Genomic DNA, 72,089 nt, shown 5'->3' with positions numbered 1-72,089 from the left:
CGGCAACACCCTGAGGAACGCTGCGTTAAAGAAACCATGCAGGGCCCGACCGGAGAGTAATTCATTAAAAAATACCTGTAATGTGTCCAGGATATGGGGCATTAGGATTTTGTAATAATCATTGGAGAGGCCGTCCGGTCCCGGCGCCTTTCCAGTTTTCAGTGCCTTAATCACCCTCTCCACCTCCTCCCCAGAGATGGGTGTTATAAGGGATGAGGCCTGGCTGTCAGACATCTTAGGTAAACTCATATTAGCCCAAAAGGCCTCTTTATTGGGCAGATTGCTAGGAGGCTGAGAGTACATTTGGGCATAAAAAGAACTCAGCACCTCCGTTATTTTGGCATTAGACCTGACCCTAGTACCGTCACTAGTGCGGAGGGATTTACTGAAGAAGAATGGCGCCCTTTCAATAAGAAGGACATAGTTTACCCGGTTTATTACCATATCTGTGAAAAGAAGCATTCCTATAGAAAGTGTGCTTGGCTTCTAAGTGACTCAGAATATTATCAAAAACGGCCTTTTTGTTATTATAATCAGCCCTATTAGTCGGGGTAGGTGAATGCTTAAACCTCTGAAAGGAAGTCGTTAAGTTTGCCTGGGCTTCCAAGTATGAGCCATCTAATTGCCTATCCCTGTGTGCGCAGTAAGACATAATTACCCCTCTCATGACGGGTTTAGAAGCCTGCCAGAATGTCAGAGGCTTCTCGGACTCATAACTTGCGTTATTACTCTTATAATCTAACCACGCCGCCTCCAACATGTTACGAAATTTCAATGAATTAGCCAGATGTGCCGGGAACCGCCACTGCCGCACCGGACCCTTATCCACCTGCACCGCCAGCTTAATCCAACATAAGGCATGATCCGAAATACTTATAGCTTCGATCCCAGCATCCATAACCTTAGGGAACATATGTTCTGATAACAGCAAGTAATCAATGCGGAAGAGCGTACCATATGCAGCCGACAGGCAATTATAATCCCGTTCTAGCGGATAGCACGCCCTCCACACATCCACCACCCGCAGCCGGCGGGTTATATATTTAACACCCACTTTAGGGTCTCTATGCCCCCGACTAGAAACCACATTCCTATCCATAACATGAGACGAAACCACATTTAAATCCCCCCCTAACACAATGTTGGAATCTATATGACCATACAGTTTGTTCAGCATTTTAGAAAAAACACTTTGGGGCGATTATTCGGAGCATATATGTTACATAGCAATAGGCGTGTGCAGTCTACTGTGACGTCTGCAATAATATACCGACCCTGCGGGTCAACCTTTACAGAATGAACAGTATAAGAAAGAGACTGTCTAATCAATATGGCTACCCCACGTGCCTTAGAGGAGTGTGGGGTCGAGGCCAACACTGACCACCGAAGTGTGTTAAGTTTGGCCATCTCTAGAGAAAGAAGATGCGTTTCCTGCAGGAAAGCTATATCCATACGGAGCTTGTTCAGATACATAAGAATTTTTTTCCTCTTAGCCGGGGAGTTAATACCCCCCACATTCCATGTGCTAATCGTTAAAGACGACATGCAGCCAATCTAAATAAACCCAGTGAAGTAATGACGAGCACATAAAGGCAATGGCAGTCCAGCCACCTCTGCTCCACCCACCACACTACTTGAGCAAACATACAGGGGGGACTAGACAAGACACAGAGAGGGTAACAACATATAGAAAAAAAAAAGCAGAACAGGACAGGAGGCAGCAACTCGCCTCCATCATCCAAGAAATAAGGACTTCCAGCCATTTAGAAATCCGTAATGCTAACTTCAAACATTGCCTGCTTACCCCTAGCACACCCCGGTCAATATCTACTTTCAATGAGAAAATGAGAATCCCAGCTTCCCCCCAGCGCAACTGAACAAACTAAACTGAGATTAAGGAAAAGAGGGTGTTTGGTACTTATAAACTGGATGAGAATCACTTAAGCAGTTTTTTCCCCGCATATGGATACCATACAAATAGCAGGCATGCAAGCAGTCCCATCCGGAACCTCCAGGCCTTCCATCAAGTAACGCGTGTATCTCTCAGCTCAGGGCCTATGATGTGGAACGTGGAGAAGCAGGAGAGGATGAATGTCCCGACTTTCTTACTTCAGACAGGTAGCCAGCTGCGTCAGCCGCATTAGAAAAGTCACGAAATGAGTCCCCTTCAAAGAGCCGTAATCGTGCAGGGTACAACCAGGCGGGAACAAATCTGGGAAAAATCCTTGCGGACTCGGGAGACTTCTGCAGAGTAATCCTGAAAGAGACGAATGTCCCTACCATCCCATGCAAGAGCCCTGTGTCTCCTGGAAGCAGACCAAATAGCCTCTTTATGCAGAAAGTTTAAACAGCAAAAAATCTCCACACGTGGCCTCGCGTTCTGACCCGTCCTGGGCGGTCCGAGACGATGGGCCCTCTCCACTACCATGTTTGCACATGTATCCTGAATTCCCAGCAGCTCCGGAAGAGACACCTGTAGAAAACGGTATAGGTCTGGCCCTTTAAGAGATTCCGCTAGGCCCATGACCCTGAGGTTATTCCTCCTCGATCTGTTCTCCAGGTCGTCTAATTAATTCATAACTTGGTAATAAGATTTCTGCATAGTGTCAGCATTTGTTTTCAATTCTGCTACGTCTTGGAACACTTCCCCCAATCTTTTCTCTGTGGCTAATACCCTCTGGGACAGCTGTTTCAGCTGGGACTTAATGTCATGTGCCACCTGTATTAGCTTAGCAGCGTGTGTGTCCATGAGGGGCCCCATCGTTACCTTGATAGCTTTCACGACTTCCTCATATGAGACTGGGGCTGCAGGGTCAGGAGAGGCAGGCCGAGACCCATCATCCAGCTGCGAACCCTCCCGTGTGTCCGGTGCGGCGGCCATATTTGATTCTGCCCGGCGCTGTTCAGAGCGGTATCTTTGCTGCTTTGCCGGCATGGGGGAGGTGAGGAACTTCTCCATATGGTGGAGGAGACATTCCCCTCACCGAGGCTGCGGGAACCGCCGGGTTTGCGTCCGCGAGCGCGGCGCTGCTTGCTGTGCTGGCCGGGGTAGCAACGGAGCTCTCACGCCAGGCTCCCGATCACATGGGAGCCGGAACCGGAACTCTTATCCTTATTCTTATTGTATAAGGTGGTCACTGTGGTGCTCTCTGTAATATATGGCAGTCACTATGATTTCCTCTGTATCATATGGGTGTTGCTGCTGCTCTTTGTATTATATGGCTGTCACTGATGCTCTCTGTATTATATGGCGGTCACTGGAATGTTATCTGCATTTTATTACAGTTGCTGATAATTTCTGTATTGTATAGTGGTCACTGATGCTCTCTGTATTATATGGCAGTCACTGATGCTCTCTGTATTATATGGCGGTCACTGGAATGTTATCTGCATTTTATTACAGTTGCTGATAATTTCTGTATTGTATAGTGGTCACTGATGCTCACCTGTATTATATAGTGTTCACTCGATGTTACCTTTGAGCCCTGAGACTCCATTTAAAAACAAAGACACCCAAGAATCACAGAATAAATGCCTTAGCCAGTGGTTCTCAAACTGTGTGCCGTGGTATCCTGGGGTGCCTCAGGGCCCTTGCAGGGGTGCCTTGGGTTGATGGTCCAGGAACAATTCAAATTATTTATAGTCAATATAATAGGCAAACCAGTGCTGGTGTCTGTCAATCATAAAATATGTTGACAAACAGAAGAAAATCTTGCCCCTCACCACATAACAGGGAGTTAATAAAATGACCACTATTTCAGATTTATTTATTTATTTATTTATTTATTTTAAAGCTTTTGTACTTTGTAAAAACAGATGATTGGATTGTTATTGTACATTTAAAAGTGATGTTTGAATACGTCCTTTTTCTATCATGGCTCCTTACAGCAGTCTGTGAGCTTTAAACTCAAGGGGGTTTATATTTACTAAGAGGAAACTTTTGAAAGCTTCTAACATGAAATTTACCCATTATACTTAAAAGAGACCCTTTTGATAATTGACTGGCCATATCTCAAATATATCCTTTGTGCACATATGTAGATGGCATCCTGGGATTCAGCCTTGGTTTGAAATTATTTGGTTTATTGTATCAAAATACCATTTATTTATTTGATGTCCTTTGCTTTCTGGTACATTGAAAGAATTTCAGCCATAAATCTTTATAATACATGAGTTAACCCAAGAATAAGCAGCGTTTATACTGAATCTCAGGGTCACACGGTAAGCTATAGAAAGAAATATTTTGATTTAAAATAAAATTACTTGTATGCTGCGTTTGTACTGTATGTTACAATTAAGGCCTGGATTTCCATTTCTCAGTTAATAAGTATTTTAGCATTTTCTTCAGAATGTTGTATATAGTAAGCTCTCATTGTCCGTCGCCTGTGCAATTGGAGAAAGGGATATTTGCTATTGTGTTACTTAAACTGCAGTTTGCGGTATTTTATTAACATCACGTTTGTCATTAAATAAGAAAACACTGTAACAATGAATACAAGAAATTTAATTAAATGCGCTCTGATACGCAGTTTGTTAAAGCTTGCTTTTTCTAAGAAATACATTACATTTCTCTTTATATATTTGTGAGCCCACATAAGCTTATGCCACTTCTGCCTTCAGATCAAAGGTCTCCATTAAGGGAATGGGGAGATTGAGAGAAAGATGCATTCATCTCTTGTCTATAAAGGGCCAGTGTAGTAAATATCTTACCTATCTGCACTGGTAATGCTGTACACGTATGGGTCATTTTAGGTTGAATACTTGGGATTTATAGTTTTCCATCTTTAAGGTTTTAATTGACTCATAAAGACATTGATTTTGGCCACATTCTTCCCATCATTCCTCTCTTCCTCACGCAAAGCCGTTTTGCGCAACAATAATGAAGACTATGAAACTAAACGCACAGACGGGGCCAGTGCCGGCCCTAACCAATATGATGCCCTAGGCAAGATTTTGGCTGTTGCCCCCTAGCACCGCCGCTAGTTCTGCAGGAGATGCCTGGCATGAGTCAGCTGGCAGCTCTGCTAACATCGGGCGCCTTTTGTTTATGAAAATGCATCTTATTTGCATTACTGTGTGGCTAGGATGCACAAGCAGCTTCTGCTAATTAAAATGATATGCAGCATGCCTATATTCTGTGTGCGACTGCGGCTGGATCTGCATACGAAATGCTACATTGCAGTGATTTCCAGGAATACACTGCAACGTAGCATTTCGTATGCAGATACAGCCGCAGTCACACACAGAATATAGGCATGCCGCATATCATTTTAATCAGCAAAAGCTGCTGGTGCCCCTAAGCATACCAAATGCCCTAGGCATTTGCCTAGTTTGCCTATACCTAAGGCCGGCTCTGGACGGGGCATTCTGGTCATGTAGGGGCAAGGCCAGATTAAGAATGGGGCAGGTGGAGCTGCAGACCCAGGCCCTCCATGAAAAAAGCCTAACAGTAACACACAGGGCTGCAACTAGGGTGGCATGGTCTTTGCCCTGGGAGTAATGGTTGTCCAGTCCAGCCCCATATGGAATAAATGCAGTGCGCTGGTGGTGTCATCCGTTGCAATGAACCGGAGTGGCGTGCCCTTGTGCATGAAGCTAAGAGCCCACTCTCTTGGGAGGGAACTCAGTGGGAGGCAGGGGGGAGATAGATGCATTCCAGCTACTGTTTGTTAACTAGAATGTGATTGGTTGCTATGGGCAGAACTTGTCATCTTTCGAAAGTTTGATTAATATCTCCCGTTAGTACTATACATACCATACAGGTACAGTATATCATGGTCAACTTGTGTGCAACGCCACCGAGAAAGCACCATCTGCTTAACTGAAACTCTACCAATGACTGAAAACACGTCATGCAATACATATGATTACGTGAAAATCAGATATGCAGGTTAACTGCAGCAGACCTACCAACAGGACCCCTTTTCCTTGGTACAAAATGCTCTACTCTACAGCTTCCCACTTCATGTATGGTTATGGATGCCTGAGCTGAATTTACTCATTAATGTGAAGGGTGTTTCTTTAAAAAAAAAAAAAAATCCACCAAAGTGTAAATTGTTGCGCCCCTTCCCCCTCCCCCGTTTTCACCACTACAATACCACCCTGCATTGACATGTGCATTTGTAGCAGAGCCGCGCGACATCCTGACAACATCACTTTCCTGGCAGCCAGGACAACCGACAGAATTACGAATATCTCGCCTAAATCGTTAAAGCTGGGCGATACCACGTGAATGGTGACCACTTTCTGATATGTGATCCAGGAATTTGCCAGGTCTAGCAGGCTGGCATTTCCCGGTGCTCTGCTCTGTGACCCTGGTTGGGAGCGGGGTTGTGTTTACACACACACATACAGAAATCCCCTGTTCATAAGCGTTTCTATAATGGGTGCAAAGTGTGAGAGAGCACAGGGGCCTCTGGGTCCAGGAGGGGCCCACACCGCACACACTGCACCCTTTTTTTTTTATACTTACCTTTGCCGGGGTCCAGCATCGGGCGCTGAAGTTGCGTGAAAATCGCTGCCAAAATGGCCGCGTGCATGCGCAGTAGCCACATTGGTCTCCAGAACATGGCGGGCACCATGTTTCCAGGGACCTGTGCTTGCACAGTGGACTCCGGCACAATGCTGGAGACTACTGCGACGTACAGAGGAAGGGGCCTCCCTGGAGGTGCACACAGGCCCCCTCCTCTGTTAAAACGCCCCGTTCCTGGGTTGATGCACATTCATGTGCAAAAGCCCGGGCTTTCCCATGTATGCGTGAAAGGGGGTATACATGGGCCGTAAATGGTACCCACTGCACCCACGGGCCACGGTGTCACTTTTAACCCTTTTGCAGCCAATAACCTAAGACCAATCCGCTCCCTCTCTTAGGCATACTATGTTCCCCTTTTTCATGATGCACCAGCCTTATCATAAATAAATATACAGTATATATACTGTGTATATATATATATATATATATATATATATTTTTTTTTATTTTTTTTACTCTGCTTCATCTAATGCTATTTTCCAGGACAGACACAGCTGCTAGCCCTTTACGTGCACTCTTGGAAGCCGCCCGTGCACACCTGGTCTAGCAATGGTTAATTGCGAGTTCTTTCCTTCCCCACACTCCTGTGGTCTCCATCAATGGCATCTCACTGAGGTGACTGGGCTGCAATTGTTACATACTGTATGTAGTTATACTCATTAGACGCATCACTTAATTTGAAAGGAATTACCAGGGGTTTAGTTGTTAATCACTCTGAGCTAATCCCCCAGACACCTATTAAACGAGCCAGTTCTACCTCTTTACTTGTGTTACTAAGCAACACCTGAGTAGCAGGTCTGCTTAACGGTGTGATTAACACACGTACACAAATGTGACCTGACACAGCCACGGCCTCTCATCAGCTGACAACCGCTCTCACTATCAAAAGGAACTTGGCCGACTGTCCCAGAACTTCAGTAACAGGTCCCGTCACTTTTCCAAGAAAACGACACCAAAAACAGTCAAAAAACTCATGTCGACCTCTTTCCATGCCGACCGTGTACACGTCGACATAATGACCGTGTGTCGACCTAATGTGTGTCGATCTAATGAACCACACCCCTGGAAAATATGGTAAAATAGTGGCACCATAAAGAAATGAGGTGTGTCATTTTTTGCCTGAATGTGGCCACTGGCGGGGTTATTTGGTTATTTGGTGATTGCGGAAACAATCAGGTCACATGGTGTTCAGCAATCAATAGCCAATGGCTAAGGCTGCCCTGAGCACCAATAAAGACTATGGGAGAGATTTACCAAAGTTCGGAGAGAGATAAAGTACCAACCAATCAGCTCCTAATTGTCATTTTTCAAACACAGCCTGCAACATGACAGTTAGGAGCTGATTGGCTTTCTCCACTTTGGGAGACATGTACTAAGCAGTCATAAAAGTGGAGAAGTGAGCCAGTGGAGAAGTTGCCCATGGCAACCAATCAGCTGCTCTGTATACTTTTATAGTATGAAAATTATAAATGTTACGTCAGTGCTGATTGGTTGCCACGGGCAAGTTCTCCACTGGCTCACTTGTCCACTTTTATCGCTGCTTAGTAAATCTCTCCCAAATATCTCTTTCCAAGTTTTGATAAATCTCCCCCAAAAGCTGCAACAGTGGCCCTCTGAGCCTTCACCTGGGCCCCCAATTCCTTTCTGTTTTATTGTCACATTTATATTTTAGATCTTGTAACACTTGTTTATCTGTAAATAGGTTATTACAGAAATGAGACTCTCTGAGTAAATGTATTGTTTTAATGGCTTCGATACTATTGTTCGACAATTGTTATGGGGGCAGCAACATGCCGACTCTGTTGTCCCGACACACTAGCAGTGCTGCTGACTGCATTTTAAAGGAGTCGTTATTATACGTTTAAACATGATGGCCCTCTTTCTAAGCCCGTGTACATAACAGCTGGAGCTGCAACACTTAAGTAAGGGGTGCAGAGTATTTTACGGGCGCAGTCCTAAAATGAAGCAGTGTTGTACTGTGGCATTTATGCGGATACATATATACTAGTCAACCTCTAAGTTGAGCAACAACAAAAAATTGTGTGTCGGACGCGTTCATCTAAAGTTTACTGTATCCCATGATTTTACTGTATCCAGTTAGAAAGAATTCAGTATATCAACTGAATTTAGGGCAGAAAAAAAAAATGGCAAGGGCTTCGCTGCAATTTACCACCCCAGAGGGGACTGTGTGGCCCCCACTCAATGCTTTTTCTATGGGAAACAATCATGACTTTGACGCGTTATTCTGGCAGTTCTTTTGTACCATACAACACAAAACAAAATCATGTTAAAGTGTTTGATTTAAATGAATCCTTAGCAGCCTAATATTGGGGGTCATTCCGAGTTGATCGCTCGCTAGCTAGTTTTTAGCAGCCGTGCAAACGCTATGCCGCCGCCCACTGGGGAGAGTATTTTAGCTTAGCAGAAGTGCGAACGCTTGTGCAGCCGAGCTCTGCAAAGACAGTGTGTGCAGTTTCAGAGTAGCTCTGAACTTACTCAGCCCCTGTGATTACTGCAGCCTATTTGTGTCCGGATTTGACGTCATACACCCGCCCAGCGAACGCCCAGCCACGCCTGCGTTTTGTCAAAGTCGGAAAAATATCATGCTACACGTTGCCATATATTCCCCATGCGCTTGCCCGCTGCACATGCACATTCTCTCCCGTGCGTGCGCATATTCGCCGTTGCGTGACGGCGCCTCCTCGGCCATGCGCTCGAGCGCGTGGTATGTGCAATTATGGTAGAGTTTGTGTGCGTCTAGCGGGCGACTCAATCGTTACATAGTAAATCCAAATAGTATGTTTTATAGATAATGTTCCCCTTAATAATAACTGTAAGTTTGTTTATTGTGACTGGTCCCTGGACAGAGGAATTCCTTTTTGCATGATACGAAGGGTCAGATAGGATTTGAGCAGTGGTGTTTGGTACCTAACTAAAGAACATTTTATTAGAAACAATCCGGTGCTGGTTAGGTAAAGATTAATCGCTCCTGCGTATAGTTATGTCTATTAGTAGTTTCTGGACATTTACTATATTTGCGGTTCATTATCCATGTGGCGGGAATCTTGAGATTCCTTCCCACCTGAGCAGTTCGATATAGTCACAGCCCACCTGTTCAAACCAACTTATGACCTTTTGTTATAATGCGGGGAGACATTCCTGTGTCCAATGAACAATGAGATTATAGGTCCCTTTGTAGTATACTGTATACAGTGTATATACGCACAGCCAGCCTGGCCCAGCTCAGTCTTCTCCCCACAACGGTTTTCATCATTGACTAACTCGGAGTTGGTACCAGGACTGCGCAGCGATCATCCCCCAGTGTGTAAGTTCTCTCTGTGACCATTCTAAATCTCTGACTGTATTCTTGCCACGTTCTCTCTCTCTCATTGTTAGTAAAGGTTTTGGAGCCTTAGCAAGGTATTGTGTGTTTATTACATTGCTGAGGGTAATCGGAGCGTCTCAATCGCTCAAACAGCTTTTGTATTAACAAGGTTAAGCAGCGTTATATCGCTACAGTATTTCAGCATTAAGGTTTACAGTATAAGTATATCCCTTTAGTGTGTGTTTCTAACAAGGTTTACTGAGTGTCGTCCCGTGAGCGTCTGCGCCGCTCGTGTTCCTCTCGTGGTCACAGCGTCCGCTACGCTAGTAGCGTAGCATTACGGTAGTCGGCCGCCTATAGCGTGCTCGATATCAAGCGTAAAGCTGTGAGCGAGCGTGCCGCTCGTGCGTCTCGACCACGGCTGAGCATCTGCTACGCTAAGTGCGTACCCTTGCGGTACCCCATACGCCAATTGCATACTGAGTCTCTTACCCACATATAGTGAATGTTATAAGGTAAATAATCAGCTTTATCAGTTTTTTCAGACACGCCTGGGTTTTTGCAAACACTCCCTGAAAACGGTCAGTTGACACCCAGAGACGCTCCCTTTCTGTCAATCTTCTTGCGGCTGTCAGTGCGAAGGAAAACTTCGCTAGAATCTGAGCACAACCACAAAGAGCTTTGTACCCGTACGCATGCGCAGAAATGCCGTTTTTTCACCTGATCGCTACGCTGTGAAAATCGGCAGCGAACGATCAACTCGGAATGACCCCCATTGTGTACAGGAAAATAACACGCTGCAGTATTTACAAGCAGGGAGGGCTGTAATATAGAAATGTGCATTCCTATATGAAGGAACTTAGTCATTGTAAACAAGGATCACCCGCTTTCTCTGCCTCCTCCGCCCAGTATAGCCCATTGAAATAATTTTGTTTGTGTATCTGGATGCATATCATTTGTTTATATTAGTAAAGAACACCTGTGACCTGCCTGCGGTGATTAATCAGGTTTGTTAGCAAACCAAAAAAACAAACAACTGGGTAAAACCATGTGCCCTGCAGGTGGGGCAGATGTAACATGTGCAGAGAGAGTTAGATTTGGGTGGGTTATATTGTTCTGTGCAGGGTAAATACAGGCTGCTTTATTGCACTTTAAATTTCAGTTTAAACACACCCCACCCAAATCTAACTCTCTCTGCACATGTTACATTGTCTACCCCACCTGCAGTACGCATGGTTTTGCCCAGTTCTTTGCTTTTTTTTTTTGGTTTGCTAACAAACCTGAAGCAGGCCCTGTATTCTTACACATTGCACCAGTTCATATGTTCTTCTGTAAAAACCAGTGCACTTTTGCATATCGTGGTACATGTAACATAATCAGGGCTTAGAGTGGTCCTGGACCCTGGTGAGGTGGTGGAACTCATGGAGGAGGACCATGGAGGCACCAGGACCTGAGGAAGGAGTAGGTGGCTGCAGCTCATCAGTAACTCTAGTGCCGCCTGTATCATCGATTGACGCAGATGATGGGGTGGGCTTTTCTGTTGGAATTACTGTGCAAGGCAATGGAGATGGTGGAACTAGTTCCCCCTACCATTACAGGTGGTGGAACTCAGTTCCACCTCGTTCCTCTCCCCCCCCCCCCCCCCCCCCCCACTTTAACCCCTGAACATAATGGTAACAAATGGCATCTTTGAGCTTTGTCCACCACAAAAATATTTCTGTGTCACTTTGAACAAATGACTCGATCTTTAGACATTTATTTTATACTTTTATCTGTATTTTTTCTTTTCAGAGTTAGTGGAAGGGAAAGTCCATAACTTCACTATCAGTTCCACTCTCCATGACATTCAGGTTATCATATTGTTTAAATGCAGTTGATAAATGTTACCTGGAAGCCAGGGGCATAAATGCAGGAGACAACGGACGGCGTCACCTGTGGGACCAGCACTGAAGAGGGCACCCAGAGCCCAGAGCCGGATTAAGGGGGGGGGGGGGGGGGTCCCGGGGATACGTACCCCGGGCTCCCCTTTCTAAAAGGGGCCCCCTTCCACAGAACGGATCGCTTTACCGATCCGCTATGTGGTGATGCTGCGCTCCCGACTCCCCGCAGCGGCGCTGCATAGCAGAGAGTAAAGGACAGCTGAGCGACGGCTCAGCTGTCTAATAGCGGTTGAAGCAGCAGCAGCCTGCGGCTCAGTCATTGGCTGGGCGCGCAGGCTGCAGAGGGGAGGAAGGAAGAAGAGACCGAAGCATGTGGAGCCAGCCCAGCAGAGGAAGCCTGGTGCCCTTAGAGACAGAGGATGGAGCTCTCGATCGCCTCTGTCACAGCAGACACTGACAGCAGCCTGATCAAGTAAGGCTGACTGTCTTTCATTGTTTTTTTCCCTGCTGCAAAAAATTAAAAACATTTAGGCTCTGGGTTATATATGTATATATATAGTGTGTGTGTGTGTGTGTGTGTGTGTGTGTGTGTGTGTGTGTATATATATATGTATATATATATATATATATATATATATATATATATATATAGATAGTGTTCACTCTAGGCTGTTTTAGCAGGGCGCCGTGCCCTGCCCGATTTTATTAAGGCAAAACCCGCCCATCCCTTTCTGCGGCGCCCTGTTAAACAGCCTGCCCGCTTCCTGCTGTACCCGCCCCCTTTAGTGACGCCGCTAGCCGCCCACACCCCCTTTAGTGTAGCCGCCAGCCGCACATGCCCCCTTTAGTGACGCCGCTGCCCACCCATACCCCCTTAAGTCTGAAGAGTGCCGCATTTACAGAAGTTTGTTTTACATATTTATTTATTTATTTCTTCATTGAAAAAATGCCGGCACTCCAGTGGTAAATGTTTTTACTTGTTCCAGCGCCCTCCCGGGTCATCTATATATATATATATATATATATATATATATAATCTACTTCCTCTTTAGTAAGGGCCCCACAGTCTGAAGTGCCCCGGGCCCCCCATAGCCTTAATCCGGCTCTGAGGGCACCCTGACTTCCTCCATTGCTCTGGGATCTGCTTTACGCTCCCCAGGGCACGAATAAGCATGTGCCACGCTGCTCCCTCTCATGGGGTCTGAGTCTGACCCCAGCGTAGGGACGGATCTCCTGCAAGCAAACCGCACCAACGTACATAACATGGTCAGTGCACATGCTCTATGGTGCCATTGATGACTAAGATTGATTATGAAACCATCTGCCAGGCAACCATCGATGGTTTCATCCACCGATGATCATTCCTTCTTTACTATGGAGGGGCCTGCCGGCCAATCAGTGACTGAAGGCGGGGCTTTGTGGGTGTCGGGGGATGAGCTAAGCTCAGTGTCGGTCACTGACCTGGGTTGGGAGTGTTGTGAACTTGGGGGTTCTTCCGATGATTGAAAAGAGGAACCACAGCTGGGCCGGAGCAGGGATGGCCGGATGTAGGTTTTACTCATGCAGAACCGATGTGTAATGCTAAAGAATTAGTTGTGGCCAAGGCTTGGGGGCGATGCTGAAGTACGCAGAAGAATGAAGAACTGGAGAGCGATGTTGAAGAAATGAATAAAGATTTGAGAACGATGTTGAAGCACACAGAAGAATGAAGAATTTGTGAGCGATGCTGAAGAAATGAATGAAGATTTGAGTACGATGTTGAAGCACACAGAAGAATGAAAATTTGTGAGCGATGCTGAAGAAATGAATGAAGATTTGAGAACGATGTTGAAGTACACAGAAGAATGAAGAACTTGTGAGTGATGCTGAAGAGATGAATGAAGATTTGAGAACGATGTTGAAGCACACAGAAGAATGAATAATTTGTGAGCGATGCTGAAGAAATGAATGAAGATTTGAATACGATGTTGAAGCACACAGAAGAATGAAGAATTTGTGGGCGATGCTGAAGAGATGAATGAAGATTTGAGTACGATGTTGAAGCACACAGAAGAATGAAGAACTTGTGAGTGATGCTGAAGAGATGAATGAAGATTTGAGAACGATGTTGAAGCACACAGAAGAATGAATAATTTGTGAGCGATGCTGAAGAAATTAATGAAGATTTGAGTACGATGTTGAAGCACACAGAAGAATGAAGAATTTGTGGGCGATGCTGAAGAGATAAATGAAGATTTGAGTACGATGTTGAAGCACACAGAAGAATGAAGAACTTGTGAGTGATGCTGAAGAAATAAATGAGGATTTGAGATTCAGTGTAACTCTGGAAGTATGGGAGGCTTTCCACTTTGGGATACCCTGTAATACTGGAAGCACAGGGAATGTCCCACTGAAAGATACTCTGTAACGCTGGTAGCACAGGGAATGTCCCACTAAAAGATACTCTGTAACGCTGGTAGCACAGGGAATGTCCCACTGAAAGATTCTCTGCAACGCTGGAACACAGGAGACGTTCAGCTTGGGAACACGCTGAACGCTGCTAGCACTGATGATCATTGGAAAAGACGATACTCAGGCGCCGGGGCTCTGTACAGTGTCTGCCTTTGAACTTCCCACCCTCTCCCGATTGGCGGAAGGAACCAATGACGTCACCTGCTCACCACGCTCTCGTGGATGCCGGGCGCAATGGCGGCGCCCACACCCCGGGAACCCGCCGGAGGCAGCGCCAGCAAGACGCGACGACCCGGAGCCCACCGGGGGCGTTGACCGTCGGGAGACCCAGTGCACCCGGAGCGGTAAGCGCGGCGCCGCGAGTGTGATAGTACCCCCTCCTCTACGAGTGGCCCCTGGACACTTTCCTGGTTTCGTTGGATGTTTAGAATGAAAGATCCGGACTAGTCGGGAAGCAGTGACTTCAGAAGCTTTGACCCAGCTCCTCTCCTCAGGACCATAACCTTTCCATTCTACCAGATACTGTAAATTCTTGTGAAGATAACGAGAGTCAAGAATAGTTTTGATTTCAAATTCTGTTCCAGCTTCAGTCTCTACTGAGGTTGGGCTAGGAGACTCCGAATGAAACTGATTTAAAATGAGGGGACGAAGGAGAGAAACATGGAAAGAATTTGGTACCCGAAAGTGGGAAGGCAATCCCAATTTGCAGACAACAGGGTTCAGGACTTGCAAAATGGGGTAAGGACCGATGAACCTCGGAGCAAACTTCAAAGCGGGTACTCTTAAACGAAGATTGCGGGTAGAGAGCCATACCCTGTCACCAACTTTGTATTGAGGAGCTGCTCGCCGTTTTCTATCCGCAAAGAATTTGTAGCGGCCAGAGATTTTCTTGAGATTAGCATGAATCCTACTCCAAATTTGACTGAAGTGCCGGAGAGTGGAAGCTGCAGCAGGAACATCCTCCGAAGGAAAAATTGGTAATTCTGGGACTCGTGGATAGAATCTATAATTAATGAAGAATGGGGACTCACCAGTGGAAGAGTGGTACAGATGATTATGGGCAAACTCGGCCCAGGGTAACAGTTCCACCCAATCGTCCTGTGAAGGAGAGAGATAAACGCAGAGAAAAGTCTCTAAATCTTGATTGACACGTTCAGTTTGCCCATTGGTTTGTGGATGGTAAGCAGATGAGAACTTGAGTTTTATTTGTAAGGCTGAGCAGAGGGCCCTCCAAAATCTTGCAGTGAACTGTACCCCTCGATCAGAGACTATCTCCCGAGGTAACCCATGCAGGCGGAAGTGTTCACGAATAAATAGTCAAGCCAACTTGGGAGCCGTTGGTAAACCGGTCAATGGAACAAAATGTGCCATTTTTGAAAAGCGGTCAATAATCACCCAGATGGTATTGTAACCCTTGAAGAGGGGTAATTCAGTAATAAAGTCCATAGAAATATGGGTCCAGGGTTTCTTAGGAATGGACAGTGGACGAAGCAACCCCGCAGGAGGCAGACGAAGAGTTTTGTGCTGGGCACATTGAGGACATGAATTAACATAATCTTGTATATCCTTCTTCATGGTGTCCCACTAATATGACCTTCGTAGAAATTCAGACATTTTTTGAACTCCAGGATGACCGGAAAACTTGGAGATATGGGCCCACTGCAGTAACTTTGGTCAAAATTCAACTGGTACAGACATTCTCCCAGGAGGAGGACCCAGAGAGGTGGGAGCTGCTGAAATAGAGACTGGACTGAGAATTAAACTCTTTTCAAAGGAATTCTCCTCATCCGAGGCCGTTAAAGAACGAGACAGAGCATCAGCCTTAGCGTTAAGAGTCCCGGTCCGGTACTTAATAACGAACGAGAACCGAGTGAAGAAGAGTGCCCATCTAGCTTGACGGGGATTCAAGCACTGTGCCGTCTTGATATACAACAAGTTCTTGTGATCGGTGTAAATAGTAATTAGGTGTTTAGCACCTTCCAATAAGTACCTCCATTCTTCTAGGGCAGATTTTATTGCTAAAAGTTCCTGATCTCCAATGGTGTAGTTTCGTTCAGCAGGAGAGAACTTACGAGAATGGAAACCACATGGATGTAACTTCCCATCAGAAGAGTACTGTGAAAGGACGGCACCGATGCCTACTGAGGAAGCATCGACTTCCAAGAAGAATGGTTTTGAGAAATTCGGTTGTTGGAGTACCGGAGCAGACATAAATGCTGATTTCAACCGGGCAAATGCTACTACAGCTTTGGAAGACCAGAGACTTGGGTCAGACCCCTTTTTGGTTAGGGCAGTAATGGGTGCAACGATGGTAGAAAATCCCTTAATGAATTTCCGGTAGTAATTTGCAAAGCCCAGGAATCTTTGTACCGCTTTCAAGGAGAGAGGCTGAGTCCAGTCCCGAATGGCAGTGAGTTTTTCCGGATCCATGCGAAGCTCCGTACCCGAGATGACATAACCGAGGAACGGAATTGACGGGACCTCAAAGATACATTTGGAAATCTTGCCGTAGAGACGATTCCTACGTAAGCGAAGAAGTACTTCTTTAACCTGTACTCTGTACTCTGCAAGATTCTTAGAAAATATCAGAATGTCATCCAAGTACACCACTACGCTTTGGTATAACATATCTCGGAAGATTTCATTTACAAATCCCTGAAAAACGGCAGGGGCATTGCTGAGGCCAAACGGCATTACCAGATATTCGTAATGCCCGTCCCTGGTATTAAGGGCCGTCTTCCATTCGTCCACCTGTCGGATACTTATCAGATTATAGGCTCCTCTTAAGTTGAGCTTAGTGAAGACGTGGGCTCCACGAACCCTATCAACTAGCTCTGTGATTAGCGGCAAAGGGTATTTGTTCTTAACGGTGATATCGTTTAAGCCACGATAATCAATACATGGTCTTAACCCCCCGTCCTTCTTCTTCACGAAAAAGAAACCTGCTCCAGCCGGGGAGGTAGAGGGGCGAATGAATCCTTTCAGTAGATTAGATTTGATATAGTCCGACATAGCTTGGGTCTCGGGTAATGACAAGGGATATGTGCATCCCCGGGGTGGCATTTTCCCTGGGATAAGCTCAATGGGACAGCCCCAGGGTCTATGGGGTGGTAACTGATCGGCCGCCTGTTCCGAGAACACATCTGTGAACTCCCGATAGGCCTCCGGAATGAGCTCCTCATCCGACTTGGAAGATGCACAGAGCAGGTAAACAGGAGTGAAACAACTAGAGTGACAAAACGAACTCCAGGACAATATTTGTGACGACTTCCAGTCGACGTGAGGGTTGTGAATTTTAAGCCAAGGTAGACCAAGAACAAGATCGTGAGGCATCTCCGGAATTACTAGAAACTCCAAATGTTCTTGATGCAGAGCTCCGACCTGCAACTTGATTGGCTCTGTGCGACTTGTAATAAGACCATTAGATATTTTGGTACCTTTGATGGCAGTCAACGTAATAGGTCGTTTGACAGACTGTAACTGTAAACCCAGACTCTGAACACAAGAAAGAGAAACAAAATTCCCTGCAGCCTCAGAGTCCAGCAGGGCCTTAACAGGTTTGGCTATAGACTCAGAAAACAGAGACACGGAGAGTAAACAATCCACTGTCAGAGAAGATTTAGATGTAACCCCTAACTTGACTCCTCCGGAACAAGCTAGGCCTGCCCGTTTCCCGGACGGGACTTGCAGAACTTGATAAAGTGATCCGCGGCTCCACAGTAGAGGCAGAGTTTACCCTCACGACGGCGCTGTCGTTCCTCCGGGGACGGTGCTGTCATTCCTCCGGGGATAGCCGGGATCGGTTGATTTGCATGGGTTCGTCCGGACTCGGGGTAACTGTTTGCTTAGGCGGGAAGAGCCGGAATCTGGATCGATCCGACCGACTACATTCGCCACCTCGTTCCTGCATGCGAAGATCCACCTTGACACAGAGTGAGATCAACTCTTCTAAAGGATCCGGCAGATCCCTAGTGACCAGCTCGTCCTTCAGACGGTCAGAGAGCCCGTTCCAGAAAGCGGCCCTGAGAGCATCATTATTCCAGCGTAGTTCTGAGGCAATGGTCTGGAAGTGAACCACATACTGTCCCACAAAACGGGAGCCTTGACGGATTCGGAGCAGGTCCGAGGAAGCAGTGGTCGTTCTGCCGGGCTCATCAAAAATCCTTCGGAATGACGCAATGAAATTAGTGTAACTGGAAACCAATGGGTCAGATCGTTCCCACAACGGAGACACCCAATCCAACGCTGAACCTTCAAGCAAGGAAATAATGTATGCCACTTTGGACCGATTCGTGGGGAAATTGTGTGAGAGAAGTTCAAAATGCACCTCGCATTGGTTGAGAAAACCACGGCAATTCTTTGGATTCCCATTATAGCGAGAGGGAGTGGGAAGCTGTAGGCGTGACCTGGTTCCAGACGAGGATTGAACATTACTGGAGACGACTACTGGAGCGGGTACTGAAGCAGGAGCCGGAACTACTGAAGCCAGGGAGGCCTGAATTTGATCCAGCTGGCCGGATAATTCCTGGAGATACTGCATCACCTGGCTCTGTGCCGCCTCCTGACTCTGAACTCGGGAAGCCAAGTTTGACTCTGGGTTCCGATCCCCCGGGTCCATGTGGCCTGAGTATACTGTCACAGACCTGGGTTGGGAGTGTTGTGAACTCTGGGGTTCTTCCGATGATCGGGAAGAGGAACCACAGCTGGGCCGGAGCAGGGATGGCCGGATGTAGGTTTTCCTCATGCAGAACTTTGCCGTTGTAACCAACGTATAATGCTAAAGAATTAGTTGTGGCCAAGGCTTGGGGGCGATGCTGAAGTACACAGAAGAATGAAGAACTTGAGAGCGATGTTGAAGAAATGAATGAAGATTTGAGAACGATGTTGAAGCACACAGAAGAATGAAGAATTTGTGGGCGATGCTGAAGAGATGAATGAAGATTTGAGTACGATGTTGAAGCATACAGAAGAATAAAGAACTTGTAAGTGATGCTGAAGAAATAAATGAGGATTTGAGATTCAGTGTAACTCTGGAAGTTTGGGAGGCGTTCCACTTTGGGATATCCTGTAATACTGGAAGCACAGGAGATGTCCCTCTGAGAGATACACTGTAACGCTGGTAACACAGAGAATGTCCCACTGAGTGATACACTGTAACGCTGGTAGCACAGGGAAGGTCCCACTGAGTGATACACTGTAACGCTGGTAGCACAAGGAATGTCCCACTGAAAGATACTCTGTAACGCTGGTAGCACAGGGAATGTCCCACTGAAAGATACTCTGTAACGCTGGTAGCACAGGGAATGTCCCACTGAAAGATACTCTGTAACGCTGGTAGCACAGGGAATGTCCCACTGAAAGATACTCTGTAACGCTGGTAGCACAGGGAATGTCCCACTGAAAGATACTCTGTGACGCTGGTAGCACAGGGAATGTCCCACTGAAAGATTCTCTGCAACGCTGGAACACAGGAGACATTCAGCTTGAGAACACGCTGAACGCTGCTAGCACTGGTGATCATTGGAAAAGACGATTCTCAGGCACCGGGGCTCTGTACGGCGTCTGCCTTTGAACTTCCCGCCCTCTCCCAATTGGTGGAAGGGACCGATGACGTCACCCGCTCACCACGCTCTCGTGGATGCCGGGTGCAATAGCGGCGCCCACACCCCGGGAACCCGCCGGAGGCAGCGCCAGCAAGACACGACGACCCGGAGCCCACCGGGGGCGATGACCGCCGGGAGACCCAGCGCACCGGTGCGGTAAGCGCGGCAGCCGCAAGTGTGACAGTGTCCAGACACGATGTAGAGGGGGAAAAAAACAATCTGGTTGGACTTTACCATCGACGGCAGGAAAACATCTGGTTCTCTCCCGTCGATGGCTAAAGTATTCAGCATCTACCATAAACCATTGATGTTGGCCATTGGCCATCCCTAACATGGGGAGGAGAGTGTGTGCTGGGGTGCAGGCAGTGAAGGCAGAGTGGGGAGGGGATGTATGTCTGAGTGCTGCTGGGATGTTGGCAGTGAAGGCAGAGTGGGGAGGGGATGTATGTATGAGTGTTGCTGGGGTGTTGGCAGCGAAGGCAGAACGGGGAGGGGGATGTATGTCTGGCTGCTGCTGGGGTATTGGCAGTGTAGGCGGAGTGGAGACGGGAAGTATGTCTGGGTGCTGCTGGAGTGTTGGCAGTGAAGGCAGAGTGGGGAGGGGATGTATGTTTGGGTGCTGCTGGGGTGTTGGCAGTGAAGGCAGAGTGGGGAGGGGATGTATGTCTGAGTGCTGCTGGGGTGTTGGCAGTGAAGGCAGAGTGGGGAGGGGATGTATGTCTGGGTGCTGCTGGGGTGTTGGCAGTGAAGGCAGAGTGGGGAGGGGATGTATGTTTGGGTGCTGCTGGGGTGTTGGCAGTGAAGGCGGAGTGGGGAGAAGATGTATGTCTGGGTGCTGCTGGGGTGTTGTCAGTGAAGGCGGAGTGGGGAGGTGATGTATGTCTGGGTGCTGCTGGGGTGTTGTCAGTGAAGGCGGAGTGGGGAGGGGATGTATGTCTGGGTGCTGCTGGGGTTTTGGCAGTGAAGGCGGAGTGGGGAGGGGATGTATGTCTGGGTGCTGCTGGGGTGTTGGCAGTGAAGGCAGAGTGGGGAGGGGATGTATGTCTGGGTGCTGCTGGGGTGTTGGCAGTGAAGGAAGAGTAAGGAGGGGATGTATGTCTGGGTGCTGCTGGGGTGTTGGCAGTGAAGGCAGAGTGGGGAGGGGATGTACGTCTGGGTGCTGCTGGGTTGTTGGCAGTGAAGGCAGAGTGGGGTAGGGATGTATGTCTGGGTGCTGCTGGGGTGTTGGCAGTGAAGGCAGAGTGGGGAGGGGATGTATGTCTGGGTGCTGCTGGGGTGTTGTCAGTGAAGGAGGAGTGGGGAGGGGATGTATGTCTGGGTGCTGCTGGGGTGTTGTCAGTGAAGGCGGAGTGGGGAGGGGATGTATGTCTGGGTGCTGCTGGGGTGTTGGCAGTGAAGGCAGAGTGGGGAAGGGATGTATGTCTGGGTGCTGCTGGGGTGTTGGCAGTGAAGGAAGAGTAAGGAGGGGATGTATGTCTGGGTGCTGCTGGGGTGTTGGCAGTGAAGGTGGAGTGGGGAGGGGATGTATGTCTGGGTGCTGCTGGGGTGTTGGCAGTGAAGGCAGAGTGGGGAGGGGATGTATGTCTGGGTGCTGCTGGGGTGTTGGCAGTGAAGGAAGAGTAAGGAGGGGATGTATGTCTGGGTGCTGCTGGGGTGTTGACAGTGAAGGCAGAGTGGGGAGGGGATGTACGTCTGGGTGCTGCTGGGTTGTTGGCAGTGAAGGCAGAGTGGGGTAGGGATGTATGTCTGGGTGCTGCTGGGGTGTTGGCAGTGAAGGCAGAGTGGGGAGGGGATGTATGTCTGGGTGCTGCTGGGGTGTTGTCAGTGAAGGAGGAGTGGGGAGGGGATGTATGTCTGGGTGCTGCTGGGGTGTTGTCAGTGAAGGCGGAGTGGGGAGGGGATGTATGTCTGGGTGCTGCTGGGGTGTTGGCAGTGAAGGCAGAGTGGGGAAGGGATGTATGTCTGGGTGCTGCTGGGGTGTTGGCAGTGAAGGAAGAGTAAGGAGGGGATGTATGTCTGGGTGCTGCTGGGGTTTTGGCAGTGAAGGCGGAGTGGGGAGGGGATGTATGTCTAGGTGCTGCTGGGGTGTTGGCAGTGAAGGCAGAGTGGGGAGGGGATGTATGTCTGGGTGCTGCTGGGGTTTTGGCAGTGAAGGAAGAGTAAGGAGGGGATGTATGTCTGGGTGCTGCTGGGGTGTTGGCAGTGAAGGCAGAGTGGGGAGGGGATGTACGTCTGGGTGCTGCTGGGTTGTTGGCAGTGAAGGCAGAGTGGGGAAGGGATGTATGTCTGGGTGCTGCTGGGGTGTTGGCAGTGAAGGCAGAGTGGGGAGGGGATGTATGTCTGGGTGCTGCTGGGGTGTTGTCAGTGAAGGAGGAGTGGGGAGGGGATGTATGTCTGGGTGCTGCTGGGGTGTTGGCAGTGAAAGCAGAGTGGGGAGGGGATGTATGTCTGGGTGCTGCTGGGGTGTTGGCAGTGAAGGCAAAGTAGGGAAGGGATGTATGTCTGGGTGCTGCTGGGGTGTTGGCAGTGAAGGAAGAGTAAGGAGGGGATGTATGTCTGGGTGCTGCTGGGGTATTGGCAGTGTAGGCGGAGTGGAGAGGGGAAGTATGTCTGGGTGCTGCTGGAGTGTTGGCAGTGAAGGCAGAGTGGGGAGGGGATGTATGTCTGAGTGCTGCTTGGGTGTTGGCAGTGAAGGCAGAGTGGGGAGGGGATGTATGTCTGGGTGCTGCTGGGGTGTTGGCAGTGAAGGCAGAGTGGTGAGGGGATGTATGTTTGGGTGCTGCTGGGGTGTTGGCAGTGAAGGCGGAGTGGGGAGAAGATGTATGTCTGGGTGCTGCTGGGGTGTTGTCAGTGAAGGCGGAGTGGGGAGGTGATGTATGTCTGGGTGCTGCTGGGGTGTTGTCAGTGAAGGCGGAGTGGGGAGGGGATGTATGTCTGGGTGCTGCTGGGGTTTTGGCAGTGAAGGCGGAGTGGGGAGGGGATGTATGTCTGGGTGCTGCTGGGGTGTTGGCAGTGAAGGCAGAGTGGGGAGGGGATGTATGTCTGGGTGCTGCTGGGGTGTTGGCAGTGAAGGAAGAGTAAGGAGGGGATGTATGTCTGGGTGCTGCTGGGGTGTTGGCAGTGAAGGCAGAGTGGGGAGGGGATGTACGTCTGGGTGCTGCTGGGTTGTTGGCAGTGAAGGCAGAGTGGGGAAGGGATGTATGTCTGGGTGCTGCTGGGGTGTTGGCAGTGAAGGCAGAGTGGGGAGGGGATGTATGTCTGGGTGCTGCTGGGGTGTTGTCAGTGAAGGAGGAGTGGGGAGGGGATGTATGTCTGGGTGCTGCTGGGGTGTTGTCAGTGAAGGCGGAGTGGGGAGGGGATGTATGTCTGGGTGCTGCTGGGGTGTTGGCAGTGAAGGCAGAGTGGGGAGGGGATGTATGTCTGGGTGCTGCTGGGGTGTTGGCAGTGAAGGCGGAGTGGGGAGGGGATGTATGTCTGGGTGCTGCTGGGGTGTTGGCAGTGAAGGCAGAGTGGGGAAGGGATGTATGTCTGGGTGCTGCTGGGGTGTTGGCAGTGAAGGAAGAGTAAGGAGGGGATGTATGTCTGGGTGCTGCTGGGGTTTTGGCAGTGAAGGCGGAGTGGGGAGGGGATGTATGTCTGGGTGCTGCTGGGGTGTTGGCAGTGAAGGCAGAGTGGGGAGGGGATGTATGTCTGGGTGCTGCTGGGGTGTTGGCAGTGAAGGAAGAGTAAGGAGGGGATGTACGTCTGGGTGCTGCTGGGGTGTTGGCAGTGAAGGCAGAGTGGGGAGGGGATGTACGTCTGGGTGCTGCTGGGGTGTTGGCAGTGAAGGCAGAGTGGGGAGGGGATGTATGTCTGGGTGCTGCTGGGGTGTTGGCAGTGAAGGCAGAGTGGGGAGGGGATGTATGTCTGGGTGCTGCTGGGGTGTTGGCAGTGAAGGCAGAGTAAGGAGGGGATGTATTTCTGGGTGCTGCTGGGGTGTTGGCAGTGAAGGCGGAGTGGGGAAGGGATGTATGTCTGTGTAATGCTGAGGTGTTGGCAGTGAAGGCGGAGTGGGGAGGGGATGTATGTCTGGGTGCTGCTGGGGTGTTGGCAGTGAAGGCAGAGTAAGGAGGGGATGTATGTCTGGGTGCTGCTGGGGTGTTGGCAGTGAAGGCAGAGTGGGGAGGGGAGGTATGTCTGGGTGCTGCTGGGGTGTTGGCAGTGAAGGCAGAGTGGGGAGGGGATGTATGTCTGGGTGCTGCTGGGGTGTTGTCAGTGAAGGAGGAGTGGGGAGGAGATGTATGTCTGGGTGCTGCTGGGGTGTTGTCAGTGAAGGCGGAGTGGGGAGGGGATGTATGTCTGGGTGCTGCTGGGGTGTTGTCAGTTAAGGCGGAGTGGGAAGGGGATGTATGTCTGGGTGCTGCTGGGGTATTGGCAGTGAAGGCGGAGTGGGGAGGGGATGTATGTCTGGGTGCTGCTGGGGTGTTGGCAGTGAAGGCAGAGTGGGGAAGGGATGTATGTCTGGGTGCTGCTGGGGTGTTGGCAGTGAAGGCAGAGTAAGGAGGGGATGTATGTCTGGGTGCTGCTGTGGTGTTGGCAGTGAAGGCAGAGTGGGGAGGGTATGTATGTCTGGGTGCTGCTGGGGTGTTGGCAGTGAAGGCAGAGTGGGGAAGGGATGTATGTCTGGGTACTGCTGGGGTGTTGGCAGTGAAGGCAGAGTAAGGAGGGGATGTATGTCTGGGTGCTGCTGGGGTATTGGCAGTAAAGGCGGAGTGGGGAGGGGATGTATGTCTGTGTGATGCTGAGGTGTTGGCAGTGAAGGCGGAGTGGGGAGGGGATGTATGTCTGGGTGCTGCTGGGGTGTTGGCAGTGAAGGCAGAGTAAGGAGGGGATGCATGTCTGGGTGCTGCTGGGGTGTTGCCAGTGAAGGCAGAGTGGGGAAGGGATGTATGTTTGGGTGCTGCTGGGGTGTTGGCAGTGAGGGCAGAGTAAGGAGGGGATGTATGTCTGTGTGCTGCTCTGGTGTTGGCAGTGAAGGTGGAGTGGGGAGGGGATGTATGTCTGGGTGCTGCTGGGGTGTTGTCAGTGAAGGCGGAGTGAGGAGGGGATGTATGTCTGGGTGCTGCTGGGGTGTTGGCAGTGAAGGCGGAGTGGGGAGGGGATGTATGTCTGGGTGCTGCTGGAGTGTTGGCAGTGAAGGCGGAGTGGGGAGGGGATGTATGTCTGGGTGCTGCTGGGGTGTTGGCAGTGAAGGCGGAGTGGGGAGGGGATGTATGTCTGGGTGCTGCTGGGGTGTTGGCTGTGAAGGCGGAGTGGGGAGGGGATGTATGTCTGGGTGCTGCTGGGGTGTTGGCAGTGAAGGCGGAGTGGGGAGGGGATGTATGTCTCGGTGCTGCTGGGGTGTTGGCAGTGAAGGCGGAGTGGGGAGGGGATGTATGTGTGGGTGCTGCTGGGGTGTTGGCAGTGAAGGCAGAGTGGGGAGGGGATGTATGTCTGGGTGCTGCTGGGGTGTTGGCAGTGAAGGCAGAGTGGGGAGGGGATGTATGTCTGGGTGCTGCTGGGGTGTTGGCAGTGAAGGCAGAGTGGGGAGGGGATGTATGTCTGGGTGCTGCTGGGGTGTTGGCAGTGAATGCAGAGTGGGGAGGGGATGTATGTCTGGGTGCTGCTGGGGTGTTGGCAGTGAAGGCAGAGTGGGGAGGGGATGTATGTCTGGGTGCTGCTGGGGTGTTGGTAGTGAAGGCAGAGTGGGGAGGGGATGTATGTCTGGGTGTTGCTGGGGTGTTGGCTGTGAAGGCGGAGTGGGGAGGGGATGTATGTCTGGGTGCTGCTGGGGTTTTGGCAGTGAAGGCGGAGTGGGGAGGGGATGTATGTCTCGGTGCTGCTGGGGTGTTGGCAGTGAAGGTGGAGTGGGGAGGGGATGTATGTCTGGGTGCTGCTGGAGTGTTGGCAGTGAAGGCAGAGTGGGGAGGGGATGTATGTCTGGGTGCTGCTGCGGTGTTGGCAGTGCAGGCAGAGTGGGGAGGGGATGTATGTCTGGGTGCTGCTGCGGTGTTGGCAGTGAAGGCATAGTGAGGAGGGGATGTATGTCTGGGTGCTCCTGGGGTGTTGGCAGTGAATGTGGCTTAGGGGTAGGCTCCTAAGAGTATTACATTTGGAAAATAGCAACAATCCTTCTGTGGTCAAGTTTGGTTGCTAATGGAGCTTGAAAGCCAAATATTATTATACGGTATATAGGGGGTCATTCTGAGTTGTTCGCTCGCAAGCTGCTTTTAGCAGCTTTGCACACGCTAAGCCGCCGCCTACTGGGAGAGAATCTTAGCATATCAAAATTGCGAACGAAAGATTAGCAGAATTGCGAATAGACACTTCTTAGCAGTTTCTGAGTAGCTCAAGACTTACTCGGCATCTGCGATCAGTTCAGTGCTTGTCGTTCCTGGTTTGACGTCACTCCTCCGTTTCTCCAGCCACTCCCGCGTTTTTCCCAGAAACGGTAGCGTTTTTTCACACACTCCCATAAAACGGCCTGTTTCCGCCCAGAAACACCCACTTCCTGTCAATCACACTCCGATCACCAGAACGAAGAAAAAACCTCGTAATGCCGTGAGTAAAATTCCTAACTGCATAGCAAATTTACTTGGCGCAGTCGCAGTGCGGACATAGCGCATGCGCATTAGCGACTAATCGCTCTGTTGCGAGAAAAAAATAACGAGCGAACAACTCGGAATGACCCCCATAGTATGGAGTAAGAAGCATTAACTGGATTATAATAGGGTAACTTTTGTTTAATTTTAGGAATTTGATTTTGGGGTTTTGAAAACAAATAAGAATTACCTTTTTGGACCCAAAAGTAGACATACATTTTGCAAAATGGTTCTGGAGTGATGGATAAACTTTATAAATGCTACCTCAAAGTATATTGCTTTTTGCTAGGGGTAATTTCTCTACTGGTCCACTTCTCCACTCTTTTGACTACTTGATACATCAACCCCTGTCAGCTTCAACTTCCTTTTCCTTTGATCTGCAGAATTTTCAGGTCTTAAGCTGGCCAAACATCAGGACAACCAGAATTAGATGCGAGTACTCTCGGATCTCCCTTTGCAGCTCCCCGGTGTACAATATCGCAAGGTAAGACTTTGTACCTTACAATCTATCGCAGTGCCGTAACTAGCCATTTTAGCGCTGTGTGCAAGAAACGACAGTGGCGCCCCCCCTCCCCCATGTAAGACAGGGGCAGTGCGTGCCGCAGGCGCGTGAAAAATTTATAGGGGCGTGGCTTCACGGGGAAGGGGCGTGGCCACAAAATAACAGCAATTCATTCTACGGTGCACAGTAGTCTACATTATTCAAATTACGCTGCACAGTAGCGCCACTACACCAGGTAGAGCCCCTTTTATACATTACAGCAGACAGCGTCCCCCTTTTTACACATTACGGCAGCCAGTCCCCCTCTTTACACATTGCGGCAGCCAGGCCCCCTCTTTACACATTGCGGCAGCCAGGCACCCTTTTTACACATTGCGGCAGCCAGTCCCCCTTTTTACACATTGCGGCAGCCAGGACCCCTTTTTACACATTGCGGCAGCCAGGACCCCATTTTACACATTGCGGCAGCCAGGACCCCCCCTTTTTACACATTACGGCAGCCAGTCCCCCTTTTTACACATTGCGGCAGCCAGGACCCCATTTTACACATTGCGGCAGCCAGTCCCCCTTTTTACACATTGCGGCAGCCAGGACCCCATTTTACACATTGCGGCAGCCAGGCCCCCTTTTTACACATTGCGGCAGCCAGACCCCCTTTTTATACATTGCGGCAGCCAGGACCCCTTTTTACACATTGCGGAAGACGGTGTCCCCCTGAGAGAGAGAGAGAGAGAGAGAGAGAGAGAGAGAGAGAGAAAGAGAAAGAGAAAGAGAGAGAGAGAGAGAGAGACATACTTACCTTCTCCCCGCTGACAGGCTCCTCGTGCAGCTCCCTCTGGGTGCAGGCTGTGTGAGGTGAGAAGGAGGAGGAGGGAGGGGGAGCAGGGAGCCGCAGCAGCGCTATTTGATTGGTAGTAAGCGCCGCTGCAGCATCCCCCTCTCCTTCTGTATTGGTTGCCTGGCGCTGCTGTGGATGCTGGGATGAAGGAACCGCATCCCAGCATCCATAGCAGCGCCGGGCAGCCAATACAGAAGGAGAGGGGGATGCTGCAGCGGCGCTTACTACCAATCAAATAGCGCTGCTGCGGCTCCCTGCTCCCCCTCCCTCCTCCTCCTTGAACCCGGCGCTGGTCTCTCTCCTCCAGCGCGACGCACGGCGCACACAGAGGCGGCATGTAATGAGTCAATTTGACTCATTACATGCCGCTGGCCGTTGCGCCCCCAGGGCAACTGCGCTGTGTGCCAAGCCCCCTTGGCACACACGTAGTTACGGCCCTGATCTATCGTACTACCTTTAATTCACCGCTACCCAGATCGCCTGATCATATGTTCAGACGATACGATATTCGGGACCACGCATCGTAATCGTACCCAAAAATCCACTATGTGCACACGATGTATTGTACGAGCTGTCAAAATCGTGCATTCGTACACACAATCGTTCTAGTGTATGGCCAGCTATAGTATAATATTAATGACGGAATTGTGACTATTGGTGACGGATGTCTTTCATTCTCTTTAGTTATTTTGTATCATTATCTGGCGGATTCCTGGATATATGACACACCCATTATTACTTTTCCAAAACATTGCTGTAACCTGAAATCAGAGGTTCTCAAACTTGGTCCTCGTGGGCCCACACAGTGCATGTTTTGCAGGTCTCCTCACAGAATCGCAAGTGAAATAATTAGCTCCACCTGTGGACCTTTTAAAATGTGTCAGTGAGTAATTAATACACCTGTGCACCTGCTGGGTTACCTGCAAACATGCACTGTGTGGGCCAACGAGGACCGAGTTTGAGAACCTCTGCCTTAAATGTTAGGCGTATTTTTGATTTTTTTTTTTACCAGTGACATTCATAGATCTACACACTATTTGTCATCTCATAGTTTTGTGTCGCTTCTTTACCTAAATCTGCTCATTATATTGTGATATATGTTGTAGAATAAAACCTTTTTGTCAATAAAAGTAAATTATTTATGTGTAAATATTAGTCTCATCTATATACTTCTAGATGGGTTCAATGTGCCTGTGTATTTGCCTCGCACATAGGCCCTCATTCCGAGTTGTTCGCTCGTTAGCTGCTTTTAGCAGCATTGCACACGCTAAGCCGCCGCCTACTGGGAGTGAATCTTTGCATAGCAGAATTGCGAACGCAAGATTAGCAGAATTGCGAATAGAAATTTCTTTGCAGTTTCTGAGTAGCTCCAGACTTACTCTGCCACTGCGATCAGTTCAGTCAGTTTCGTTCCTGGTTTGACGTCACAAACACACCCAGCGTTCACCCAGACACTCCCCCGTTTCTCCAGACACTTCCGCGTTTTTCCCAGAAACGGCTGCGTTTTTTCACACACACCAATAAAACGGCCAGTTTCCGCCCAGAAACACCCATTTCCTGTCAATCACACTCCGATCACCAGAACGAAGAAGTTTCTCCGTTAAGCCGTGAGTAAAATACCAATCTTTTTAGCAAATTTACTTGGCGCAGGCGCACTGCGAACGTTGCGCTTGCGCAGTTTGCGACTAATCGCACCGATGCAAAGAAAAATAACGAGCGAACAACTCGGAATGAGGGCCATAGGTGTTTAGCCACAGGGTTGGACTGGCCCACAGGGGGAACCCCCGGTGGGCCCCACTGACCGTGGGCCCTCCTTCTCCTCTAGGGATCAGGTTCCAGATTCACTTTATACATATGTCATACCGCCCATCTGTCCTGATTTTCGCGGGACAGTCCCGTTTTTTGGGGTCTGTCCCGCTGTTCCTCCCGCGGGCCGCAGTGTCCCGCGGTGAAGAGGGGCAGTTGGGAGGTTCCTGATCACTTGCTGCTCTGCTCAGTTCAGAGCAGAGCAGCGGTGAACAGACGCTGTGCGCATGCGCACAGCGTCTATTCCAGTGAGGGAGAGGGACTGGGGGCATGGCCAGCGGCTCACAGAACGCTGGCCATGTCCCCACTGTGATGAAATTTGGAGGCGTGGTTCGTGACCATGTCACCCGCGCGAAGCCACGCCCCCTTTCAATTAGGCCACGCCCCCTTTCGGTGTCCCTCTTTCCAGCACCAGAATGTTGGGAGGTATGCATATGTCACATTATACTGCACAGGCCTAGGTTGTATTTTCTACAGTGCATTGCTATTATTCATGTGGTACATGTTTATGCATGCACTAGCAGCATTTATATATATTTATCAACGGGCCAAGACTATGCACTCTGTGATAGCCAAATCTCTGTGGTGGCTGGCCACACACTTAAGCATGAGACCCTAGCACTGCATTTCCCGGTGGGCCCTTCATGTCCCATTTCGACTCTGTTTAACCATCATAAAATCTCTCTGTACCTGTTTATGGGTCCGGCTGGAAACGTGCGTGGCGGAGAACTTCCCACCTACTATTACTGCTCCTATAGACTGTACGCCTGCAAGCAGGGCCCTCTTACCTCTTCGTCTGTCTGTTTTTTTATCCACTGTAAAATTCAGCAGAATAGTTGGCACAATATAAGTCTTTGTAAATAAATAAGTAAAATAAATACTATCACCATTCTTTTCATTCAACTTTGCCCATAAAATGCTCATTCCAGTATAATTGTGTCTTACATCCATCGCACGTCTCTTATATATAAGTTATGCAAGAATAGGATAATGGCGTCTTTAATGGGGTCTTTATTAAAATAATTACACCGTAGTACACATAACATATTGCTCGCACGTCAGCCTGTGACAATGAACTAACATAACTTTTATATGAAACTTTTTTTCTTCTGTGTTCCAAGCAGTTTTGTATTGTTACCATCTTCATCACGCTGAACACAATCCAGTGATGTCATAGTTATTGTGTGTGATAAGATTCTGCAGTTGCCGTCTCTCCGCGTACAATGGTAATGTGCATAATATATCCGATTTTTCCATCACTATGGCTACGTACACACCGGCATTTGTCATGTATTTGTTATTGCATGGTAGACTGTAAGTAAAAAGTTCAATGATGTAGTTGCCTGACATGTGAAATGCGTTTAGTCTGCATTTTCTGTGTTCCAATGAACCCAAACTCTTGTTAACCGCCTACTATTGCGTTTACACTGCGCTCCCATTGAGGTGAATGCAAGTTTCCGGCTGCATGATGCACGTCGGACGTGCTGGGATGGAACAAGAAGCATTTGATAAAAACACTGAAACGCAGGTAGCCCACAAATATGTAGTCTCATTAGGTACAATGATCTGTATATCCATAACTGCTCACGTGGAGGTAAGCTGCATTGGAAACGCATTAGAAATGCAGCTCTTGAACGCCAGTGTGTAAGTAGCCTATCTCCGTCTACATGAGCTGACATTTGTCTTCGGCCGCCTGTTTGATTTCAGTGAACGTGGTCGTCGCCTTTTCTTTGATAGTATCGATATCCATATTCTGGATGTTTTGAAAATGTCCCATTATTGAGTTCTTCTCTTCCTCTTCGTCTTGGTCCTCGACCACCATTTTTTGGAGATCCTCTGGCAGTTCCACGTCGTCTCCGGCCATCTGTATTTGATTGTCATCCTTTTCACTCTACGGAAAAAGAAGACCAGTGATTTACAGGGACAACCCTAGGGCATTGGGGGAAGGGAGGGGCAAGTGATGCAGGTTCAAGAGTAGGAACTACCCCTGGGGTGATTGTTACAAAAAAAGGACGAGTTGTGTGCAGAGCTGCCGCAGATTTGCTACCTTATGCTAATGTGAATATCTGCGCCGCTCATTGAGGGTAATTCAGACCTGATCGCTAGGCTGTGTTTTCATACAGCCTGCGATCAGGTCTGAACTGCGCATGCGTATGCACTGCAATGCGCAGGCGCGTTGGTCCGCAGTGATGGGCAGCGACAGGATGTGCGAGAAAAGCGATCGCACGGGGGATCACAAGGTGACTGACAGGAAGAGGATGTTTGTGGGTGGCAACTGACCGTTTTCAAGTAGTGTCCGGAGAAACGCAGGAGGGACCAGGTGTTTGGAAGGAGGGTTTCTGACGTCAGCTCCGGCCCTAATCATCGCAGCAGCTGAGTAAGTCCTGGGCTGTGCAGAGACAGCACAAACTTTTGTTTGTGCAGCTTTCTGCACATGCGATCGCACCCCTGCACAGCAAATTTCCCTCCCCCTGTAGGCGGTGACTACCTGATCGCAGGGATGCAAAAAACGCACCCTAGCAATCAGGTCTGAATTAGGCCCATTGTTTTTCTATATGCAGTTGTGGGCGCAAAAACTCCCGAAAAAATGTAAGTGATATATCTAATAAGCACCCCATTACACCATGATGGGCTGTATTGGGAATCTTCTACTTGAACCACTGGACCACACTCTGGATTAAACCCCAGATTAGCAGTAATGTGCGCCATTCTGGTAGAGTGCACCCTTATTGACAACTACAAATATGAATTTTCCAGCAAAAAATCATAGTTGCTTGGAGGTATTTTAATGTATAATATTATTGTAATTAAATCCAAATCCTGGTAAGAAAAAAATAGCACGAATAGGATAATATCACTGCGTGTGACACACAAAAGAAAATGATTGTGTATTATAAATGAAGCAAATGTCTTGTTATCTGGAGCTGCTGAAGAGGTGAACTGGCAGGGCCACTGCCCGGGGTGCTACGGCCAGAGGGCACAGCTGTAATAACCCCTCCAGCACAGCCTACTAGAGGCACGCAACATGTGCCTGTTTACTGCTGGTCAACAAGGACCTAGCGGCACTCCATGCTCCCTTCTGCACATGTGCTGCTCACTGCACCGTATTTGCTCCTTGGTGTCCTATACAGTTATCACCAAGCTGCTGAAAGGAGGAGGAATGAGAAGAGGAGCATGCAAGCTGTCAATGACAAAGGTAAATTGGAAGGGGTTTGCTCTTGAGGTGACAGGGGGCAGGAGGTTGGATTTATAGCGGGCAGGAGGCTGGAGTGACGGACAGGAGCTGGAAAAGCTGTAGGCAGGAGTGATAAGGGGCAGGAGGAAGGAGGCTGGAAAGATAGGAGGCTGGAGTTATGGGGCAGAAGGCTTCCTTAACAGTGACCAGAGGCTGGAGTGATGGGGCGGGAGGCTGGAGTGATATGGGTCAGGAGATTGAAGTGACAGGGGGCAGGAGGCTATAAATACAAGAGGCTGGAGTGATAGGGGACAGGAGTCTGGAATGATGGGGAAGGAGGCTGGAGTGATGGAACAGGAGGCTGTAGTGACAGGGTCAGGAGGATGAAAAGACAGGAGGTTGAAGTAACAAGGGGCAGGAGGCTGGAGTGACATGGGGCAGGAGGCTGGAGTGATATGGGTCAGGAGATTGAAGTGACAGGGGGCAGGAGGCTATAAATACAAGAGGCTGGAGTGACAGGGGACAGGAGTCTGGAATGATGGGGAAGGAGGCTGGAGTGATGGAACAGGAGGCTGTAGTGACAGGGTCAGGAGGATGAAAAGACAGGAGGTTAAAGTAACAAGGGGCACAAGGCTGGAGTGACATGGGGCAGGAGGCTGGAAAGACAGGAGGCTGGAGTGAAGAGGGGTAGGAGACTGGAGAGACATGGGGCAGGAAGATGGGTGATGACATTGGTTATATTCTTAAGGCCCATATAGACGGGCCGATGCGGGGAGAGAATGTGTGCTGAGCGAACCGCTCAGCACACATCTCTCCCGCCGCTCAGCACAGCGCGATCTGTGCTGAGCGTGCGGGGGGAGACGGGGGGGCCGCTCACTTCACCCAGCGGGTGAAGTGAGCGACCCGCTAGATTGGCCTGCACGGCAAGCCAATCTAGCAGCAGCGATAGCGATGCGCGGGGCTGCGCATCGCTATCACTGTAAGGGGTACACACGGAGCAATCAGGCTTATATTCTAAGCAATCTAGTCAGATTGCTTAGAATATCGCTCCGTGAGAACCCCCCTTAAGACAAACAGGCATCTTTCAGACCAGATAATCTCCTACATGAAATAGTAAATACCAACTGAAGATACTGTCTACCCAGGGAGAATCAATTTCTTCAGAGGTTCTACATCGCTGAGAACACACCATATAGGTAAGGTCTATATTTAATATACAGGAAGAACATTATAGATTTTTTTAAGGGGGTGCCAAAGGGACTATTTGCTGTGGGTTCTACTTGGTCTATAACTGTCCCTGCATGTTATAATGGGTGTCCCAGTATTTTGATTACGGATCATGATATAATGAAGACTCCAGTGATATTGCAAAATCGGTGTCACCTCCTTCTTGGGTACAGACAGGTATATCCAAAAACCAAACAGCAGACAGAGGGGTTTGGGGGAGGGGGGGGGGTGCCTTCCCCCCCTCCGGCATCCCCCCCCCCCCCCCCCCCAGCACACTAAAAAGTTACCTGTAGCCAGGCCTTAACCTATATGGTAATAGAATTTCAGAGAATTGGTCACACGTGTAATTTGTCTACAGTAGGCCTCATGATAAAGGCTGTTACTAAAACACATCCAGACAGAGAGCTAACTTACCCGGGAGCCATCCCCCAGGATCTCCCATTAGCACTACAAGGAACAGTATGCCTTCCAAATTCTGCTCCCATTAATGCCTTATGACAGCATTATACAGACTCTCTCCTCATAGGTCTGCCTCTCTCTGCTCCCCCTCTAGTTACAGATCCGATCTGCGGTGCTACGCTCCCGGCTCCCGGGAGCCGGCTCCACCTGCAGGGCAGCTTAGTTATAGCTGTCTCCACTTTCCTTGCAGCGGCGCCGCGGCCGCACGTAGGGACTGTGTAGCGTGTCCAGGAAGGACAGCTGAGCGACGGCTCAGCTGTCCAATAATCTGTGCAGCAGCAGCAGCCTGTGGCTCAGCCATTGGCTGGGCGCGCAGGCTGCAGGGAAGGCAGCGCATATGGAGCCTTCCTGCGCCCAGCCAGCACTCCTATACACTGGACCTACCAGCATCAGAGCAATAGGTGTGTGTGTGTGTGTGTGTGTGTGTGTGTGTGTGTGTGTGTGTGTGTGTGTACATATATATATATATATATACAGGTTGAGTATCCCATATCCAAATATTTCGAAATACGGAATATTCCGAAATACGGACTTTTTTGAGTGAGAGTGAGATAGTGAAACCTTTGTTTTTTGATGGCTCAATGTACACAAACTTTGTTTAATACACAACGTTATTAAAAGTATTGTATTAAATGACCTTCAGGCTGTGTGTATTAGGTGTATATGTAACATAAATGCATTCTGTGCTTAGATTTAGGTCCCATCACCATGATATCTCATTATGGTATGCAATTATTCCAAAATACGGAAAAATCCGATATCCAAAATACCTCTGGTCCCAAGCATTTTGGATAAGGGATACTCAACCTGTATATATATATATATATATATACATATGTACATATATATATATATATACATATATATATATATACACACATATACACGTGTGTGTGTGTGTGTGTGTGTGTGTGTATATACATATATATATAACTATATACACACACAGTATATGTCAACTTATACACCAACGTTTCGGGGCTTGCCGTGCTGCCCCGCCACCGCCCTCAGTCCTTCTCTACACAATCGCCTCCTCCGCACCATGCCGGCCACAGCCTCCGCATCCGCTGCACCGCAGACCACAGCATCCTCAGCACCACCGCTACTAAAGAGGTAATCTTACCCTGCTGCCTTTCTCTCTCCCTAGTCCCTACTGTATGCCCTTGCTGTCCCTCTCTCTGTCACTCTCCCTGTCCCTATGTCCCTGCTGTACTTTCCCTGTCCCTCTGTCACTCTCCCTGTCCCTGCTGTCACTTTCCCTGCCCCTCTGTCACTCGCCCTGTCCCTGTGTCCCTGCTGTCACTTTCCCTGTCCCTCTGTCACTCTCCCTGTCCCTGTGTCCCTGCTGTCACTCTCCCTGTCCCTGCTATCACTTTCCCTGTCCCTCTTTCACTCGCCCTGTCCCTGTCCCCCTGCTGTCACTTTCCCTGTCCCTCTGTCACCATCCCTGTCCCTGCTGTCACTTTCCCTGTCCCTATGTCCCTGCTGTCACTCTCCCTGAATTTTGCCTAATTCCATGTGGCATAATGTGAATTTCGGCTCATTCTGTGTGCTGTAATGTGAATTTCGGCTCATACTGTGTGCTATAATGTGAATTTCGGCTCATACCGTGTGCTATAATGTGAATTTTGGCTCATTCAGTGTGCTATAATGTGAATTTCAGCTCATAGAGTGTGCTATAATATGAATTTCGGCTCATACAGTGTGCTATAATGTGAATTTCGGCTCATACTGTGTGCTATAATGTGAATTTCGGCTCATACCGTGTGCTATAATGTGAATTTCGGCTCATACCGTGTGCTATAATGTGAATTCCGGCTCATACTGTGTGCTGTAATGTGAATTTTGGCTCATACTGTGTGCTGTAATGTGAATTTTGGCTCATACCGTGTGCTATAATGTGAATTTTGGCTCATACTGTGTGCTATAATGTGAATTTCGGCTCATACTTCCAATTCACCACCCAATTGTAATTTTCTTTGCAGTAATTAAAGACGTTATGATTTTCATTTGAGATTTTAGGGCCGCACTGTCTTAAGTACCCCGGGCCCCCCGAAGCCTTAATCCAGCTCTGGCTGGGGTGGCATGTCATGTGCATTTGGCACTGCTTGGGGGCATGTCATGTGCATCTGGCACTGCTGGGGGGCATGTCATGTGTAGCTGGCACGGCTGGGGGCCATATCATGTAGTGTTCCCGTGTCTCAGTGCAATACCTGGTGCAATGTGTCGCAGTGCTCTGCCTGGCGCAAAGTGTCTAACGTGCTCTGCCTGGCGCAAAGTGTCTAACGTGCTCTGCCTGGCGCAAAGTTTCTATCGTGCTCTGCCTGGCGCAAAGTGTCTAACGTGCTCTGCCTGGCGCAAGTGTATAATGTGCTCTACCTGTCGCAGTGTGTATAGGAGGTTCTACCTGGTGCAATGTGTATTAGCTGCACTACTGTGTAGTGTAATGCGAATTGCCACTATTATGTGGCCACGCCCCTTCCCCACGAAGCAACGCCCCTAAATTTTTTATGCGTGCCTTCGGCGCGCACTGTCCATGATTTCGAACGGAGCACCAAGCATTAGGGTATGTACATAATTTTGCCCTTTTAACTTAAAAATGTGCCCTCCCGAATGCAAAATGTGCCCTCCCCGTGATCAGCACCCTGCCCTAAAAAAATCCTAGAGTGAACACTATCATGTGTAGCTGGCACTGCTGGGGGGCATATCATGTGTAGCTGGCACTGCTGTGGGGCATGTCATGTCTATCTGGCACTGCTGGGGGGTATATCATGTCTATCTGGCACTGCCGGGGGGCATGTCATGTGCAGCTGGCACTGCTGCGGGGCATGTCATGTCTATCTGGCACTGCTGCGGGGCATGTCATGTCTATCTGGCACTGCTGGGGTGTATGTCATGTCTATCTGGCACTGCACTACTGTAGACATTATTGTGTAGCTGGCACTATGCAGGAGACATTGGGGGTAATTCCAAGTTGATCGCAGCAGGAATTTTGTTAGCAGTTGGGCAAAACCATGGGCCCTCATTCCGAGTTGTTCGCTCGGTATTTTTCATCGCATCGCAGTGAAAATCCGCTTAGTACGCATGCGCATTGTTCGCACTGCGACTGCGCCAAGTAACTTTACTATGAAGAAAGTAATTTTACTCACGGCTTTTTCTTCGCTCCGGCGATCGTAATGTGATTGACAGGAAATGGGTGTTACTGGGCGGAAACACTGCGTTTCAGGGGCGTGTGGCTGAAAACGCTACCGTTTCCGGAAAAAACGCAGGAGTGGCCGGGGAAACGGTGGGAGTGCCTGGGCGAACGCTGGGTGTGTTTGTGACGTCAACCAGGAACGACAAGCACTGAAATGATCGCACAGGCAGAGTAAGTCTGGAGCTACTCAGAAACTGCTAAGTAGTTAGTAATCGCAATATTGCGAATACATCGGTCGCAATTTTAAGAAGCTAAGATTCACTCCCAGTAGGCGGCGGCTTAGCGTGTGTAACTCTGCTAAATTCGCAATGCGACCGATCAACTCGGAATGAGGGCCCATGTGTACTGCAGGGGAGGCAGATTTAACATGTGCATTACACTACACAGTAGTGCAGCTAATACACATTGCACCAGGTAGAACCTCCTATACACACTGCGACATGGGCCCTCATTCCGAGTTGTTCGCTTGTTATTTTTCTTCGCATCGGTGCGATTAGTTGCAAACTGCGCATGTGCAACGTTCGCAGTGCACCTGCGCCAAGTAAATTTGCTAAAAAGTTTGGTATTTTACTCACGGCTTAACAAAGAAATTTCTTCGTTCTTCGTTCTGGTGATCGGAGTGAGATTGACAGGAAGTGGGTGTTTCTGGGCGGAAACTAGCCGTTTTATGGGTGTGTGCGAAAAAACGAAAGCCGTTTCTGGGAAAAACGCGGGAGTGTCTGGGCGAACGCTGGGTGTGTTTGTGACTGAACTGATCGCAGTGGCAGAGTAAGTCTCGAGCTACTCAGAAACTGCAAAGAAATTTCTAATTGCAATTCTGCTAATCTTGCGTTCGCAATTCTGCTATGCTAAGATTCACTCCCAGTAGGCGGCGGCTTAGCGTGTGCAATGCTGCTAAAAGCAGCTATTGAGCGAACAACTCCGAATGAGGGCCATGGTTTTGCCCAACTGCTAACAAAATTCCTGTTGCGATCAACTTGGAATTACCCCCATTGTGTGTAAGGAACACTACTGTAGCTGTTATGTGTAATGCTGCTAATTGTGTGCGTAGAGGGTGTGTGAAAATATATTTATTTATAGTTTGATAATATGACGTTGCAAGGCCCGCCTACTTTTCCAGGAGGCCACACCCACTTTTTCAGGAGAGTATGGGAGGGGGCGCTTTGAAATTTTCTCGCTCAGGGTGCTAGTAGGCCTGAAGCCGGCCCTGCTCTCCCCATAGGTCTGCCTCTCTCTACTCCCCCTCTACCTCTAGTTACAGGACCAGTGTTATACAGACTCTCCCCTCATAGGTCTCCCTCTCTCTGCTCTCCCTCTAGTTACAGGACCAGTGTTATACAGACTCTCTCCTCATAGGTCTGCCTCTCTCTGCTCCCCCTCTACCTCTAGTTACAGGACCAGTGTTATACAGACTCTCCCCTCATAGGCCTGCCTCTCTCTGCTCACTCTCTAGTTACAGGACCAGTGTTATACAGACTCTCCCCTCATAGGTCTCCCTCTCTCTGCTCTCCCTCTAGTTACAGGACCAGTGTTATACAGACTCTCTCCTCATAGGTCTGCCTCTCTCTGCTCTCCCTCTAGTGACAGGACCAGTGTTATACAGACTCTCTCCTCATAGGTCTGCCTCTCTCTGCTCACTCTCTAGTTACAGGACCAGTGTTATACAGACTCTCTCCTCATAGGTCTGCCTCTCTCTGCTCACTCTCTAGTTACAGGACCAGCGTTATACAGACTCTCTCCTCATAGGTCTGCCTCTCTCTGCTCACTCTCTAGTTACAGGACCAGTGTTATACAGACTCTCTCCTCATAGGCCTGCCTCTCTCTGCTCACTCTCTAGTTACAGGACCAGTGTTATACAGACTCTCTCCTCATAGGTCTGCCTCTCCCTGCTCCTTCTCTAGTTACAGGACCAGTGTTATACAAACTCTCTCCTCATAGGTCTGCCTCTCTCTGCTCACTCTCTAGTTACAGTACCAGTGTTATACAGGCTCTCTCCTCATAGGTCTGCCTCTCTCTGCTCACTCTCTAGTTACAGGACCTGTGTTATACAGACTCTCTCCTCGTAGGCCTGCCTCTATCTGCTCTCCCTCTAGTGACAGGACCAGTGTTATACAGACTCTCTCCTCATAGGTCTGCCTCTCTCTGCTCACTCTCTAGTTACAGGACCAGTGTTATACAGACTCTCCCCTCATAGGTCTGCCTCTCTCTGCTCACTCTCTAGTTACAGGACCAGTGTTATACAAACTCTCTCCTCATAGGCCTGCCTCTCCCTGCTCCTTCTCTAGTTACAGGACCAGCATTATACAGACTCTCCCCTCATAGGTCTGCCTCTCCCTGCTCCATCCCTAGTTACAGGACCAGTGTTATACAGACTCTCTCCTCAAAGGCCTGGCTCTCTCTGCTCTCCCTCTAGTGACAGGACCAGTGTTATACAAACTCTCTCCTCATAGGCCTGCCTCTCTCTGCTCTCCCTCTAGTGACAGGACCAGTGTTATACAAACTCTCTCCTCATAGGCCTGGCTCTCTCTGCTCTCCCTCTAGTGACAGGACCAGTGTTATACAGACTCTCTCCTCATAGGTCTGCCTCTCTCTGCTCACTCTCTAGTTACAGGACCAGTGTTATACAGACTCTCTCCTCATAGGTCTGCCTCTCTCTGCTCTCCCTCTAGTGACAGGACCAGTGTTATACAGACTCTCCTCCTCATAGGTCTGCCTCTCTCTGCTCACTCTCTAGTTACAGGACCAGTGTTATACAGACTCTCTCCTCATAGGTCTGCCTCTCTCTGCTCTCCCTCTAGTGACAGGACCAGTGTTATACAGACTCTCCTCCTCATAGGTCTGCCTCTCTCTGCTCACTCTCTAGTTACAGGACCAGTGTTATACAGACTCTCTCCTCATAGGTCTGCCTCTCTCTGCTCTCCCTCTAGTGACAGGACCAGTGTTATACAGACTCTCCTCCTCATAGGTCTGCCTCTCTCTGCTCACTCTCTAGTTACAGGACCAGCGTTATACAGACTCTCCCCTCATAGGTCTGCCTCTCTCTGCTCCATCCCTAGTTACAGGACCAGTGTTATACAGACTCTCTCCTCATAGGTCTCCCTCTCTCTGCTCACTCTCTAGTTACAGGACCAGTGTTATACAGACTCTCTCCTCATAGGTCTGCCTCTCTCTGCTCACTCTCTAGTTACAGGACCAGTGTTATACAGACTCTCTCCTCATAGGTCTGCCTCTCTCTGCTCTCCCTCTAGTGACAGGACCAGTGTTATACAGACTCTCCTCCTCATAGGTCTGCCTCTCTCTGCTCACTCTCTAGTTACAGGACCAGTGTTATACAGACTCTCTCCTCATAGGTCTGCCTCTCTCTGCTCTCCCTCTAGTGACAGGACCAGTGTTATACAGACTCTCCTCCTCATAGGTCTGCCTCTCTCTGCTCACTCTCTAGTTACAGGACCAGCGTTATACAGACTCTCCCCTCATAGGTCTGCCTCTCTCTGCTCCATCCCTAGTTACAGGACCAGTGTTATACAGACTCTCTCCTCATAGGTCTCCCTCTCTCTGCTCACTATCTAGTTACAGGACCAGTGTTATACAGACTCTCTCCTCATAGGTCTGCCTCTCTCTGCTCACTCTCTAGTTACAGGACCAGTGTTATACAGACTCTCTCCTCATAGGTCTGCCTCTCTCTGCTCACTCTCTAGTTACAGGACCAGTGTTATACAGACTCTCTCCTCATAGGTCTGCCTCTCTCTGCTCTCCCTCTAGTGACAGGACCAGTGTTATACAGACTCTCTCCTCATAGGTCTGCCTCTCTCTGCTCACTCTCTAGTTACAGGACCAGCGTTATACAGACTCTCCCCTCATAGGTCTGCCTCTCTCTGCTCCATCCCTAGTTACAGGACCAGTGTTATACAGACTCTCTCCTCATAGGTCTCCCTCTCTCTGCTCACTCTCTAGTTACAGGACCAGTGTTATACAGACTCTCTCCTCATAGGTCTGCCTCTCTCTGCTCACTCTCTAGTTACAGGACCAGCGTTATACAGACTTTCCCCTCATAGGTCTGCCTCTCTCTGCTCACTCTCTAGTTACAGGACCAGTGTTATACAGACTCTCTCCTCATAGGTCTGCCTCTCTCTGCTCCATCCCTAGTTACAGGACCAGTGTTATACAGACTCTCTCCTCATAGGTCTCCCTCTCTCTGCTCACTCTCTAGTTACAGGACCAGTGTTATACAGACTCTCTCCTCATAGGTCTGCCTCTCTCTGCTCACTCTCTAGTTACAGGACCAGCGTTATACAGACTCTCCCCTCATAGGTCTGCCTCTCTCTGCTCACTCTCTAGTTACAGAACCAGCGTTATACAGACTCTCCCCTCATAGGTCTGCCTCTCTCTGCTCACTCTCTAGTTACAGAACCAGTGTTATACAGACTCTCCCCTCATAGGTCTGCCTCTCCCTGCTCCATCCCTAGTTACAGGACCAGCGTTATACAGACTCTCCTCCTCATAGGTCTGCCTCTCTCTGCTCACTCTCTAGTTACAGGACCAGTGTTATACAGACTCTCTCCTCATAGGTCTGCCTCTCTCTGTTCACTCTCTAGTTACAGGACCAGCATTATACAGACTCTCTCCTCATAGGTCTGCCTCTCTCTGCTCTCCCTCTAGTGACAGGACCAGTGTTATACAGACTCTCCTCCTCATAGGTCTGCCTCTCTCTGCTCACTCTCTAGTTACAGAACCAGCGTTATACAGACTCTCCCCTCATAGGTCTGCCTCTCTCTGCTCACTCTCTAGTTACAGAACCAGTGTTATACAGACTCTCCCCTCATAGGTCTGCCTCTCCCTGCTCCATCCCTAGTTACAGGACCAGCGTTATACAGACTCTCCTCCTCATAGGTCTGCCTCTCTCTGCTCACTCTCTAGTTACAGGACCAGTGTTATACAGACTCTCTCCTCATAGGTCTGCCTCTCTCTGTTCACTCTCTAGTTACAGGACCAGCATTATACAGACTCTCTCCTCATAGGTCTGCCTCTCTCTGCTCTCCCTCTAGTGACAGGACCAGTGTTATACAGACTCTCCTCCTCATAGGTCTGCCTCTCTCTGCTCACTCTCTAGTTACAGGACCAGTGTTATACAGACTCTCTCCTCATAGGTCTGCCTCTCTCTGCTCACTCTCTAGTTACAGGACCAGCGTTATACAGACTCTCCCCTCATAGGTCTGCCTCTCTCTGCTCCATCCCTAGTTACAGGACCAGTGTTATACAGACTCTCTCCTCATAGGTCTCCCTCTCTCTGCTCACTCTCTAGTTACAGGACCAGTGTTATACAGACTCTCTCCTCATAGGTCTGCCTCTCTCTGCTCACTCTCTAGTTACAGGACCAGTGTTATACAGACTCTCTCCTCATAGGTCTGCCTCTCTCTGCTCACTCTCTAGTTACAGGACCAGTGTTATACAGACTCTCTCCTCATAGGTCTGCCTCTCTCTGCTCTCCCTCTAGTGACAGGACCAGTGTTATACAGACTCTCTCCTCATAGGTCTGCCTCTCTCTGCTCACTCTCTAGTTACAGGACCAGCGTTATACAGACTCTCCCCTCATAGGTCTGCCTCTCTCTGCTCCATCCCTAGTTACAGGACCAGTGTTATACAGACTCTCTCCTCATAGGTCTGCCTCTCTCTGCTCACTCTCTAGTTACAGGACCAGTGTTATACAGACTCTCTCCTCATAGGTCTGCCTCTCTCTGCTCTCCCTCTAGTGACAGGACCAGTGTTATACAGACTCTCTCCTCATAGGTCTGCCTCTCTCTGCTCCATCCCTAGTTACAGGACCAGTGTTATACAGACTCTCTCCTCATAGGTCTGTATCTCTCTGCTCACTCTCTAGTTACAGGACCAGTGTTATACAGACTCTCTCCTCATAGGTCTGCCTCTCTCTGCTCACTCTCTAGTTACAGGACCAGTGTTATACAGACTCTCTCCTCATAGCTCTGCCTCTCTCTGCTCACTCTCTAGTTACAGGACCAGCGTTATACAGACTCTCCCCTCATAGGTCTGCCTCTCTCTGCTCACTCTCTAGTTACAGAACCAGCGTTATACAGACTCTCCCCTCATAGGTCTGCCTCTCTCTGCTCACTCTCTAGTTACAGAACCAGCGTTATACAGACTCTCTCCTCATAGGCCTGCCTCTCTCTGCTCCATCCCTAGTTACAGGGCCAGTGTTATACAGATTCTCTCCCTATAGGCCTGCCTCTTCCCGCTCCCCCTCTAATATTAAGCATTTGGAAACCCCCTCTATAAATCCTGCTTGCCCCTGTATACATTAGGTTAAAAAAATCAAACAGAGATTTAATAGTGATTACATTAAGTCAAAAAGCAGAAGACACTGGCCCTCATTCCGAGTTGTTCGCTCGCTAGCTGCTTTTAGCAGCAGTACAAACGCTAAGCCGCCGCCCTCTGGGAGTGTATCTTAGCTTAGCAGAAGTGCGACAGAAAGGATCGCAGAACGGAGTCTAAATTTTATCAAGCAGTTTCTGAGTAGCTGCAGACTTACTCCTACCTTGCAATCACTTCAGACTATTTAGTTCCTGTTTTGACGTCACAAACACGCCCTGCGTTCGGCCAGCCACTCCACCCGTTTCCCCAAGCATACCTGTGTTTTTATCCGACACGCCTGCGTTTTTTTCACTTACTCCCCGAAAACGGTCAATTACCACCCAGAAACACCCACTTCCTGTCAATCACTCAGCGGTCAGCAGTGCGACTGAAAAGCGTCGCTAGACCTTGTGTAGTCTTGTGTGAAAGTACGTCGCACGTGCGCACTGCGCACCATACGCATGCACAGAGATGACGCATTTTTACCTAATCGCCTCGCTGCGACCGAAAGCAGCTAGCGAACAACTCGGAATGACCACCACTTAGCGGGGGGGAAAAGTGAAGTCGCTCCTGGGGCACAGTTGCCAAAAGATGAGTGTTCCGGGGAATTAACGTCTCAATATCTAAGTTAAGGCTATGGAATAGCAGCACTCCAATATTATGTTCTAAACAACCAGGCAATCAATTATGAAGATTGTGGTGCACAAGGGCGCCATAAAATCTTCCAGGTCTTGGTACTTTCAAGGGAAGTGGCCAATCAGGTCCTGTCATGTATGTTGGGCCTGTGGGCCTCATGGAGATGTTGAGGCACTGCTGAGGGGCGTGGCTATGCCTCCTTTGTCTCCTCTCTCTCTCATGTCCAGCATATATGCTGCGTACCTGGTAGCTATATCAGACTTGTTTTGCCCCCTTTTCTGAACGGACCAACAATCTTTTGATTATTAATCATTTATAGAGAAGAAAGCAATAATACTATTTTCTTTGTGTGTGGGTTTTGTACTCTGTGTTACCATTTATATGTATGGTGCCACCAAATTACGTAACAATATACAAAGAATATTGAATTCTTCAGTCCCCTTAGGAGTTTATCATACAATCAAATTCCACACGATAGGGTACTGGTCTCCTGTGCTGTTAGACAGCAATGTTAGCCACTGTGCCAACTCTACCTCTCTGTGCAGGAATAATTTTTATTCAAAAATAAAAGATCCAGACAAATGTGGTAAATTTGTTCCTCATTGTCAACAGGTGGAACCGGGCGATGATTGGTACCAGATCACTTTTTACTTTCTCCTGTCAGTGTATGAGGACTACACAGATGAGGGCCAAAGGTTCGGATTTGTTGGTCCCGGCACAATTCCAGTGATATAGGAGTCTATTTACTAAGCCTTGGATGGAGATAAAGTGGACAAAGGCATAGGGGGTGATTCAGAGTTGATCGCAGCTGTGATAAATGTAGCACAGCTACGATCAGGAACACTGACATGCGGGGGGGACGCCCAGAACAGGACTAGCCCGCCCGCATGTCAGTCCCTGCTCCGTCGCAGAAGTCCAAAAGCATCGCACAGCGGCGATGCTTTTGTACTTCAGGAGTAGCTCCCGGCCAGTGCAGCTGCTGCGTGCTGGCCGGGAGCTACTTGTCGCTGCCCGGTTCGCTGCGGCTGTGTGTGACGTCATGCAGCCACCGCGGCCCGCCCCCAGCATGGTCCGGCCGCATTGGGTGGACTGCGCCCCTTAAACGGCGGCTTAACGCCACCATCCCGCCCAGCGACCACCTCTGCATGTCAATCAGGCAGAGGCAATCGCTAGCTAAAGACAGCCGTCAGCTGTCTGGCATGCGCCGGCGCACTGCAGCGCCGATGCATGTGCAGTTCAGGCTTGATCGCTGCTGTGCGAACACGCACAGCACCGATCAGGTCTGAATTAGCCCCCTAGTCCAGCCAATCAGCTCCAAACTGCCATGTCACAGGCTGGTTTTGAAAAATGGCAGTTAGGAGCTGATTGGCTGGTACTTTATCACTCTCCACTTTATCACTTTCAAAGCGATGATGCATCTAGCCCTTTATCTCTGTCCACTTTACTGTATCTCCATTCAAGGCTTAGTATATAGACCCAATAGGGGCAGATGTATTACACTTGGAGAACTGATAAAGTGGAAGGTGATAACGCACCAGCCAGTCAGCTCCTAACTGTCATTTTTCACACCTAGCCTGTAACTTGACAGTTAGGAGCTGATTGGCTGGTGCGTTATCACCTTATATTTTATTAGTTCTCCAGGTGTAATACATCTGCCCCAAAGTTGCTAAATTTAAGGCGGCATTTAGTTTTAAGGGAAAAACAACAACCTGGTTTTGCCCTAAAACTAATTACCTCTTTGAATATGCTGTGACATGACAGTTGGGAGCTGATTGTTTGGTACTTTAGCACTCCCCATTTTAACACACACTAAACCAAAAAACATATATGGTAAACTGTGTAATGTACATTGGCCCTCATTCCGAGTTGTTCGCTCGGAGTTTTTCATCGCATCGCAGTGAGAATTCTCTTAGTGCGCATGCGCAATGTTCGCACTGCGACTGCGCCAAGTAACTTTACTATGATGAAAGTAAGTTTACTCACGGCATTTTCATCGCTCCGACGTTCGCATTGTGATTGACAGGAAATGGGTGTTACTGGGCGGATGCACGGCGTTTTAGGGGCGTGTGGCTGGAAACGCTACCGTTTCCGGAAAAAACGCAGGAGTGGCCGGAGAAACGGTGGGAGTGCCTGGGCGAACGCTGGGTGTGTTTATGACGTCAGCCAGGAACGAAAAGCACTGAACTGATCGCACAGGCAGAGTAAGTCTGAAGCTACTCAGAAACTGCTAACTCGTTTGTAATCGCAATATTGCGCCTACGTCGGTCGCAATTTTAAGAAGCTAAGATTCACTCCCAGTAGGCGGCGGCTTAGCGTGTGTAACTCTGCTACATTCGCCTTGCGAGCGAACAACTCGGAATGAGGGCCATTATGTCAGTCAAGGATTACACACATTTAAATTATGTGGTATTGAGCAAATAGGCCTACAAAGTTATTTTTAAAAATATATTTTAAGCCTTAATTGAGGATTGTTATTGTGCAATTATGTGGCCAGCTATTCATTTTGAAGACTTTGAACACTTAATTGGACAATCACATTACAAATCCTTAGCCTAATTGGTTTCTTAATTTAGAAGGGATGGGATGAAATATTTAGGGGAAAAAACAAGCACGGGGGGTCATTCCGACCCGTTCACACGCATCGGTTTGTCGCTGCGGTGCGAACAGGTCTGGAATGCGCATGCGCAGTGGCCGCACTGCGCACGCACCTCGTTACACCGGCAACAGGGGTCGCCGGGTTACGTTGCGCTATACGAAGAAAGCGGTCGCAGAGCCGACCGCAAGAAGGTTGACAGAAAGAAGGCATTCTTGGGAGGATCTGGACCGATGGCGGATGTTTTCAGGGAGTGGTAAGGAAAACGCAGGCGTGTCCAGGAGAACAGAGGGCGGATGTCTGACGTCAAAGCCGGCTCCAGCATCGCAGAGATCGTCGCACAGGGTAAGTATGTCCAGGGCTAGTCAACTTCTGCACAAGCGATTGCAGCCCTGCTAAGCTAAAATACGCTCCCCCATAAGCGTGGACTAGTTGATCGCAGCAGCAGCAAAAAGTTGCTGGCTGCGATCAACTCGGAATGACCACCACTGTGCGAATATTTGCAAGCTAACGAAAACATGTGCAAGCCTGCAAAGGGACAGGACATGTACGACAGTGTATGTGTTGCTAGTGATGCGTTGGCAGTCATGCGAACGGATCGCTATCATGCGATGCTAAATAATACACACCTACTTTGTGCATTGTTCCGTGCTCGCTTGCAGTAGTACGTGGCGGGCATTTGTTTGCATTCGTGCGATGTGTTCGCTGCTGTGCGAACGCTGCTTGCGTGCAAATCAAATAGTGATCAACTCAAAATGGTGTCTATATCACCAGAATTGCACTGGGACCAGCAGAATCACAGCCTATTACATTTGGCCCAAGGACGTCTCACTGATGCGCTGACACACTGACAGGGAGATTGGAATAATAATGTGTCACGGTCTATCATCCAGGAATGTGTGATGGAGGGAGGGTGATGATTAATGTCTGGATCACATGGATGGAACATGGACAACATATAATGTTGAGATTAACCGTGTCTCATCCCCAGCTGCCGCTGGGGCATGGAGTCTATCACCTACACGAGGTCGACATCAGTTCTGCAAGTATGGCGGTGCAAGGCGGTACTGCGTACCGGTAAGAAATTCACAGCCGGTACGCAGTACCGCCGGGCCTCCACCTTGCAGACACCGTGTTGGAGAGAGGAGAGCTCAGCATGCTCCTCTCCTGCCTGTCTAGTCAGTCACTGCGGTGACCGTCGGTTTCTCCCACTGAGTCCGGCGGTGGCGTGTATTACTCAAACACCGGTACGTGAGCCAATCAGAGCTCGGGGACCGGGAGCCAATCAGGAGCCGCCGCTGCCGGACCGCAAGCTCTGATTGGCTCACAGACCGGCGCCAGATCTGATATACAGACTGCTGCTGCCACAGGACTCGAAGAGACCGGACTGAGGGCATGAGGGGCACGTGCTGCGCTCTCCTCTCCCCGACAGCAGCAGCAGCAGAAGATAGTGCCGGCCCCAAGCAGCAACAACAACAACAACAACAACAGTAAGTTGCGCTGCTGGGGGCATATCTGGCAATGTGGGGGCATGTGTATATGGCAAAGTGGGGCCATATCTGCCACTGTTTGAGCATATCTGGCACTGTGGAGGCATATCTGGCACTGTGGAGGCATATCTGGCACCGTGGGGGCATATCTGGCACTGTGGGGGCATGTGTGTATCTGGCACTATTGGGGGCTAATGTGTATCTGGCACTGCACTATTGGGGTCATATGTGTATCACGCCCCCATTTTCATTGGCCACACCCCATGTGGTATGCGGCCACACCCATTTTGGGAGGCACACGCACACCGTAACACTAAGAATTATTTTTCTACTTGCACCACTGGACGACATACACACCACATTAAATAAAAAAAAGGGATACTCAGCAGGTTTCTGCTGTCATGTTCATCTGAGGAGCTCGCTACATACCTGAGGTAGTCTGTATTTCTCTCTTAAATGTACCCGCAGGGTGGCTCTTTCTGCTTTCTTTTGGGCAAACTTGGCATCTCTTTCCATCCTGCCAAACAAAGTAAAATGTCTTTATGTATGCGGTAGTCTATAAAAGTAACAATTATAGCACAATGCTTCTAGAGGCATTTATATCTCTATAGGCATACCTCAGCCAGGAGCTCCAAAGCTGGTATGTTCTTACCTACCAAAGACCTGTACTCTGAAAACAGGGGTGGGGGGGGGGATGCAGTTAGCATCCTGACGTTCATGATGGCGGCAGTCAGAACACCGGCGCTGGAATCCTGACAGCCAGAATTCCGAATGTAAGTATGCCGGGGAGGGTTAGGGTTAGGCTGCGGGGGAAGGTTAGGGGTTAGGAACTAGGGGGAGGGTTAGAATAGGCTGTGGAAGGGGAGGGTTAGAACAGGCTGTGGGAAGGGAGGGTTAGAATAGGCTGTGGGAAGGGAGGGTTAGAATAGGCTGTGGAAGGGGAGGGTTAGAATAGGCTGTGGAAGGGGAGGGTTAGAATAGGCTGTGGAAGGGGAGGGTTAGAATAGGCTGTGGAAGGGAGGGTTAGAATAGGCTGTGGAAGGGGAGGGTTAGAATAGGCTGTGGGAAGGGAGGGTTAGAATAGGCTGTGGGAAGGGAGGGTTAGAATAGGCTGTGGGAAGGGGAGGGTTAGAATAGGCTGTGGGAAGGGAGGGTTAGAATAGGCTGTGGAAGGGGAGGGTTAGAATAGGCTGTGGGAAGGGAGGGTTAGAATAGGCTGTGGGAAGGGAGGGTTAGAATAGGCTGTGGGAAGGGAGGGTTAGAATAGGCTGTGGAAGGGGAGGGTTAGAACAGGCTGTGGAAGGGGAGGGTTAGAATAGGTTATGGGAAGGGAGGGTTAGAATAGGCTGTGGAAGGGAGGGTTAGAATAGGCTGTGGAAGGAGAGGGTTAGAATAGGCTGTGGAAAGGGAGGGTTAGAATAGGCTGTGGGAAGGGAGGGTTAGAATAGGCTGTGGGAAGGGAGGGTTAGAATATACTGTGGAAGGGGAGGGTTAGAATAGGCTATGGGAAGGGAGGGTTAGAATAGGCTGTGGAAGGGAGGGTTAGAATAGGCTGTGGAAGGGGAGGGTTAGAATAGGCTGTGGGAAGGGAGGGTTAGAATAGGCTGTGGGAAGGGGAGGGTTAGAATAGGCTGTGGAAGGGGAGGGTTAGAATAGGCTGTGGGAAGGGAGGGTTAGAATAGGCTGTGGAAGGGGAGTGTTAGAATAGGCTGTGGAAGGGAGGGTTAGAATAGGCTGTGGGAAGGGAGGGTTAGAATAGGCTGTGGAAGGAGAGGGTTAGAACAGGCTGTGGGAAGGGAGGGTTAGAAAGAATAGGCTGTGGAAGGGGAGGGTTAGAATAGGCTGTGGAGGGGGAGGGTTAGAATAGGCTGTGGGAAGGGAGGGTTAGAATAGGCTGTGGAAGGGGAGGGTTAGAATAGGCTGTAGAAGGGGAGGGTTAGAATAGGCTATGGGAAGGGAGAGTTAGAATAGGCTGTGGAAGGAGAGGGTTAGAATAGGCTGTAGAAGGAGAGGGTTAGAATAGGCTGTGGAAGGGGAGGGTTAGAATAGGCTGTGGGAAGGGAGGGTTAGAATAGGCTGTGGGAAGGGAGGGTTAGAATAGGCTGTGGAAGGGGAGGGTTAGAATAGGCTGTGGAAGGGGAGGGTTAGAATAGGCTGTGGAAGGGGAGGGTTAGAATAGGCTGTGGGAAGGGAGGGTTAGAATAGGCTGTGGAAGGTGAGGGTTAGAATAGGCTGTGGAAGGGGAGGGTTAGAATAGGCTGTGGGAAGGGAGGGTTAGAATAGGCTGTGGGAAGGGAGGGTTAGAATAGGCTGTGGAAGGGGAGGGTTAGAATAGGCTGTGGGAAGGGAGGGTTAGAATAGGCTGTGGAAGGGGAGGGTTAGAATAGGCTGTGGAAGGGGAGGGTTAGAATAGGCTGTGGAAGGGGAGGGTTAGAATAGGCTGTGGAAGGGGAGGGTTAGACTGTGGAAGGGGAGGGTTAGAATAGGCTATGGGAAGGGAGGGTTAGGCTGCGGTGGGGAGGTTAGGGTTAGGCTGCGGGGGGGTGGCTAGGGCCAGGCTGCGGGGGGAGGGGGGGTAGGATTAATTAGGATTAGGCTGCAGGGGAGTTAGGGTTTAGGCACTAGGGGGAGGGTTAGGCTGTGGAAGAGGACGGCTTGGATTATGTTGCAGGAGGAGGTTAGGGGTTAGGCACTAGGGGGAGGGTTAGGCTGCGGGAGGGGAAGGTTAGGGGTTTGGCACTAGGGAGAGGGTAAGGCTGCGGAAGGGGAGGGCTAGGATAGGCCGTGCCGTGGGAAGGGAGGTTTAGGGTTAGGCTGCAGTGGGGAGGTTAGAGTTAGGCTGCGGCGGGGGGGTTAGGATTAGGTTGCAGGGGGGAGGTTAGGGTTTAGGCACTGGGGGAGGGTTAGGCTGCGGGAGAGGAGGGTTAGGATTAGGCTGCGGGGGGAGGTTAGGGGTTATGCGCTAGGGGGAGAGTTAGGCTGTGGGAGTGGAGGATTAGGCTGTGGGGGGAGGAGGTTAGGGGTTATGCGCTAGGGGGAGAGTTAGGCTGCGGGAGTGGAGGATTAGGATTAGGCTGTGGGGGGAGGAGGTTAGGGGTTAGGCACTAGGGGGAGGGTTAGGCTGTGGAAGGGGAGAGTTAGGATTAGGCTGCTGGGGGGAGGTTAGGGGTTATGCAGTAGGGGAGAGTTAGGCTGGCGGAGAGGAGGTTTAGGATTAGGCTGCGGGGGGAGGTTAGGGGTTAGGCACTAGGGGGAGGGTTAGGCTGCAGCGTGGTTAGGTTAGGCTGCAAGTAGGGAGAGTTAGGGTAAGGGGCAGGGTTAGCTTACCTTCCAAAAAGTGGTGGGATTCTGACAATTGGCATCCTGTCATGATCCCACACCCAACCCGGGGGGAGATATACAGAGCTGCAATACGTCATGTATCCTGCTCCTGATCCCACTTGCCAGGTGAGTAAAGTCATTAGGAATTGGTGCCAAGAATTTTAATTTCTTATTTCTACAATAAGAAATTAAGGGGGATATCTAATTACCCGCGATATTGTGCTGCAGGTGCGAAAAACGGGTGGTTTTAGAGTTTTTTTTTTATCACCCTATCCAGTTAGGTCCTGTGAAAAACATCTGTTTTTCACATGAAAATACATAGGTCATGCGAAAATATGTATTTTTGCAGTACTTACCGCAGGTCAAAGGGGCACTTAATGCAGGGGCCTGCCCCTGCTATGTATAAAAGTAATATGATATGTCCTGCAGTCCCCCCAGGGGCAAACGCAGCATTTCTAGAGTGGGTTTTCCAAATGCAGTCCACAATCTCCCACTCTGCAGAACATCTGAGTGAGCGAGCCTGGGGGAGCGGTAGAAGAACCTAGTACAGACCCTGGACATTAATGTAAACATTGGTCTTTTTATACACTGGATACTGTATGGAATACAGTATATGTAACACTATAGATGGTCTATAGTATAGGCTGTATCAAACATATTTAACTAATATAAAAAAAAAGTGGTCAGAAAATAGGTTAAACATCCCTTAGTCGATGAATAAATAAACAAACAGAACCAGTAGGAGGCAGAACTGCATTTTCTAAGCACACATTCTCCCACTTCATGGTAAGGCGCCTGTCTCTTCTACCTGGCAGCTGCTCTCTGGTCCAGTGCACTAATTGAGGGCTCAGAGCAATACACACAGTAAACTTGGGGTCCGAATTTAGACCTGAACACTGCTGTGTGTTTTTTCGCACAGCGGGCGATCAGCTATTAACTGTGCATGCACCGCAATGCACACGCGCGTCGGCAAACAACAACAGGCATCGCCAATCAGCAACAGGCTGTTGCGAAAATTCTAATCGCACAGCCATTCACATGCTGATTGACAGGAGGAAGCCGTTTGTGGGTAATAACTGACCGTTTCCTAGGAGTGTCAGGGAAAACGCAGGCATTCTCAAGCAATTTCAGGGAGGGTGTGTGACGTCATCTCCGGCCCCGATCAGCCTGTTCTCGTCGCACTGTAGGAGTAAGTCCTAGGCTGCGCAGAGACTGCACACACTGGGCAAACCATTCCTTGGTGAGTGAGGTGCGAACGGATTTGCAGCGGTCCGCTGACAGGGATTTTTAGCTCGGCGTGCACATGCGATCGCACACTTGCACGGGGCGAATATACACTCCCCTTGGGTGGCGACTATCTGATCCCAGGACAACAAAATTAGCCGCCCGGCGATCAGATTTGAATCACACCCTTGATACAAGAAGCTGCTACCACTGGACACGTGTAGCAGCTCTGCTCTGTCCTTTAAATTACATGTTGTGGCAGCAGCTCTAGAAATCGTATTATGTACATAATCTGAGCTCCTGCTAGCCAAGAGGAGGGGGGTCTCCGAGTAACCGGAAACTCCCCTGCGTTTACCTATGCTTCCATGTATATTTGTACTTAATATTTGAGGGTACCTCTAAAAATCCGGTGTATTCGGGTAATATGCTGAAAATCTTTTTTTTTAAGAAATGCAGTTAATTTGCCGACAATGCCGACAGCCGGAATCCCGGCGCACAGGAGCTATTCCTACTTGTGGGTGTCCACAACACCCATAGAGTGGGAATAGAACCAGTGGCGAGCGCACGGCAAAAACAGGCTAATATCGGGCTATCCTATTGTAGACGTTTTTACAGCGCAGTAAACTACCCGCTATCGAATCCGGGATAAGTTCCCAGACCCATGTGCTATCACTGGAAAAACGGGTCTCCTGGGGCTGTTTATCGGGGATTATGCTTCACGTGCCTCAGCATAATCCCCACTAAGTAAGCGCTAATAGGATAGCCCCAGGGAAATCGAATAACTGGGGCAATTCACCACAGTTAATTGAATATAACCCTAAATCTCTCCATACTACTTAAGAGATGGAACAGCGGTGGAACGTGTGAAGAGGCGAGTATTTAAAGAAAATCAACACGTATATTATCATTTTAGTAAAATAATTTTATTTATTTAAGATTGGAATGCTGCTACATTTGGGGGATGGAGTGGGGCTGACCTGGTACCGTTCTTCAAAACGGGTGCGTGTTGCCCGGTTTTGTAGGAGTGACGGGTCCAGGGTCTGTTTTCATCAGACGCAGACTTCCAGGGTCCAACGCCCAGCTTACGCAGGCTGGCCAGTGAATAATACTATTGCGATTTGCGTCCGATGGCGCGGCACTCGGAGCCTCGCTAATGCTATCTCCTACAGACGCCTGCTGCTGCATTTGAATTTTAAAGACACGGAAATTGCTTCCTTGCGGCTGTGCAATCCCATACAAATGTGAATCAGGCCCACTGTGCAAACATATGCTAGTGTTGCTACTGCTGGGATATGGATTGAGACGCTCACTGGCTGGCTCGCAGATCTCAGCGTCTGTGTACACAACGCGGAGGTGGTCGCACATTCTTCATAGGTCGACCATCTGAGTTACCATACGGTGGTGCTGAATGGCAGTGTGCATTAAGAGGCATGCGTTGTATTTTCTGTGTACGCGATTGTAGTTGTAGGCTGAGACGCTGCCATCAGAAATTATGGGGCCCGGGACTGCCAGAATAGGCAGAGCCCCCCACCGCCACTTACCTTCCTCTCCCCTTGCAGCCACCACAACTTACCGCTCTGGACACCGGTTGCAGCTCCCGGGACAAACTGCTGAATACCAGGTGGCACCCCTAGGCTTGACTGTGGCGGTCTGGGACCACAGCAACAGCACAGGGAAGTAGTCCGGAGCAGGAAGTCATAGAAGAACAGCTCCAGCAGTATTTCAAATTTGTGGCAGGCCACGAACCAATTGGAGCTAACGGACCGGCAGCCATTCAGGAGCTGCCATTGCATATTCAAAATGGCGCCGGTGCTGCCCCTCTGTGGCAGTCTCTGGCACACTACATCCAGACTGTTGTCATGTGGGCCTCCTCTCAGTTAGGGCCTGGGACTGGAGTCCCGACATCCCCCCCCCCCTCCCCTCTCCCTACAAGCCCCACCACCACCCCTCCCCAGCCACTGGCCTCACCGCACGTCACTCGTCACTGCAGAACTCTCACAATGAAGTGTTAATAAACAATATCTAAGAAACTTGGTTAAAATTCTGCAGGGATAGAGTACGTTTCGTTAGGCTATAGATATTTGTCATTAGACCCAATCAGAGGAACCCTCCACCATACTCGGTGCAGATCCTACATTCAGAAAGTCCAACTTCTCTACATCTCTAAGTAAAATGGAGAAAAGTAAATGTTACTAACCCTTTACCTATGGTAAAGTTGCATTATAAAGGTATAATGGGTGCAGGGTGTATACAGTGCACACTGGGCTTTGATCAAATGGGCCCTGCTCCCCCAACGTGCCACCAGAACAGGGTCTGACCCAGTGGCTGTGGACACTATATTTCAGGTGCTTGAGGAGGCAGCCATCTCGGCAAGGCAGGGGGCGTGGTGCAGCACATTGGGGGTGTGGCCACAGGTGCTGTTGCTGGGTAGGGGTGGGGGCGTGTCCGCAAATTCCTTTCAACGCGGACCCGCCCCCGCCACCCAATGTCGAGATTACAGGCATTGTGCGGCAAGGGGGTGGGGGCCACAATGACGCATATCACATCATCAGCAGGGCCGGCTTTACCATTAGGCAGCTTTAGGCGGCTGCCTAGGGGCGCCGGCCACTGGAGGGCACCACTGAGTTCATCTAGCAAAAAACTGAAGGATGTCTCTGTATGCCGGTCAGTAATGAACTTACATATGGTGGGATGGAACACACAGTAGCGGATCTTGCTATGGGCACGCAGGATTTTTGCCCGGGGTAACCGACTTCCGGAGGGCACCGCCGTCATCCGGAGGGCGCCGCCACCAGGGCAAGCTCCGCTACTGGTGCCCCCCGGTGCTCGGTAGATGCGGTGCGCAATTACATCATCGTGCACCGCACGGCATTGTGGGAACGGCACATAAACACCAGGGGTCATAATTGACCTCTAGTGTGTATGCGGTGCTATGGGAGAGATGTCATGATGTCTCTCCCATAGATCCAAGGAGCGGAAACGGTGTCGGAGACGGAGGGCAGCAGCGGTCGGGAAGCAGGAGCGGGGATTGTAAGTATTAATTTTTATTTTTTAAGTGGCGCAACTAGAGGGCACAACTCTACAGGGGGCACAGTACTGGGGGCACGGTGTAACTAGGGGGCACAACTCTACAGGGGGCACAGTACTGGGGGCATGGCACAACTAGGGGGCACAACTCTACAGGGGTCATAACTGACCACGCCCCTTCTCTGTGTAGCCACGCCCCTATTTTTATCGCCCGGGGCGCCACAAAGTCTAGATCCAGTCCTGGGAACACAATAAGGAGCATACAAACATATGACTCCGGAATCCCGACAGCCGGCAACCTGAATGTTAGCATGCCAAAGAGGGTTTGGGTTAGGCTGCGGAGAGGGAGGGTTAGGGTAAAGGGTAAGGTTAATTAATTTCATTTAAGATGTTGGTATTATAGTGGTCGGCATGCTGCTGTCAGTATTCTGACTGACTGACGGCATCCCGTACCCAAACCCAATAAAATATCTCCATCAGGAGCGGTTCTTGGTGCGGGGCACTGCGGCCTGGGGGCGCGGCCGCAGTCACCCTGCAGGCACCGCCGCCTACCCGCACCCAACTCCCTGCTCCCCAGCTGCAGCAGACGCCGCGGGCTGTGTGGGCGTCCGCTGCAGCCGGCTCCAGTGACAGACACTAGAGGTCATGACGGCTCTCCCATAGAGAGGAGCCGCGGGCGGCCAGACGGAGCAGCAGCAGTAGCAGCTGTCGGGAAGCAGGAGCAGGGCAGTGGTAAGTATTGTTTTTTAAAATATTTGTGTGTGTTTGTAAGTGGCTACTAAGGGGCACAGCGACAGGGGGCACAGCTACTGGGGGCAAAGCAACATGGGGCACAACTACTGCGGCAAATCTACTGGGGGCATAGCTACAGGGGGCAAAGCAACAGCGGGCACAGCAACAGAGGGCACAACTACTGGGGGCAAAGCAACTGGGGGCACAACTATTGGGGCAAATCTACTGGGGGCATAGCTACAAGGGGCACAACTACTGGGGGCACAGGGACAGGGGACACAACTACTGGGGGGCACAACAACAGGGGGCACAGCAACAGAGGGCACAATTACTGGGGGCAAAGCAACAGGAGAAACAACTACTGGGGCAAATCTACTGGGGGCATAGCTACAAGGGGCACAACTACTGGGGGCACAGCGACAGGGGGCACAACTACTGGGGCAAATCTACTGGGGGCATAGTTATAGGGGGCACAACTGCTGGGGCAAATCTACTGGGGGCATAGCTACAGGGGGCACAGCTACTGGGGGCATAGCTACAGGGGGCAAATCTACCGGGGCAAATCAACTGGGGGGCACAACTACTTGGAGCAAATCTGGGGGCATAACTACTTGGGGAAAATCTGGGGGCATAGCTACTGGGGGCTTAACTGTGGCCACGCCCCTCCCCTATGAAGCCACGCCACTATTTTTTTGCCGCACGCCTCTGGCGCGCACTAACTGTTTTGCCGCTGGGAGGGGGGGGATGAAAACTTTCACACTGGACGCCACAAGGTGTAGAACCGGCCCTGATTCCCATAAGACAACATATAAAGTATTATACAGTATATAAACTATAGCTGGCACTCAAGCACTTTTAAAGTGAAAGTACAGTATATTGTGAATAAAGTCACAATTTTTTTTAACTTTGTTCACAATATACTTTATCACTTTAAAAGTCCTTGAGTGTTGTCCCTTTTTTCTGTATATGTATAATGATGCAATTCACCCTAGCCTACCTTCATCTCCCTTCCAGGAGGTGGTGGTCGTGGTGGTGGGGGTTGCAGGTTAGGGGGCGCTAGGCTGAAGCTTTGCCTAGGGTGCACAGAGACCTTGCATTGGCCCTGATCTTCGGCCCCCTCGGCTTCAGGAGGATGTGAGTGGCGGCAGGGGATTGCGGGCAGGTGGCGGCGGCGGGCCAGGAGACTTGCCCACCCTTCCGGGGGGCTTGGGGGGCTACCTGATTTTCGAGAGAATCCAGGCCAATTCTGGGAGAGTAGGCAAGTATGCAATGGTAGCGGCTTTGCTATCTTCTGCGCAGCAACCTGCACCATATTTCAAGTGGGCGGTGGTGCAAGCAAAACAAAAAAATGTATACAAAATAATAATAATAATAATAATAATAATAATACAGAACAAAAAGGCAGAGAGACTATTTATCACACTATGCAATTTTGCAGATACAGTATTTTCGGGGTTCACCTGAACTTGGTTTAAAACCAAAAACATAAACAAATCCAGTAGCAAATTACTTCTTATCTAGAAGGTGACAGTTCTATCTATATAAATAAAGCAAAGTAGTGCTAAAAATGATGTCATCACCTTGGAATGTAATGACAGTTGGTCTGACCTCTGATCCCTCCCACCTGTGTCAGTGATGTCACTTCCAGAGAGTTCAGGCATAACTCACATCTACAGTCTCCAAACACTTCTGTTATTTCCCATACTTACTCATCACACATCACATCATGCTGACCGCTAAGACAGTCCTGATAATCACCCAATAACACATAACACATTAGCCACAGAAGAAAATGTATAACAATATGCATGAAAGGAAAAAGGTAAACAGGGATGCACAGGCCACATACTGAAAGATACGCTCTGTAGAGGAGAAAAGATGAGGACGTCCCAAAAACTACAATATAAAGAACATAGGATAAGGATAATTTATGTAACAAATTCAAGTGCTAATAAGAGGAATAGACGGATGAGAGGGGAGAGGGAGATGTAGGAAGAATGGGAGAGGAGAAGAAAAAGAGTGGCTGGAGCTCTGATGAGAGAGAGGAAGAGAAAGATGGCAGAGCAAAGTAAGTGAAAGAGAGAATACCCCAGACAGGCAGCACTGGGGACATCTAGTTGTACACCAAACATGAGTTTAATAGTTGTTTTTGCTTTTTTATATATTGCCAGTATCACCAGCTATATATTCCTGTCCTTGATGCCAGGCAAAGCTTTGGGCTCAGTAGGGTATAAAACTGCTACACACCTGTCCGTCACTCTGTGCATCCTGATGGAGGATGTCATTACGGAAAGAGAACTGATTACATAGGAAATAATGATGTCTGGGCAGGATCAACATCGGAATTAGCAGAGGTCACAGGAAGGAGTAATCAGGGGAGAACAGATTAGGGGACGGGGTAAGCGATCTGAAGAGTAAACGCAAAAGATCTAAGTACAGAATAATCATATCAGCAACAAGATCCATTTTGCTGAACCAATCACACGGCGATAAAGATCAGATCACACAGCATTATATAATATAAATGTGATGTAAATGGGGGTTGGGGCATACGTATTGTATTTTGAATTCTAGCCAACTGCAAGTTGTGTCATTGCTATAGTACAGTATGATAATAAATTAATCGATTAAAGGGCCAAATCCACCAAATATCTATCCCAGCAATATTTTTGGGTGCGATACTGGTCGGCAGCAGTAAACAACGCCGGCCAGTCAGGTCCCGTCTGAGCTTGGTTGAGCCATCATTCAGCCCAGCCTCGGATATAGCATAGGATGAAATCCATGATCATTGGTGATACCTGGCGATGGGGAAATTGGCACAGACAGATGCCACACACACAGGGCACCATGCCTAGTTAGGTCATGTCTGCTATGGACACAAACCACTTTGCCACGATTAAGTGATGATTATAACAATAGCATCAACTTAATTAATTGTGTAACACAGTCACAGTGGTAAATACAAAGACGATTTGAATATTCTAAACATGATAGACAGCAGATTCTCTCAACCTCGTTGCTAGAAGAATTCTGATTTATATTGCACTGCGGGTGTCTAGACCTCATAATGTACGTTAACTGCGACCAGCATGATCTCCATTCAGCTTTTCCTAATTTTTTTCAGCGTCAGAAACTGACCTAAAAGTAAACCATCTCCCATTGTTATACATTATGTCAATGAGAGCACCAACTAGTGCCAAATCAATATGTTGCTTAGTGAATTCTAATGCTATAGTTGCATGGTTATATCTTACTACATACTACTATGTTGGGGCGCCATTGCAAATTTGAAAAAGTTTTGTAAATTTTAGTCTCATTTCTTTGAATTTGAATGGAAGAACATTTTTGAATTTAGGTCTAACTTTAGCCATATCTACATCACAAAGCCAATGGGGGGTCATTCCGAGTTGATCATTCGCTGTCGTTTTTCGCAGCACAGTGAACAGGTTACTACTGAGCATGCATATGCACCACAATGCGCACGTGCGTTGTACGGGTGCAAAGCGGATCGTTGCTGGGCAATGGATTTAAGGAAGAATCCATTCGCACAGCCAATGGCAAGGAGATTGACAGGAAAAGGGCGTTTAGGGTGTCAACTGACCGTTTTCAGGGCGTGGTTGGAAAACCGCAGGCGTGTCCAGGTGTTTGCAGGGCGAGTGTCTGACGTCAATTCCGGGACCAAAAAGACGGATGTGATCGCAAGGGCTGAGTAAGTCCAGAGCTACTCAGAAACTGCAAAAAACGTTGTCGTCCCGCTCGGCTGCACACTCGTTCGCACACTTGCAAAGCGAAAACACACTCCCCCGTGGGCGGCGACTATGCGTTTGCATGGCTGCTAAAAGTAGCTAGCGAGCGATCAACTCAGAATGACCCCCCAATGACCTAAAGAGCCACTTAATACATTTATCAAGCCTTTGAGAGTGATAAACTGCACGGTGATAAAGTACCAACCAACCAGCTCCTAACTGCCATGTTACAGGCTGTGTTTGAAAAATGACAGTTAAGAGCTGATTGGTTGGTACTTTATCACCGTGCAATTTATCACTCTCCAAGGCTTGATAAATCTGGGCATAAGTCTGCTTTACAAGACACAGCTGCTCCTGCATTATCTTTAAAACAAAACAAAGCTACAACAAATGACGATGACGATGGATATATATAGTTATACATTATGGGTGGAATTCAAATGTTTGAAAAGTCGGTTGGGTGTCTGTTTTTTTCCTCTCTATCTGACAGACTCCCAACTGACTTTTCAAACATTTGAATCTCCCCCCTAAGAAAACAAGTAACTTTATTAGTGGTTCGACATTGGTAAATCCTACATAGAATTGCTGCATACTCACTGCTCCTCCACCAGCTGCCTCTGATACTCCTCATACTCCTCCCGAGTCATCCCCTGAGCGGCAGCCGGGTCTGAACTATCTCCACCTTCCTTCTTCTCTTCACTCGATTCTCCGAACCCAAAACTCTTCATCTGACTGCTCACCATATTCTTAATCAAGAAGGCCATGTCACCATCCACCCACAGGTAAAGCACTAGCACAAAAAATAAGAGTAAAAGACCATCAAGAATAAAAAGTCAGCCTGGGAAAATGCCTGCAGCAGTATCAGCTTGTCAAGGGCAAACTGTTACCGGGAACTATATGCCAAAAATGGTTTGTCAGCCATAATCTGGATTAGCGGGCGAACTGTCCTGTATACCGAGACAGATGGTTCAGATTACTAGAAAAATCATTAGATGCAGCTGCCTACTTTCCATAATAATACCTTAAGCTAATTTCCAATCAATGTCCATGTAACAGGAAAAAAAAGACTTCTTCCATATTATTATTTAAGATGTAAGGGACTAGATCCCCAATAAACACTGCTCATAGGAAGCTGATTCTAGGTGACGGATTACCTGCTGGTGGGTTCCTGTTTAACAAGATCCTTAGGCACGTGGACTGCTTGTTACAGACAATTTAAACTGAGGCTGGTTGATTAACTGCTTTTAGTTTATCCCTGGTACATTGTACACTACAGTATGCTGTAGACCAGTGGGCAACAGGCGGCCCCCCCAACCTTTACCTGACGTGTGAGTCAGCTGTTGCTGATCTAGCTTTGAGAAGAAGACTCCAGACAGATTTTGCACATGTAGCCCTTGAAGTATATTAGGTTGCCCACCTCAGCTGTAGACAGTAGGGAGGAACTACCGGCCATAGAACATATATTCTTATCAGTGGCAAACGCAGGATTTTTAGAGGGGGGTTTCCAAATGTCAGTCCACAATCTCCCACTCTACAGAACGCTTGCGCAAGTGCGGGAGTCTGGGGAGCAGCAGAAGAACCTAGTACCGACCCTGGACATTAATGGAAACAGTGGTCTTTTTATACACTGGATACTATAAGGAATACATTATTATTTATCACTATAGATCAGGGGTGGGCAATTATTTCAGCTGAGGGGCCACTTCACATTTCCTGTCAGTATCCGAGGGCCACACACAAAATAGCAGCTCCCCCCACTTGCCAAAAATATAGGGACGTGCCTTCATGTGGAAGGGGTGTGGGCAAAAAATAATACAGATTCATATTAGGCTGCACAATAGTCTCCATTATTCAAATTGCGCCACACAGCGCCACTTACACACATTACACCAGGTAGAGCCCCTTTTACACATTACACCAGGTAGAGCCCCTTTTACACACATTACGGCAGTTAGAGCTCCCTTTTACACATTACAGATGGTAGAGCCCCCTTTTACACATTACAGATGGTAGAGCCCCCTTTTACACATTAACATTTTATGTAGGATAATTATTGCGCAGCAAGCAAATTATCCAGTGTCTTATAGCCCCTGGGGAAAGGTGTAACACAGTGATAGAACACGGGGGGGTGACACAGTGACAGAACACGGGGTGGTGACACAGTGACAGAACACGGGGGGGGGGGGGGAACGACACAGTGACAGAACACGGGGGGGTGACACAGTGACAGAACACGGTGGGGTTGACAGTGACAGAACACGGGGGGTGACACAGTGACAGAACACGGGGGGGTGACACAGTGACAGAATTCGGGGGGGGGTGATAGTGACAGAACACTGGGGGGTGACACAGTGACAGAACACGGGGGGGGGACAGTGACAGAACACGGGGGTGTGACACTGTGACGGAACACGGGGATGACACGGTGACAGAACATGGGGGGGGCGACACGTGACAGAACACAGGGGTGACATGGTGACAGAACACAGGAGGGGATGGTACAGCGAGAGCTAAAGTTCTCTCCCCGCGACCTAAAAAAAGTCTGACGCCACTGCCCGCACACACAAATATACACACACTATCACACACACACACTCTCTCTCACACACACACTTTCTTTCACTTTTCCCATTTACTTACTGATCTGGCTGGCAGTGGCAGGAAGGATGGATCTGTAGCAGTTTGCCTCTTGTCCCGTGTAGCTCCGCCCCCTGAGGTCCCGTGTAGCTCCGACCCCTATCGGCACATAGCTCCGCCCCCTTTTCGGCTGAACACAGCCGTTGTCACTGTGGACGGGAGGAGGAGGCTGCTACAACGCAGCAGGGGAGAGAGGCGCCGCCCGCAGCTAGGAGGTACTGCAGTGCAGAGCAATGACAAGCAGCTCAGCCGGTCGGGCCGCTTGTCATTACTCGCTGGTGGGAGGCAGTGGGCCGGGCAGGATCGGTTTGCGGGCCGCATCCGGCCCACGGGACGTATTTTGCCCACCCCTACTATAGATGGTCTCTAGTATAGACTGTATCAAACAAAGTGGTCAGGAAAAGGTTAAACATATCATAATAAATTAATTAATACACAAACATAATAGAACCAGTACAGCACTTTCTAAGCACACATTCTCCCACCTCGTGGTAAGGCTCCTGTCTCTTCTTCCTGGTAGCTACTCTCTGGTCCAGAGCACTGATGGAGGACTCAGATCCACACACACAGCAAACTTGGTAGAAGAAGTTACTACCACTGGGCATGTGTAGTGGTAAACGGGTGATGTGGCGCTAGCTGTAGTAATCTTATTATATAGCATTGCTATTGCTGCCTTAATGTGAGCCACTTGCCAAGAGGAGGGGGGTTTCTGTGCAACCGGAACCCCCCCCCCCCCTTCCCCCTTGCCTATGTTTATAGTACATGTTCTACAATTTATTCTCACACCCATGGGGCATAAAGGGCCCAACAGGGAATGCAGCTGGGGTGTCATCCATGATACACTAGCAGGTATCCAATCATAGATAAAGGGATGCCTTTATTATTGTTTAAAATTACATAATCATCTCAAACGTTTTCAGTCCCGTCGAGACCTTCATCAGGAGACACTACAATACATCATTGTGCAAACGCATATCCCATCCAGATCCAGCAAGTTGTTTTGTTTTTTTTGCATTTTGGGAAAAGGCTGTATTGTGGTGCACCAAATATGGAAGGTACAATTAAGGCCTTGCTTCAGACTACAGTTCACAGCAGGAGCCACCAGGGTGTAGCAATTGGCCATCGAGGGAAACCAGTGAGAATGGCATCAAGATTGCTTTAAAAGAGGTAACGCAGCAGCTGCCAGATGTGTCTGGAATTGCCTCGACAGGAGTCTTGGCCAACTCAAGCTCTGTACCGACTTGTCAGTTTCTACAACGGTGGACTGAAGCAGCTTATCAAAATCACAGATTGTCTTTCTTTGGTTAGATACAGTAGTCTGTACTGCACTACAACTGGCCAAGTTGGACAAACAAATGTGTGTAATTACTTAATTCCATATACTGAAGCCAGAGGTCTGTGACTCCAAATCACCCCGTCGAACTATGACTGCATGGTGGCTTGGGCCATTAGACCCTCACCAAAAGGAAAAGGGACTCATTGCTCCATGGCTGCTCTGATCAATGAGGACTTCTTTCTTATGTGCCTTTCTTAGCTTTTTGGTTAACATGCTCATGTACGCTGTGGGGCTAAAAGGAGCCTAAGGGGGCAAGGGTCTTCAAGGCCAGCTACATCCCATGGCTCAGATTGGCTCCTTTCTTCCTGAGATCTTCTAAAGCTTTCCTCAGAGAACTAAGGGCCTGAATTCTTGTGTGCTGATGGATCTGATCTCTCCACCATCGGTCGCAAAATTGACTCCTCTAGTACCACCTGCCTGGAGTCTTAAGATATGCAAAGTGCCTTACTAACTGCATTGTTATTCCCATTCACCAGTGACTGTTCAGGCTCCCCATGACTGTAGCAGCAACGGGGCATGCTGCAGCTCCAGAGTCTGGCAATGGTTCCTTTGGACAAAAAAAATCAAGTGATGGCCCATTGCCTACTGGGTGCACCACAGTGTAAGAGACAGGGGAGAATCGCTCTTTGACAATACGGTTGATAGAGTGACAGCGGACGCATCTTCTGAAACATCTGAAGTATTGAAGGCGTAGTAGACAGAGTAGTGTAGAATCAAGTCATATCTTTGTCCTCAGTTTTGGCCAAATGACAATGGCCATTTGAAATCAAAGAGAAAGTGTCCAATGTAAATTATACCCGGGTAACTGCCAGGTAAAAAGAAAGCCTGAACAAATCTATCATGCAAATATGATAAAACCCTGGATAGGTTAGCTCTGTTGGCCAGACATTGCCATACAGTAGCTTCAATGGCATTAATTCCCAAACAAGAGTGGAAAATTTGTTGGCTCAAGAGTACGAAGGCAAAAAGTTTCCCCTATGGAACAGAAACACCCATCCGCACGTCAGTGACTATGGGTATAATTCAGAGATGGACGCTAGTGCAATTGCGATTTTCTCTGCATCATAACTGCCGGTATCTGCAAGTGAAGCCGTCGCCCAGAAATGAAGAGACACCCAACAGACCTATCGGAACTCATTCGCAAGTGTGTATACATATGTAGCCTATGTGCAAGAACAAGGAACATTGGGGGTCATTCCGAGTTGATCGCTCGCTAGCTACTTTTTGCAGCCGTGCAAACGCATAGTGGCCGCCCACAGGGGAGTGTATTTTCGCTTTGCAAATGTGCGAAAGCGTGTGCAGCCGAGCGGGACGAAAACGTTTTTTGCAGTTTCTAAGTAGCTCTGGACTTACTCAGCCGCTGCGATCACTTCAGTCTTTTTGGTCCCGGAATTGACGTCAGACACCCGCGCTGCAAACGCCTGGACATGCCTGCGTTTTCCCTACCACTCCCAGAAAACGGTCAGTTGCCACCCATAAACGCCCTCTTCCTGTCAATCTCCTTGTGATTGGCTGTGCGAATGGATTCTTCGTTAAATCTATCACCCAGCACCGATTCGATTTGTACCCATATGCCGCGCCTGCGCATTGCGGTGCATACGCATGCGCAGTAGTAACCTGTTCACTGCGCTGCGAAAAACGTCAGTGAGCGATCAACTTGGAATGAACCCCATTGGGCTTAAGGGTAGCCCTATGTATATGCAGTCTGGACACAACAGTGGTGATGCAGGTGCCATGTTTCCATACATAAGAGCTCATAGCTGATGGCAGATACACGCTATGCAAACGGCCATGGCACGTCTGCATTTTTTGCTGCCACAACCAGTTAACACCCCCAAATGGTCACTTCCAGTAAATCACGCTACGACTAAATCCTCATTGTGATCAGGATCGCATCTGTACCTTGACGCGCACACAACGTGATCATTGCACATGCAGTCTGCCAGTAATCGCTCAGCAGTGTGGAACATCTGCCTTGGGTCCATCTCTAAATCAGGCCCAGTATGCATGAGGTTGTGGTCCGGATTCCTAGCTATCCGCAGCTGCAGTGACTGTATGCAAATGCCACTACAAGCTCCTTCCCTTGTGTAGATCCATGCATCCAAATGTACAAAAACTAAGACGCCCACTTTTAGCGCCCATGCACGCTTTAATATCGATGAGCGAGTCCTTATACACCACCACCGGTCACACCATCAAAACTTGTCCCAACCTTGTGGCAGTTGCAGTTTCTCCATCTGACCGCAGCCTCCTATGCCTGCATCTGTGCGTCTGGGAATGCAGCCGCTTTCATTGACACGCCCACTGATTGGACCACGTTTGCGTGCATTTCTAACCACTTCCCAGGAATGCTCCTCACTTTTCCACATTTATGATACCATGCGTCTAGATTGCAACAGCACCTTTGCGCGTATGTTGGAGCTTTTAGGAATTTGCGCTCATACTTGGTTGCTACTATGTGAACATCAGCGTTAGGTGCTGGTTTGAATCATGCCCTGTATTATTACAACGGGTCTTCTTTAAAAAGGACAATAACATGCATTATATAGTAGTAGTAACAAAATGAATGGACACTTATTCAAGTATTTTACAAGTTGTCACATGTACGCAGTGTCAAGGACATCTCAACATTTAGTTGGCTCATGTAAATATAGTTTAACCTATAGTGGGCGTATTTCTAATGGGTGCAGGTTGTGCAGTGCACAGGAGCCCCGCACCACACACTCTGTGCTCAGACCATACCTAACTGGTGCTGGCAAGCAGGTATCCTACACAGCACCATCTTCCTAGTCAACCACTTATGCTGTATCAAAAACAATTGTGTGATATGAAATTTTTCTTATATGAAATCTTCTTCCCTGACATGCGGGGGGATGCCCAGCACAGGGCTAGCCCGCCCCGCATGTCAGTCCAGCTCCCCCTCGCAGAAGTGCAAAGGCATCGCACAGCGGCGATGCCTTTGCACTTCAAGAGTAGCTCCCGGCCAGCGCAGCTTTAGCATGCTGGCCGGGAGCTACTCATCGCTCCCCGGCCTGCAGCGGCCGCATGTGACGTCACAAAGCCGCTGCGGCCCACCCCCTGTTCGGTCCAGCCATGCCTGCGTTGGCCGGACTAAACCCACGAAACGGCAGCCAAACGCCGCCGTTCCGCCCCCTCCCGCCCAGCGATCGCCTCTGCCTGTCAATAAGGCAGAGGCGATCGTATCCCTGTTACGGCCTTCGGCCGTCTGGCATGCGCCGGCGCACTACGGCACCGGCGCAGTAGGGACCCGTTCACTCTGCTGCGTTAAAACGCAGCGAGCGAATGGGTCAGAATGACCCCCATTATGCTATCAACTGTGAGTGCCCTCTTTTTACTACATATACATATGGGATGCCGGCAGGCAGTCATAATGCTGACGTCCGGAATTCCAGTATCGGCCGAACTGCAGACGCTGGCATACCGATCGCAAGTATGCGGGCCACTGTGTTAGCCCCCCCAAAACTGGGGTGGGGGTTTATGTTTAGGCACCTCCAGGGATGGTTAGGGTTAGGCTGTGGGGTAGGGGGGGTTAGGTTTAGGCATCGCCGGGGAGGGTTAGGCTGCGGGAAGGGAGGGTTAGGTAAGTATACTTACCTAGCCCCGGCGAGATTCACTCCATCGGGATGCCATGGTCGGTCTTCTGATCATCGGTATCCTGACCTCCAGTAAAGCATACCACACCCTATACGTATCTCTGTCTATAGTCCACAAAGGTGTGGCACTTAGGTCAAATAAACAAACGACAGAAGGCTGAACAGTTTCGACCAACGTTTTGTGTTACTGATACATGGTCTTCAGGAATGATCCTGAAGACAGTTGCATCAGTAACACTGAAACATTGATCAGGCTGTTCAGCCTTCTGTCGTTTGTTCATTTGACCTGAGTGCCACACCTTTGCACACTTTACTTTATTGGCGAGGACACCGGGCATTGGCCCTCATTCCGAGTTGTTCGCTCGCAAGCTGCTTTTAGCAGCTTTGCACACGCTAAGCCGCCGCCTACTGGGAGTGAATCTTAGCTTATCAAAATTGCGAACGAAAGATTAGCAGAATTGCGAATAGACACCTCTTAGCAGTTTCTGAGTAGCTCGAGACTTACTCGGCATCTGCGATCAGTTCAGTCAGTTTCGTTCCTGGTTTGACGTCACAAACACTCCCAGCGTTCGGCCAGACACTCCTCCGTTTCTTCAGACACTCCCGCGTTTTTCCCTGAAACGGTAGCGTTTTTTCACACACACCCATAAAACGTCCAGTTTCCGCCCAGAAACACCCACTTCCTGTCAATCACATTACGATCACCAGAACGAAGAATAAACCTCGTAATGCCGTGAGTAAAATTCCTAACTGCATAGCAAATTTACTTGGCGCAGTCGCACTGCGGACATTGCGCATGCGCATTAGCGACTAATCGCTCCATTGCGAGAAAAATATAACGAGCTAACAACTCGGAATGACCCCCATTGTTATTTATCTGGAGAGCTGGTCTTGTGCTCTATATAGTGTTTATTATTATTAACGGTTTCTTATTGAGTGCAGCACATTCCATTGAGCTTTACAATTGCAGTGATAAAACAAAACTGGATAATAACAGACAGACATAGAGCTAAGAAGGCCCTCCTCGCAAGCTTACAATCTATAGGGAAATAGGCATTATTACAAAAGGATAGGTGCTATCTATTTTCTCATACGTCCTAGATGATGCTGGGGACCACATCAAGACCATGGGGGTATAGACGGGATCCGCAGGAGACATGGGCACTCTTAAGACTTTTCATTGGGTGCGAACTGACTCCTCCCTCTATGCCCCTCCACCAGACCTCAGTTTTAGAAATGTGCCCAGGCAGACTGGATGCACTCTGAGGAGCTCTACTGAGTTTCTCTGAAAAGACTTATGGGGGTCATTCCGAGTTGTTCGCTCGTTAGTTTTTTCCCGCAACGGAGCGATTAGTCGCAAAGTGCGCATGCGCAATGTTCGCAGTGCGCCTGCGCCAAGTAAATTAGCACAAAAGTTTGGTATTTTACTCAAGGCCTAACGAAGATTTTTCATTGTTCTGGTGATCGGAGTGTGATTGACAGGAAGTGGGTGTTTCTGGGCGGAAACTGGCATTTTATGGGAGTGTGCGAAAAAACGCAGGCGTTTCAGGGAAAAACGCGGGAGTGGCTGTAGAAACGGGGGAGTGTCTGGGCGAACGCTGGTGTGTTTGTGACGTCAAACCAGGAACGAAACTGACTGAACTGATCGCAGTGTAGGAGTAAGTCGCGAACTACTCAGAAACTGCTAAGAAATTTCTATTCGCAATTCTGCTAATCTTTCGTTCACAATTCTGCTATGCTAAGATACACTCCCAGGGGGCGGCGGCTTAGCGTGTGCAATGCTGCTAAAAGCAGCTAGCGAGCGAACAACTCGGAATGAGGGCCCATGTTAGGTTTTTTATTTTCAGGGAGAACTGCTGGCAACAGACTCCCTGCTTCGTGGGACTGAGGGGGCAGAAGCAGAACCAACTTCCTAAAGAGTTTCATAGTTCTGCTTCTGGCTGACAGGACACCATTAGCTCCTGAAGGGTACTGAACGCTAGCCATGTCTAGATGCTCACTCACACAGCACACCGTCAACCCCCTCGCAGAGCCAGAAGACAGGTGAGTATGAGAAGAATGAGCTTCTATCAAGTAAGTGATGGCTGAGGTACGGCGCGTCTGGCGGGAGCGCATTGCGCCATTGCTGCACACACACACAGGCACTGCAGGGTGCAGGGCGCGGGGGGGGGGGGCGCCCTGGGCAGCAACAAATATACCTTAAACTGGCTAAAAGGGGGCATAAGATGCCGCTGGCACAGCCCTACCCCGCCAGTATAAATATCATTATGTATGCTGAGTGTAAGGACGCGCCATTGCGGGGGCGGAGCTTCTTCCTCAGGCAGCCAGCACACTACTCAGCGCCATTTTCTCTCTCTCCTCAGGCTGCAGAGAACATGCTGGTCCTCTCCTCCACTTCTGACAAGTACAGGGTGCTATTAAGGGGGGGCACAAAGCGATTGTGGTGCAATTAATTGTGTGAATTACTGTTTAAAAGCACTGTTTGGCTGTGGGCATTCTGTGTTCACAGGCATAGCATACTGGCGCTGGGATTGTGAACTGGCTGCTCCTATACTGTGTCCCTCTGACAGATTTTACTGTGGGTCTGTCCCCAAATAAGTCCCAGTGTGTCTGTTGCTGTGCTGTACACGTGTGAGGCATGTCTGAGGCAGGGAGGTCCTCCCCGGAGGAAGCCAATTTAGGGACACAGAGTTGTAATGTGGTAGCGCTACCGGCACACCAAGAGCCTGCATGGGTGAAAGAGATACGTGACAGTATGCATCTGATTAACCGAAGATTAGATAAGTCTGAATCTAAGGCTGCATGCTGGAGATAATCTGTGGAAGATGTGATTTTTCAGGATGCTGTTATTCCTTTTGCAGGCGGCCCCTCTGGGTCACATAAGAGACCATTTGCAAATGTTGTGCACACGGATACCGACACGGACTCTGATTCTTGTGTCGACGATAGTGACTCCAGCGAGATAGATCATAAATTGGCTAAAAGTATACAATATATGATTGTGGCTATAAGGTACGTGTTGGAGGTTATATAAAGCACTCCAGTACCTCAGGAGAAGGCTTATTTTTGTAAGGAGAAGAAATCAAAAGTCACGTTCCCTCCTTCACACGAACTAAATGCTCTTTTTGAAAGAATGTGGGTGAATCCTGATAAGAAATTTCGTATTCCCAAAAGGATTCAGATAGCTTACCCTTTCCCGGATGAGGACATGAAAAAATGGGAGTCACCCCCTGTGTTAGACTGTACGCTTTCCAGATTGACAAAGAAGGTAATTCTCCCTGCACCTGGCACGGCTTCACTTAAGGAGCCGGCAGACCGCAAAATGGAAACAACATTGAAATCCATTTATGTTACCAATTGTACGCTGCTCAGGCCCACTATTGCCTGCGCGTGGGTGGGTCGCGCTATTGAAAAATGGCCAGAATGCATGTCATCAGAGATTGACACGATTGATAAAGATGAGATACTCCTTAAGTTAGGGAATATCAAGGACGCTGCCGCTTCATGCTGGAAGCAATGAAGGATATTGGACTCTTGAGTTCACAAGCCGCTACCATGGCAGTATCGGCTAGGCGGGCGCTGTGCATTCGCCAGTGGAACAGGGATGCAGATTCCAAAAGAAACATGGAGGCGCTCCCATATAAAGGTGAGGCCTTATTTGGCGATGGCCTGGATGCGTTAGTCTCGGCGGCTACCGCAGGTAAGTCGACATTTTTACCCTCTGCGCCTTCACCCGGCAAAAAAGACCTATCA

General features: G+C 49.2%; 1 protein-coding gene across 1 annotated transcript; it reads right to left on the bottom strand.

The window, feature by feature from the left end:
- Positions 1-30,553: 30,553 nt before the first annotated feature.
- Positions 30,554-61,521, bottom strand: CPLX4 (complexin 4). The gene is made up of 3 exons (XM_063913987.1): positions 61,347-61,521; positions 49,129-49,216; positions 30,554-31,448 (listed from the first exon to the last, which is right to left on the bottom strand). Exons 1-3 carry the CDS (start codon positions 61,511-61,513, stop codon positions 31,221-31,223), a joined length of 483 nt encoding a protein of 160 aa, XP_063770057.1. The 5' UTR covers positions 61,514-61,521; the 3' UTR covers positions 30,554-31,220.
- Between the last annotated feature and the right edge of the window lie 10,568 nt (positions 61,522-72,089).

Source organism: Pseudophryne corroboree, chromosome 1 (assembly GCF_028390025.1).
Source record: "Pseudophryne corroboree isolate aPseCor3 chromosome 1, aPseCor3.hap2, whole genome shotgun sequence".
NCBI lineage: Eukaryota > Metazoa > Chordata > Amphibia > Anura > Myobatrachidae > Pseudophryne > Pseudophryne corroboree.
This window is presented reverse-complemented; position numbering and strand designations above follow the sequence as displayed.

Excerpts from the sequence above, each read along its gene's own strand:
- CPLX4 (XM_063913987.1), bottom strand. The coding sequence starts at position 61,513 with ATGGCCTTCTTGATTAAGAATATGGTGAGCAGTCAGATGAAGAGTTTT. Across the intron at positions 49,217-61,346 it reads AGGCAGCTGGTGGAGGAGCA|GATGGAAAGAGATGCCAAGT; the intron begins GTGAGTATGCAG and ends TTTGTTTGGCAG. Across the intron at positions 31,449-49,128 it reads AGAAATACAGACTACCTCAG|AGTGAAAAGGATGACAATCA; the intron begins GTATGTAGCGAG and ends CTTTTTCCGTAG.